Source organism: Ahaetulla prasina, chromosome 1 (genome assembly GCF_028640845.1).
Source record: "Ahaetulla prasina isolate Xishuangbanna chromosome 1, ASM2864084v1, whole genome shotgun sequence".
Taxonomy (NCBI): domain Eukaryota; kingdom Metazoa; phylum Chordata; class Lepidosauria; order Squamata; family Colubridae; genus Ahaetulla; species Ahaetulla prasina.
This window is the reverse complement of record NC_080539.1, coordinates 259,339,557-259,411,645: the sequence shown is the minus strand read 5'-3', so window position 1 is coordinate 259,411,645 and position 72,089 is coordinate 259,339,557. Positions and strand designations below refer to the sequence as shown.

Here is a 72,089-nt window from a genome sequence, read left to right as displayed (position 1 = left end):
ATGGCAAACTTTCATGTCTTTGAAACTTTTATTTTTAGTTGATTTGATTTTGATGTAGTGGCATTATTTTTAATTTTTCCCTTGTCTTTGTTTTTTCATTCTAACATTTGTATTTAAATTGTAAGTTGCATTGACTAAGGATGTTATCTAGCCAATTTGGTACTGTTCATGAGACATTTTTCATGCTCTTCCCAAGTGGTCTACTGTGTGACTTCTGTTTGTGGCAAGAGGATGCCTTGGAATGGAAGGCCAATGCATCATCATGCAGACTGGAGAAATCACATTTCCATTGGGCAGCAGAAGAGCTCCTTGCAGTTAAGTATGAGATGGTGTGAGGCAGGGGTCTGCAAACTTGGCTCTTTTAAGACTTGTGGACTTCAACTTCCAGAGTTTCTCAGCAAAGCTGGCTGAGGAACTCTGGGAGTTGACTTAAAAGAGCCAAGTTTGCAGACCCCTGGGGGGGAAACTGAAGCTGATCTTCCATGTTTGAGGTGGAGGAAGAGAAGAACAGGAGGGGGTTCACTATTCTAATTAGGAGGATGTGTGTATTTGTATGCATGCAAACTTAGGCAGTTCCATTCAGTGGTGGGATTCAAGTAATTTAACAACTGGTTCTCTGCCCTAATGATTTCTTCCAACAACCAGTTTGCCAAATGCTCAGAAAGTTAACAACCGGTTCTCCCGAAGTGATGCGAACTGGTGGAATCCCACCACTGGTTCCATTGCAAATAGAACTTGTGGAAGAGAAGCTGAAACTAGTTATTGCAGGAGACTGTTCTCTAATTTAGATAACACCTTGTGACTTTAAATGTTACATCAGCAGAAAGATGGGATATGCTTTCAATAATTAAATAACCTCTGATCCTAACATTCAGTGAGAACCATTTGCGCTTCAGTTTGAGATGCAGACAGGACAGACTCATCCCCAACAGCCTGCGCCTAGGCTCAACAGTGAAGGGACACAGAGCAGAAAACATCCTGCAGAAGCCACAGCTCCAACTCCTCAATGAAAGAATTCAGAGATGAAGAAGCTTCTTGGATGAGAAGTGAAACGTCTTCAAAGAAAAAACATGGCCTGGTTGAGATGACTGAGAATCTCCATAGACATTCAATGAGAAATTTCAAGACCAGTTTTCTCCTATCAAACGCAGCACTTTTCTACCATTTCCTGGGAAATTCTGATCAATAATTGACCAGCAGATTCACCTTAAAACAGCCTGAAGAATTCTAAATATAAATATTTACCAATGATTTGGACTGGATATAGGGCACAGGCATGGGGAAAGGAAATCTTACCTCAAAATTGGTTCTTGGAATACGTGACTTTCTTTTTTAAGCAGGCTCCTTGGACATATCAGCAAGAGTAGAAAAAGCAAACCAAGCAGCAGCTTCCCAACTTATTGGGAAGGACTGGAAACATGATGCTCCTCCCCTGTTACGATGGCCATAGATCTGTCACATGAGGGACTTATGGTGGTAGAAAGAGTGATCAGGATATAGACCGAGGCCAGGTTATCTGTAGTACGCCTTGTGCTGTTATTTCTGCCATCCCACATGATACAGCAAGATGGGCATGGTCCAAGTCCCTTCTATGAAGCAACATCATCTACTGAGATCCTGGCTTCTCTGTCATGGTGCCTGCCCTATGGAACTGCCACCCCACATTTACCTCCTGTTACAAATTTTTGAGCTGGTACACCATCAGTGGATTATAGCTTGGTATCCTCTTTTCAAACAGAGTCTTGCATCTAACCCAGGGGTGTCCAAACTATGGCCCGCGGGCCAACTGCGGCCCACGGGTCAGTTTTTATTGGCCCGCAGCAAATTCTGAAAGTATAATTTAATATGGCCCTTTTGCTCTGGCTCCTCCTCCCATGGGCGGGGAATAATGAAGGAGGGGCGGAGGAGGCGGCGACAAGCGGGAAAGTGGCTGCTGGCCATGCCCAACCCCAGCAGTTCTATCCTCGCCTTCCTCGGGCCGCCTGGTGAGGCTCCTCGCGCCTCCACCCCTTGGGCATGGAATAACGAAGGGAGGGGCAGAGGAGGCAGCGGCAAGCGGGAAAGTGGCTGCTGGCCATGCCCGACCCCAGCAGTTCTAGCCTCGCCTTCCTCGGGCCGCCTGGTGAGGCTCCTCGCGCCTCCACCCCTTGGGCATGGAATAACGAAGGGAGGGGGCGGAGGAGGCGGCGACAAGCGGGAAAGTGGCTGCTGGCCATGCCCGACCCCAGCAGTTCTATCCTCGCCTTCCTCGGGCCGCCTGGTGAGGCTCCTCGCGCCTCCACCCCTTGGGCATGGAATAACGAAGGGAGGGGGCGGAGGAGGCAGCGGGAAAGTGGCTGCTGGCCGTGCCCGACCTCAGGAGTTCAGGCCACGGCTTCCTCGGGCCGCCCGGTGAGGCTCCTCGCGCCTCCACCCCATCGGCTTGGTATAACGAACGGAGGGGGCGGAGGAGGACGCTGGAAGCGGGAAAGTGGCTGCTGGCCGTGCCCGACCCCAGCAGTTCTATCCTCGCCTTCCTCGGGCCGCCTGGTGAGGCTCCTCGCGCCTCCACCCCTTGGGCATGGAATAACGAAGGGAGGGGGCGGAGGCGGCGGCAAGCGGGAAAGTGGCTGCTGGCCATGCCCGACCCCAGCAGTTCTAGCCTCGCCTTCCTCGGGCCGCCTGGTGAGGCTCCTCGCGCCTCCACCCCTTGGGCATGGAATAACGAAGGGAGGGGGCGGAGGAGGCGGCAAGCGGGAAAGAGGCTGCTGGCCGTGCCCGACCCCAGCAGTTCTATCCTCGCCTTCCTCGGGCCGCCTGGTGAGGCTCCTCGCGCCTCCACCCCTTGGGCAGGGAATAACGAAGGGAGTTTCAAGTTCATACCAAATACAAAACAAAAGCCAAGATCAGGGGTGTCCAAACCTGGTCTCTTTAAGACTTGTGGACTTCAATTCCCAGAGGTTCTCAGCCAGCTTTTCTGGCTGAGGGACTCTGGGAGTTGAACCCCCCAAGCCTAAAAGAGCCCAAGTTTGGACACCCCTGGCCAAGATGAATGAATATGAAACATTTTCCCCCCTTAAATGAAGATGATATCCACATATTGTAAACTGCACACTTCCCTGCGCTGTCTGAAATCAAGTCTGCTTTTCCAAAGGCAGACCTTTCTGCTAAAAAGGAGAAATATGTTTCTGTAATTACATCTCTTGACAGAATTCAACCAGCGTTTTCAAGATTTTTCTGTCATTGAAAACAAATCAAGCTGTTCTCGACCCCTTCCTGGTGGATGCAGAAGAAGTGGAGGAGAGTCTGCAGTTAGAACTGATTGAAATGCAATGTGATGATTCTCTGAAGAGTCAACATCAGCTTCTCTCCTCCTGACTTCTATCAGAGTTTGGATCATGCCAAGTTTCCTCTGATGAGACGCCACGCAAAAAGAATGATGAGCCTGTTCGGCTCAACATACATATGTGAACAAACATTTTCTCTGTTAAATCAGAACAAAAGCAGACTGAGATCCAGAATGACTGATAGCCATCTCTGTGAAGTCCTTCGTGTCTCAACCACCAAACTTTCTCCTGACATCCCAGCCATCCTTCAATCCAAAGGACAGCATCACTGCTCCCACTGAGAGCAATGTTCTTCACATTATAGGCGAGTTAGAAATACACACAGTAATCATGTGTCAATATGTCACCTCTTGTGTGTGGCCCGGGCCACACATGAATACTGTTTGTTGTCCAGCCGCATGCCTTTCTGAATAATTATATTTAAAAATATTACATTAAAAATCAACATAACACAAACACACACGTACACAAACATAGAGATACACATGCACATATATATAACTCACACACATATAGTATACTTAAGCCTAAACTGTGCATAGGGACTACCCAGACGGCTGAAAAAAGTGATTTCTGACAGGTTCTCACACTTTTGACTGGTCCTCACACCTACAACTATCTTTACATTTTGCACCCTATCTTGTAACCGTGGTGAAGAGAAGCAGTTGTGAAATGAGTGATATGGTTGTTAAAAATGCTGCAATGGGCATAAATGTGAGGATGGTCATAAGTGTGAGGACTGGTCAAAAATTACTTTTTTTAGCCCTCTGAGTAGTTTCTATGCCCATAGCCACATCCACTCAGTCACATGAGCAGTTAGCCACGCCCACCAGTCACATGACCACCAAGCCACACCCCAAAATAAGCCACGCCCAAAGAACTGGTACAAAAAAAATCAGCCCCCCCCCCCCCGGTGGCCCGGGCCTTTGCTTATTTTTCTGTATTTGGCCCTCACTCAAAAAACTTTGGACACCCCTGATCTAACCATACAAAAATCTGCTTTATTCTCAAATAGATCTTTTATACCAAAAGCAATCAAAAGAGAAGGCTTCCCATTCCACTTAGTCTTCTTGCAAGACTGAGCTTGAGAAACTAAGTTGCCAAGTCTAAAACTTGGCAACTCAAAATCTCAACCAGCAAATGCTCAGTCTTACATATTGGAAAAAAGAACCCAAACACTAAGTACAAGCTTGATGGACATTACCTTACAGATGACCCCCACCCTGTTAAAGACCTTGGAGTTTTCGTATCAAATGAACTAAGTGCCAAAGCCCACTGCAACTACATAGCAAAAAAGGCTCTAAGAGTTGTAATTAAATAATTTTTTGTAGCTTCTTTTCCAAAAACTCTATACTACTAACCAGAGCATACAAAACATTTGCTAGACCTATTCTTGAATACAGCTCACCTGTCTGGAACCCATATCACATCTCTGAATTAATACAATTGAACGAGTCCAGAAATATTTTATAAGAAGAGTTCTCCGCTCCTCTGTAGACAACAAAATACCTTATACTACCAGACTTGAAATCCTGGGATTAGAAAACCTAGAACTCCGCCGACTCCGACAAGACCTGTGTTTAACACACAGAATCATCTATTGCAATGTCCTTCCTGTTAAAGACTACTTCAGCTTCAATCACAATAATACAAGAGCAAACAATAGATTCAAACTTAATGTTAACCGCTTCAATCTTGATTGCAGAAAATATGACAGTTGTTAATGCTTGGAATACACTACCTGACTCTGTGGTCTCTTCTCAAACTCCCAAAAGCTTTAACCAAAAACTGTCTACCATTGACCTCACCCCATTCGTAAGAGGACTATAAGGGGCGTGCATAAGTGCACAAAAGTGCCTACTGTTCCTGTCCTATTGTTTCCTTTCAATGTATGTGCTTGTATATAATGTTGTGACAAAATAAAATAAAATAAAAAAGCAATGATGCAATTCTTGCTTATTTTGCATGACAGTACAATCAACTTTGCAACTGGGAAACGTGCCATTTAGATTTATAGAAGATACACAAAGATTCTAGCAAAAATTCATCCCAATCTGCAGAGTAAAAGCTTTATTTATTCTGAGAATAGGATTGTTTAATTTTTGCCTAAACATAATGTCACATAAACTGAAGAGCTGTGCAGTATTGCACATAATTTAATGCTTAGTTTAAAACTACCCAGGCTTCTAGGCGAACATTTTGTTAGCGAGCACAATGGAGCATCACACTTCTACTGAACTGAGCAGGATTAGACAGAGCTCAGTTCCCACACATAAATTATTTTGAGAAAAATTCAGGCACAAGGAAAGGTAAATCAGGGATGATAGGAATCCCTTCGTTCTGCTCACTCCAGAATAGTTTGGCAAAAACTATTTTTTATTTCTGTCATCCATTAGATAGTTTGGAGTCAATGTCAGAATTCAGATTGGAATTCAGTATAAATCAAATGTATAGTTGTTGCTCTATCTCACCGTGCATAAATACATGTCATTGGTGATACATCCTACGCAGAGTCTTGTCTTGCCATGACATTTCCTTTGCTTGACCTTCCTCCCATGTCTGCTTCTGCCTCTGGCACTCTCTCAGTAGCTCATCTTCGGGTGCCTGAATACTGATGTATTCTTGGATGCTCTGGGTTTTGTAGAGGATAGTGGCTTTGATACTCAACAAGCCCAACCTGCCCTCTTTTGAATGGGTGTACAATCTCTAGCTATTGCACTCTGAACTCTGAACAACTAAAGCAAGAAGCTGAGGAGAAGACTAATATAATAGGCACTTTTTAAAGGTATTTTCTAAACTGTTGGCATAAATATGGGTAATAAATGGCTAACGTGGAATATAAATGGAGCAAATGCTCACCAAAAGAAGACAAAAAATATTTCACTATTTTAAAGTATTGAAACAAGATATAGTTTGCAAGAAACACATATTGGGGAAAAAGCAGTGGTGGAATTCAAATTTTTTTACTACCGGGTTCTGTGGCTTGGTGGCCGTGGCGTGGCTTGGTGGGCATGGCTTGGTGGGTGTGACAGGGGAAGGATAGTGCAAAATCTCCATTCCCACCCTACTCCAGGGGAAGGATACTGCAAAATCCCCATTACCTCCCCACTCCTGGGGGAAGGATATTGGAAAATCTCCATTCCCACCCCACTCTGGGGCCAGCCAGAGGTGGTATTTGCCGGTTCTCCGAACTACTGAAAATTTCCACCACTGGTTTTCCAGAACCTGTCAGAACCTGCTGAATAGCACCCCTGGAAAAAAGTATATGAAGTATTTGATTTGCAAAATTTTAAATAAATAGTTTATTTCAGTAGGAATAAAAAAGAGAAATTGAGTTGTTTTGCATAGAAACCTCCAATTACACCCAGAACTAATACTGAATGATGATTATAGTAAATATGTGGGGGTGGAAGCTACTTTGCATGGGGCTTAGTATAATTATTTGATATGACATCCTGTCACAAATTAGGCAGTCATGCAAAGTATGGTATGTAATTAGATGCTGCAGTGGAATTACTGAAATGTGTAAATAAGTATAGAGATCAAGGTTTTTTAAAAAAAAACAACAGCAAAAGCTTTTAAAAGGTAAATGTTACAAAGCAAAGTGCTGTCTGAGAAAAAAAACATACAAGCTCTTTTTGTGGGGAGGATGAAGTAGATGATCCAAAATACAAATTTCACATTTTTAAGTTCCTTAATGATGTGGTGGATGAAACAATTGTGCTTTAAAGGAGTTTAGGAACAGATATGGAATCATTTTTTATATTAATTCATTAACAAAAATGAGTGGTGGGAGTATTGAAAAATAATGCAAAATTGTGTCTTCACACCATAAGACAGAATTGATTCTGCCAAACTGATGCCTGTAATATAATTCCTTTAAAATATATATAGCTTCAGAATATCTTCAATATATGTCTGTTTATGTGTCTAGTTCTCTGTCCATCTGTCATCTATCTATCATCTGTCTGTCTGTCTAGAACTTTGCATTCTTCTCATTGTATGGTAACAATTGTGTCTGATGAAGGTCATTTTCAAAACTGAAAATGTTATCTGTGCTAAATACCTAGTTGAATATGTAATGATCCCAGTTAAAAACACAGTTGGAAAAAAGTTAGATTAGATTTTATTGAGTATTTTTCATATAAAAAGTTTGAAAAGTTTCGTTTCAGTAAACTATAGCCATAATGTTCGCTTATGAAACCAGATCAATCCAGAAATTTTTCATCCTTTGCATAGGATTTCACTACAACCCTAACTACACATTCTATAGTTTAAACTGCTTGGATTTTTCTCCAGGATACCCACTCTAAACTTCATTTTATAGGAAATAGTATGTGCAAAGGAACTGAAAATTCTGCACATCTTCAGTTTACTTACAAGATATGACTAAAATAATAGAAGAAATCCAGAAAGGGTAATTAAATGAGGGCTGTTTTAAAAGTCCTTCTCCACTAGATGTCATTACAACCCAGCATTCAATTGCATGACATACAGCATCATGGGAAGAAATAAAGTTTGATGAAGGATAACTTGATGGTCATAGCAAACACTCTTTTCCAACAACCTAAGAGACGACTCTACACATGGACATCACCAGATGGTCAACACAGAAATCAGATTGACTATGTGCTCTGCAGCCAAAGATGGAGAAGCTCTATACAGTCAGTAAAAACAAGACCAGGAGCTGACTGTGGCTCAGATCATGAGCTTCTTCTTGCAAAATTTAGGCTTAAACTAAAGAAAGTAGGGAAAAGCACCAGGCCACTCAGGTATGAACTAAATCATATCCCTGATGAATATACAGTAGAGGTGACAAATAGATTTAAAGAATTAGATCTGATAGACAGAGTGCCTGATGAACTATGGATGGAGGTTCGCAACATTGTACAAGAGGTAGCAACTAAAACCATTCCAAAGAAAAAGAAATGCAAGAAAGCAAAATGGCTGTCTGAGGAAGCTCTGCAAATAGCTGAGGAAAGAAGGGAAGCGAAAGGCAAGGGAGAAAGATACACCCAGTTGAATGCAGAATTCCAGAGAATAGCTAGAAGAGATAAGAATGCATTCTTAAATGAACAGTGCAAAGAAATAGAAGAAAACAATAGAATAGGGAGGACCAGAGATCTATTCAAGAAAATTGGAGATATGAAGGGAACATTTCATGCAAAGATGGGCATGATAAAGGACCAAAATGGCAGGGACCTAACAGAGGCAGGAGAGATTAAGAAGAGGTGGCAAAATTACACAGAAGAACTATACAAGAATGAGCTTAACATCCCTGATAACCACAATGGGGTGGTCACTAACCTTGAGCCAGACATCCTAGAATGTGAAATCAAATGAGCCTTAGGAAATCTGAGCACAACAAAGCTAGTGGAGGAGACAGTATTCTAGCTGAGCTATTCAAAATCTTAAAAGATGACACAGTAAAAGTGCTACACCCAATTTGCCAGCAAATTTGGAAAACTCAACAATGGCCACAGGATTGGAAAAGGTCAGTTTACATTCCAATTCCAAAGAAAGGCAATGCCAAAGAATGTTCAAACTATTGCACCATTGCACTCATTTCACATGCTAGTAAGGTTATGCTTAAAATGCTACAAGCTAGGCTCCAGCAATATGTGGATCGAGAACTACCAGAAGTACAGGCAGGATTTCGTAGAGGCAGAGGAACTAGAGATCAAATTGCCAACATACGCTGGATCATGGATGTAATGTATCTTTAAATATTTTACCATATAGTAAAGAGCTGTTGTCACTATCCTGGTCTCCTGCCTCGTTGTGCCCAGATCTAACACTGGCGGCGAAGGTGGGATCTCGAGGCTAAGGCGCCAGGAAAGAGCTGAACTCACCAGGAAGGCGAACCCAGCAAACAAGGGCGGAAAGCAGCGATGTCCGGCTACACACCGCCAGCGCCATTCGACCCAGCCAAAGAGAAATGGGGTCATACATGGCTCGTTTGAGTGTTTCCTCAGCAAACGAACTTCAAGGAGTTTCAGACAACAGGAAAGCGCCTATTTCTGAGCCACTGCGGTCCAGAAGTTTTGACACATGAATCCCTGGCTGAGCCAACGCCGGTACAGTCGGTACCGTGGCAAACTCTACAAACTCTGCTGAAAGCCCATTTTATGCCATCCAAGTATGTGCAACGGTTTGAATTCGGGAGCGCAGACAGCAAGAAGGCGAGTCCATCACGCATGGCCGCCCTAAGAAAAGCCTCAAAACATTGCGAGTATCGAGACTTGGGGAGGCATTGCTGGAGCAACTCATCCGGGGTCAGGGACATCCGTTTGCAGAGGCGGCTGCTGGCTAAAAGCAACCTAAGCTGGCAAACGCCTGGACGAAGCCAGGGCTCACGAGATGTCCACCCAAGCGGCAGAGACCTACAAAAGCAGGTCACACCAACGGCTGGTGCGAAATCAACCCCGGTCCACAGTGAAGAGGTCCAGGCCGAATCGGAGGGGAGGACGAGGAAGGAGTCTTCCACACCGGGAGGCCGGAGAAAGACGACGGCGACTGCGCGAGTGAGGCAACACCAACGACAACAATGCAGATTTAAAGATGCAACATGTCGGTGATGAAGGAAGGGCACCTAGCTCAGGTCTGTCGAGCTCCCCAACCTTCCCGCCAAAAATTCAAACCAGCCAATCAGAGCGCGGGAACAACGAAGCGGCCCGCGAGTGGTCAGTTTAAAAAAGGCGCGAAATTAAACCAAACTGTCGTGAGAGTGGGTCACGCATCAACTCGCCTAGAAAAGAAAATCTTCACAAAAGCAAAATTGAGGGGTGCCGTGCCGATTGGAGGTGGACACGGCTCAGCGATCACGATCATGTCCTGGGACAACCTCGTGAAAGCCTTACCGTCATCGCAGCAAGCTGCAACCACAAAGACTAAAAGTACAGGACTACCAGGGAAATCGCATCCCTGTTCGAGGGGTAACGTCCGTCCACGTCGAATATGGACACTACAAGAAAACTCTGCCCATCACCATCGTCGATGGGACCCTGCCAAGCTTGTTGGGACTGGACTGGTTCCGAGCATTGGGCATGGGAGTGACCGGAATCTTCAGAAACGAAGTCGACCTCAAAGACGCACTCACGAAGGAGTTTGGGGACGTTTTCAAAGACTGCCTGGGCAAGTACAAGGGGACCCCTATATCCTTTAACTTAGACCCCCAAGTTGCCCCTATCCGCCTAAAGGCTAGGAGGGTCCCGTTCGCCCTAAAGCCCAGGATTGACAGGGAACTGGACAAACTAGTAAACCAGGGAATTCTAGTGCCAGTTGACCATGCTAAGTGGGAGACCCCTATAGTCACCCCAGTCAAACCGGACGGATCGGTCCGGATCTGTGCTGACTACAAGGCAACACTTAACAAAGCGTTGCAAAAGAGTGCTTACCCCGTTCCGGTGGTACAGCACTTGCTGCACTCAATGGGGCATGGGCAAGTTTTTGCCAAGCTAGACCTGGCACAAGCCTATCAACAGCTGCCCGTAGACAGCAACACAGCCGAAGCGCAGACAATCGTGACTCACAGAGGGGCGTTTAAGTGTACCCGATTACAGTTTGGGGTCAGTGTAGCTCCAGGGTTATTTCAGAACCTGATGGAGCGGCTATTGCAGGGCCTACCAGGGGTGGTACCATACTTTGACGATGTACTGGTATCAGCTGAAAACCTAGAGGAATTAGGGGCGAGGCTGCGAAAAGTTTTGGGCATTTTCCGGTCTGCCGGTCTCACGGTCAAACTAAACAAATGCCAGTTCGGGGTTGAGTCTGTGGAATTCCTGGGCTACCGGATAGACAGGGAAGGGATCCACCCCACTGAGAGCAAGGTACGGGCCATCAGGAAGGCCCCGGTGCCCAAGAACAAAACAGAGTTACAGGCATTCTTGGGTCTGGTCAACTTCTACGCAGTATTCCTAAGGAATAAGGCAACAGTAGCAGAGCCGCTGCATAAATTATTAGCTAAGACAGCTGCATGGTCTTGGGGAAAGGCGGAAGCTAGGGCATTCGAAGGGGTAAAAAATCTCCTAACGAGTGATAGCCTCCTTATCCAGTACAACGGCACACTACCTCTAGTGTTAAGCTGCGATGCATCTCCCTATGGGGTGGGGGCTGTGCTCAGCCACAGGTTACCTAATGGCACAGAAGCCCCCATTGCATACTACTCCCGAACCATGTCATCAACTGAAAGGAATTATAGCCAGCTTGATAAGGAAGCCTTGGCTATAGTCGCAGGTAAAGAAATTCCATGAGTATGTATTTGGTCGTGATTTTGAAATCATCACGGACCATAGACCTTGCTAGGTCTGCTGGCGACCGCCCAACGCCTGGCACTTTCGCCAAGGCTGACCCGATGGACTATCTTCCTGGCAGCGTATTCTTACAAATTGCTACACCGGCCAGGAAAGGATTTAGGGCATGCAGACGCCTGAGCAGATGCCCGTTACCAGAGACTATTGAAGACCCCACTCCGGGGAATACCAGTTCTACTAATTGACTCTTTGGACTCTGGCCCAGTCACATCCAAAGAGGTGGCTCGGGCTTCGTATAAGGACATTACCATAAGGACTGTAATTGGTTGGGTACAAAGAGGGTGGCCGCTGCGGGCGGCGTTTAAAGAGTTTGTAAAGCGAGGGAACTTTCGGCTCAAGGGGTGCCTGCTATGGGGGATCAGTGGTGATCCCAGAGAAATTGAGGAAAAGGTGTTGGATCTCCTTCACGAAGGTCACCCAGGGATCGTGAGGATGAAGGGTCTAGCGAGAAGCTATGTGTGGTGGCCCTTAATGGACTCGGAAATTGCTGAGAGGGTAGGAAATGCCAGGCCTGCCAGGAGTCCAGACCGCTACTCCCCAACGGCCCTGGTTCGGGAATGGGAGACCCCAGGGCCCTGGTCTAGGATCCACATCGATTTTGCCGGCCCTTCCACGGCCAAACCTTTCTGGTAGTAGTCGATGCCTACTCCAAATGGCTGGAAATCATTCTCATGAGATCCATGACAGCCGAGGCGTGATCTCAGTCCTCGGCACCTATTTGTAACCCATGGGTTGCCCGACACGTTAGTATCCGATAACGCCCGCAATTCACGGCAACCCAGTTTGAGGGGTACTTGGCAGAGGAGGGCATCCGGCATGTCCTCTCGGCGCCTTTCCACCCCTGCACGAATGGCCTTGCAGAAGCGTTCCGTCCGGAGCGCAAAGAGGCATTGTCAGAATCAAGCCAGGCGACTGGCAAACAAAAATTGATACCTTCCTGGCGTCCAACACAGAACTCCCTGTGTCACGACTGGCAGAAGCCCAGCAGAGTTATTAATGGGTCGGAAGCTCAGGTGCCCACTAGACCGTTTAAACCCGAACTACACACCAGACGGTTACAAGGGGGCACTTGGCAAGACAAGAGGGATGGCAATAGGCGACCGAGTGTGGGCACACAACTATAGCGAAGGCCCGACCTGGTTAGCAGGAAAAATCCTAGAAATAACAGGTCCCAAATCATATTTAGTGGAGATAAAGGATGGCCGGGTATGGAAACGCCACATAGACCAAATAAGAAAACGCATAACCGAACAATCCGAATTAGACGAAACAGGCCCTGACTATACAATGTTTGAATCCACAGCTGACTCAAACCCGGGGCAAACGCGGGACTTATCTGACTTCCAGGAGGTCCAGCGACGCCAACAGGTTCCGTCAGAAAACAGCAGGGACGACTCTGCAAATAATCCAGGGCCGGATGGCCCAGAGGAGGAGCTGAGAGGAACAGACAGTCCCTCCGGTCAGCTCGACTCACTCCCAGAGAATGAATTGCGCAGGTCCGAAAGAGTCAGGAGACGCCCAGTCTACTTGCGTGATTACGTTGAAAAATAATATGTAAATCTCATGTAAATAATGGTAAAGTGTTTTCTGGGAGGGAAGGAGTGTAATGTATCTTTAAATATTTTGGCGGGAAACAAGCACGTTGCTGATTGGTTGAAGCCTCCGGCTAAACTGTATTTAAGGAGAGGTTTTTCCCAGCCCGAGTTGCTGGGTTCACCATATAGTAAAGAGCTGTTGTCACTATCCTGGTCTCCTGCCTCGTTATTGCCCGAATTTAACAATGGAGAAAGCTAGGGAGTTCCAGAAAAACATCTACTTCTGCATCATTGACTATGCTAAAGCCTTTGTGTGGATCACAACAAATAGTGGCAAGTTCTTAAAGAGATGGGAGTACCAGACCATCTTATTTGTCTCTTGAGAAACCTGTATGCGGGTCAAGAAGCCACAGTGAGAACTGGACACGGAACCACTGATTGATTCAAAATTGGGAAAGGAGTCCAGCAAGGCTGTATACTATCACCCTGCCTATTTAACTTATATGCAGAAAACATCATGAGAAAGGCGTGGCTAGATGAATCAAAAATTGGAATTAAGATTGCCGGAAGAAATATCAACAACCTCAGATATGCAGATGATACCACTCTAATGGCATAAAGCGAAGAGGAATTAAAGAGTCTCTTGATGCGGGTGAAGGAGGAGAGTGCAAAAGTTGGCTTGAAACTCAACATTAAGAAAACTAAAATCATGGCATCCGTCTCTTTCAATTCCTGGCAGATAGATGGTGAAGAAATAGAGGTAGTGACAGAATTTAGCAAAAATTCATCCCAATCTGCAGAGTAAAAGCTTTATTTATTCTGAGAATAGGATTGTTTAATTTTTGCCTAAACATAATGTCACATAAACTGAAGAGCTGTGCAGTATTGCACATAATTTAATGCTTTAAAACTACCCAGGCTTCTAGGCGAACATTTTGTTAGCAAGCACAATGGAGCATCACACTTCTACTGAACTGAGCAGGATTAGACAGAGCTCAGTTCCCACACATAAATTATTTTGAGAAAAATTCAGGCACAAGGAAAGGTAAATCAGGGATGATAGGAATCCCTTCGTTCTGCTCACTCCAGAATAGTTTGGCAAAAACTATTTTTTACTTCTGTCATCCATTAGATAGTTTGGAGTCAATGTCAGAATTCAGATTGGAATTCAGTATAAATCAAATGTATAGTTGTTGCTCTATCTCACCGTGCATAAATACATGTCATTGGTGATACATCCTACGCAGAGTCTTGTCTTGCCATGACATTTCCTTTGCTTGACCTTCCTCCCATGTCTGCTTCTGCCTCCGGCACTCTCTCAGTAGCTCATCTTCAGGTGCCTGAATACTGATGTATTCTTGGATGTTCTGGGTTTTGTAGAGGATACTGGCTTTGATACTCAACAAGCCCCACCTGCCCTCTTTTGAATGGGTGTACAATCTCTAGCTATTGCACTCTGAACTCTGAACAACTAAAGCAAGAAGATGAGGAGAAGACTAATATAATAGGCACTTTTTAAAGGTATTTTCTAAACTGTTGGCATAAATATGGGTAATAAATGGCTAACGTGGAATATAAATGGAGCAAATGCTCACCAAAAGAAGACAAAAAATATTTCACTATTTTGAAGTATTTGAAACAAGATATAGTTTGCAAGAAACACATATTGGGGGAAAAGCAGTGGTGGAATTCAAATTTTTTTACTACCGGGTTCTGTGGCTTGGTGGGCGTGGCATGGCTTGGTGGGCGTGGCTTGGTGGGTGTGGCAGGGGAAGGATAGTGCAAAATCTCCATTCTCACCCTACTCCAGGGGAAGGATATTGCAAAATCCCCATTACCTCCCCACTCCTGGGGGAAGGATATTGGAAAACCTCCATTCCCACCCCACTCTGGGGCCAGCCAGAGGTGGTATTTGCCGGTTCTCCGAACTACTCAAAATTTCCACCACTGGTTTTCCAGAAACTGTCAGAACCTGCTGAATAGCACCCCTGGGAAAAAGTATATGAAGTATTTGATTTGCAAAATTTTAAATAAATAGTTTATTTCAGTAGGAATAAAAAAGAGAAATTGAGTTGTTTTGCATAGAAACCTCCAATTACACCCAGAACTAATACTGAATGATGATTATAGTAAATATGTGGGGGTGGAAGCTACTTTGCATGGGGCTTAGTATAATTATTTGATATGACATCCTGTCACAAATTAGGCAGTCATGCAAAGTATGGTATGTAATTAGATGCTGCAGTGGAATTACTGAAATGTGTAAATAAGTATAGAGATCAAGGTTTTTTTAAAAAAAAACAGCAAAAGCTTTTAAAAGGTAAATGTTACAAAGCAAAGTGCTGTCTGAGAAAAAAACCATACAAGCTCTTTTTGTGGGGAGGATGAAGTAGATGATCCAAAATACAAATTTCACATTTTTAAGTTCCTTAATGATGTGGTGGATGAAACAATTGTGCTTTAAAGGAGTTTAGGAACAGATATGGAATCATTTTTTATATTAATTCATTAACAAAAATGAGTGGTGGGAGTATTGAAAAATAATGCAAAATTGTGTCTTCACACCATAAGACAGAATTGATTCTGCCAAACTGATGCCTGTAATATAATTCCTTTAAAATATATATAGCTTCAGAATATCTTCAATATATGTCTGTCTATGTGTCTAGTTCTCTGTCCATCTGTCATCTATCTATCATCTGTCTGTCTGTCTAGAACTTTGCATTCTTCTCATTGTATGGTAACAATTGTGTCTGATGGAGGTCATTTTCAAAACTGAAAATGTTATCTGTGCTAAATACCTAGTTGAATATGTAATGATCCCAGTTAAAAACACAGTTGGAAAAAAGTTAGATTAGATTTTATTGAGTATTTTTCATATAAAAAGTTTGAAAAGTTTCGTTTCAGTAAACTATAGCCATAATGTTCGCTTATGAAACCAGATCAATCCAGAAATTCTTCATCCTTTGCATAGGATTTCACTACAACCCTAACTACACATTCTATAGTTTAAACTGCTTGGATTTTTCTCCAGGATACCCACTCTAAACTTCATTTTATAGGAAATAGTATGTGCAAAGGAATTGAAAATTCTGCACATCTTCAGTTTACTTACAAGATATGACTAAAATAATAGAAGAAATCCAGAAAGGGTAATTAAATGAGGGCTGTTTTAAAAGTCCTTCTCCACTAGATGTCATTACAACCTAGCATTCAATTGCATGACATCCAGCATCATGGGAAGAAATAAAGTTTGATGAAGGATAACTTGATGGTCATAGCAAACACTCTTTTCCAACAACCTAAGAGACGACTCTACACATGGACATCACCAGATGGTCAACACAGAAATCAGATTGACTATGTGCTCTGCAGCCAAAGATGGAGAAGCTCTATACAGTCAGTAAAAACAAGACCAGGAGCTGACTATGGCTCAGATCATGAGCTTCTTCTTGCAAAATTTAGGCTTAAACTAAAGAAAGTAGGGAAAAGCACCAGGCCATTCAGGTATGAACTAAATCATATCCCTGATGAATATACAGTAGAGGTGACAAATAGATTTAAAGAATTAGATCTGATAGACAGAGTGCCTGATGAACTATGGATGGAGGTTCGCAACATTGTACAAGAGGTAGCAACTAAAACCATTTCAAAGAAAAAGAAATGCAAGAAAGCAAAATGGCTGCCTGAGGAAGCTCTGCAAATAGCTGAGAAAAGAAGGGAAGCGAAAGGCAAGGGAGAAAGAGAAAGATACACCCAGTTGAATGCAGAATTCCAGAGAATAGCTAGAAGAGATAAGAATGCCTTCTTAAATGAACAGTGCAAAGAAATAGAAGAAAACAATAGAATAGGGAGGACCAGAGATCTATTCAAGAAAATTGGAGATATGGAGGAAACGTTTCATGCAAAGATGGGCATGATAAAGGACCAAAATGGCTGGGACCTAACAGAGGCAGAAGAGATTAAGAAGAGGTGGCAAAATTACACAGAAGAACTATACAAGAATGAGCTTAACATCCCTGATAACCACGATGGGGTGGTCACTAACTTTGAGCCAGACATCCTAGAATGTGAAGTCAAATGGGCCTTAGGAAATCTGAGTAACAACAAAGCTAGTGGAGGTGACAGTATTCCAGCTGAGCTATTCAAAATCTTAAAAGATGCCGCAGTAAAAGTGCTATACCCAATTTGCTAGCAAATTTGGAAAACTCAACAATGGCCACAGGATTGGAAAAGGTCAGTTTACATTCCAATTCCAAAGAAAGGCAATGCCAAAGAATGTTCAAACTATCGCACCATTGCACTCATTTCACATGCTAGTAAGGTTATGCTTAAAATCCTACAAGCTAGGCTCCAGCAATATGTGGATCGAGAATTACCAGAAGTACAGGCAGGATTTCGTAGAGGCAGAGGAATTAGAGATCAAATTGCCAACATACGCTGGATCATGGAGAAAGCTAGGGAGTTCCAGAAAAACATCTACTTCTGCGTCATTGACTATGCTAAAACCTTTGATTGTGTGGATCACAACAAATAGTGGCAAGTTCTTAAAGAGATGGGAGTACCAGACCATCTTATTTGTCTCTTGAGAAACCTGTATGTGTCAAGAAGCCACAGTGAGAACTGGACACGGAACCACTGATTGATTCAAAATTGGGAAAGGAGTCCGGCAAGACTGTATACTATCACCCTGCCTATTTAACTTATATGCAGAACACATCATGAGAAAGGCGGGGCTAGATGAATCAAAAATTGGAATTAAGATTGCCGGAAGAAATATCAACAACCTCAGATATGCAGATGATACCACTCTAATGGCATAAAGCGAAGAGGAATTAAAGAGTCTCTTGATGCGGGTGAAGGAGGAGAGTGCAAAAGTTGGCTTGAAACTCAACATTAAGAAAACTAAAATCATGGCATCCGTCTCTTTCAATCCTGGCAGATAGATGGTGAAGAAATGGAGGTAGTGACAGATTTTATTTTCCTGGGCTCCAAGATCACCGCAGATGGGGACTGCAGCCAAGAAATTAAAAGACGCTTGCTCCTGGGGAGGAAAGCTATGGCAAATCTAGACAGCGTACTAAAAAGCAGAGACATCACCCTGCCAACCAAAGTGCGTATAGTCAAAACTATGGTTTTCCCAGTTGCAATGTATGGTTGTGAAGGTTGGACCATAAGAAAGGCTGAGCGCCAAAGAATTGAGGCCTTTGAACTCTGGTGCTGAGAAGACTCCTGCGAGTCCCTTGGACTGCAAGGCGAACAAACAAGTCAGTTCTAGAGGAGATCAACCCTGACTGCTCTTTAGAAGGCCAGATCCTGAATATGAAACTGAAATACTTTGGCCACCTAATGAGAAAGAAGGACTCACTGGAGAAGAGCCTAATGCTGGGAAAGATTGAGGGCAAAAGAAGAACGGGATGACAGAGAACGAGGTGGCTGGATGGAGTCACTGAAGCAGTAGGCATGAGTTTAAATGGACTCCAGAGGATGGTAGAGGACAGGAAGGCCTGGAGGAATGTTGTCCATGGGGTCGCGATGGGTCGGACATGACTTCGCAACTAACAACAACAACAACAACTTGAAAAAGACATAATGTCCTGGTTGGAACCACAAAACCTCTTAAACCAAACTTTTTGCAGTTAAATGGTGGTAGAACTGTTACTCTGATTAAATTAAATCTTATACACATTGAGTTGGCTTATTTTTTTAAATGTATGGATTACATTCCGGAAAAACAGAGTTGGAAGAGACATTGGAAGTCTTCTAGTCGATCCCCCTACTCAAGTATTAAACGCTCTACCATTCTAGTCAAGTGGCTGTTCAGTCTCTTCTTAAAAGACTCCAATGATGGAGCACCCACAACTTCTGGAAGCTAGTCGTTCCAATGATTAATTGTTCTAATTGTCAGGAAATTTCTCATTAGTTCTAGGTTGCTTCTCTCCTTGATTAGTTTCCATCCATGCTTCTGGTCTTGCCCTCAGGTGCTTTGGAGAATAGCTTGACTTCCTCTTCTTTGTGGCAACCCCTGAGATATGGGAACACTGCTATCATGTCACCCCTAGTTCTTCTTTTCATTAAACTAAACATACCCAATTCCAGCAACCATTCTTTATATGTTTTAGCCTATAGTCCCCTAATCATCTTTGTTGCTCTTCTCTGCACATTTTCTAGAGTCTCAGCATCTTTTTTACATCATAGTGACCAAAACTGGATACAGTATTCCAAGTGTGGTCTTACTAAGGTATTTTAAAGAAATGTTAAAACTTCATGTGATATTGATTCTCTCCTTCTGTTAATGGAGTCTAGAACTGTCTTGGCTTTTTTGGCAGCTTCAGCACACTGCTGGCTGATATTTAAATGATTGTCCACTAGGACTCCAAGATCCCCCTCACAGTTACTACTATTAACTGACATATGTGTTGGCCTCATTGGCTTTAAATTAGTAATGGAGGCAAATAGGAAGATACCATAGAGGTCTGAGGGAATAGCCTTGAGGGAAAGGAGGAAGTGCTTCTACCAAGACAATGATCAGATGAAAGGGGCCCAAGTACAGGGCAGAAACAGCAATATGAGTAAATGTTTCAGACCAGCCCCCCCCCCATTTTACACGAAGATGAAAGAAGAGAGAGAAGCACATTCAGTCTTGCGAGATTCTGTTATTATAGTTTTTCAATAAAAGTAGTATTGTCCTATGTGGCTTTGGTTTCCTAGTCTGATCTACCTTGATGGCTGACAATGCTGAGGACAAAATGAGAACATTTTCCACAGCAGGTTCTTGCAGTGATATATTTAATACCTAAGTTTGTCAATCAACTGGAGAACAAGTATCCTGGATAATCTGGGGAGCTTTACCACTATCTTTTCTGTCTAATTTTTTTTTAAATTTCTCATTTGAAATGCTTTCAATGTGCTATTTTCTGTATTACCTGTGCTGCGGGTTTTAATGTGACGCCTCATTTGTTTCTCTGTGGTCATAGTATATACATGCCTTAAGATATTGTCGAATTGATTTTAGAAATGGAAGGTAGATAGGTGTTGTGTATGTATTTGTATGTGAATCTGGGTTTTAAGATGGTATTTGATCATAGCTGCTTTAAAGGGTCTCTTCTGTGAATTTGGCTTGGAAATGTTGGTAAGAGAGATGGCTAGTTGACACAAATGGGTGCTTGAAGTGGTCCTGGATCTAGTCTCTTGGAACTCAGTGGTGGCTGTACGATATTGGCTTGGATGGACCCAGATCTGTAACCCAGGAGTTTGGCTGGCTGCAGAAAGTGAAGCTTAGATGAGAACTGGGAGAATTTAGCTGTCATTGGCATAGGAACACTGAAAACATCTGATTAGCTGTCATTGGCATAAATTAACTCATCTGGCAGGTATGGTGACAACAACAGCAAATAAGCCAATTGATTCAACTCTGCTGTTTGGTGGAGCTGCAGCTGCCTTTAAAGGTAAGGTGGGTTACCATTACTGGTATAATGACAAACGTAAAAGCTAGGATACCTGACAAGGGAGATCTCTGGAGGCTGGAAGTTTCACTGCAGGAGAACTGGAGCTCACAGTAATGGTGTAACTGAGAGGAGCTGCTGATTTTACCACTATCTGCACTATGACTTTGATGCTGGGACCCAGGGGAGACATTGGAACCAGCAATGTTGCTAAGATGCTGAGAAGCTTCATTTAATCCAAAAGGCAGCAGCCCAGCTACTCTTGTCATTCTGAGCCTATTACATCTGGGCTCTGCAGAAGCTCGCTGTGAGTGTCTGGCTACAGTTCAAAATGCTAGTTGTAAGCTGTAAAGTCTTTCATTTCTTGGCAGCAAGCCACTTTGAAAAGCACCTCCTCCTAAGGATATGACCCACCTGGAAGAACCTGTGGATCCTGATGGATAACAGAGCATCTAGGATTGTTTGATTTATTTTATGCTCTTGGTTTAATAGTTTATAATGTTTATTTGAGTCTTGCTGTGGATATTTTAATTCTGAGTGCCTTGTGTTTATTTGCTCTTAGTTGTTGTAAACTGCCAAGACTCTGATCAGTTGCAGTGGGCGTAAATGAGACAAATAAAATGTAAAATGGATGGATGGATTAGACAGATAATGGTTTAAGTATTTTCATTCACAAAGCTTAAAGTAATTTTTGTTTCAATTAATTTTTAAACTAGGTTGGTCAGGTAAACAAGAAAAGTTCAGCAGTGTAATTCTGATATATAACCAGTGTAATTCAATACCTCCATCCTATTTGTGTTGCAAATATTGTCTCACAATGAAGGAATGGCTGAAGATGATGGAATTTGCAGAGATGGCTAAATTGACATTTTACTCATAGAAAAGAAACATTTACTGCTGACTGGAAACCCCTTACAGACTTCTGCATGAAACGTCTAACCCCTGCCCAAACTTTTGATTTGTGGTTCGGATAATTAGAAAATATTAGGTAATAGAAAAAGAGCTTTTTGTAACCATGAAGAGATATTTATAATATTTGCTACAGAAGAAAATTGGAAGCTTCTTTCTATATCTTTTTTTTCTTTTTGCACCTTTGTCCTTTCCTTCTTTTCCTTTTTTCCTTTATTTTTTAATGGTTTTTGATAGTTTTTTTATTTTCTCTTTAAAACTTGTAATAAAAGTTATACAAAAATAACCTGTAAAATAAAACTGGATTGTTAAAATGAAAAATTGTTTTGCCTGCTTATACACAGTCTAACAAACTATAAACAATTCAGAAAGCTGGACTCCTAGAAATTATGCGTACCAATTTTCCAGTACCATGGAAAGCTTTAGGTTCCTCTTATTTTACTACCCTATTTTTTAAAAAATAAAGATCAAGTTCATTTCCTCACCTTTAGGGATAGTGGGAAGTAATGAGGATTGGCATAACAATGATCATGCATAATCTCTCCCCAATTAACAGGCTACTTCAAATGTCTCTTAGACAATGAAAACCAGTAACTGGGGTTTCAAAATTCAAAGTAATAGTAACATAGACAGAGGTTTCTCTATTGTCTTTTAAAACTTAAATTATAGGAATGAAACAATTTCCTTTTAGAATTATTTTAATACCAGTATATATACTTTTGGAAAATTGCATCTCTGGCTGGTCGCTGCAAGAAACTTCCAGTTAGCCAAAGAAGTCCTGTTGGCAGTTCTTCTCTGCAGTATGGATAAATGTCCTGAAATTGGAGAAATTCTAGAGTCTAGGAAATCTTAATAAAAACAGCTAATAATTCCTGAGGAAGGTTCCCCCATCAAACACCTGGGCAGTGTTGGTATCCATCCATTTCTGACCTTCTCTAGGTAGGTAGATGTCCCTCTGGAATTGCCCTTGTTCAGTTACTGGAGCAACAAGAACCTGCATTTAACAAAGATAATCTCATTAATATCTGAGAGACAAAATGTGTATAAATACAGTTGGTCTTAACCAAGCTCACTTGAAACTTGTCCACAATTATTTGATCAGACCAGTTCTAGATACAAAGTTGCCCAGACAGACTTTAAAACAGTAAGAGACATTTTTATCCTGAACCTGTAATTCCAATTTTTCACTTTATGTATAAAATATTTAAGATTTATAATTGCAATTTAGTTATTTCTATTATGTGATGATATATTTTGACCATATAGTACTGTATAGGAATTTCTCACTTATACAAAGTAGCAGTTTCAAGGAAAGGAATCCAGAGGGAGACAAAAAGCCTGCTCTGCTTATTTTTTAATTTAAAGAATTAAATTAAATTAAATTAAATTAAATAATTCATCCCCACATCCATAAAACTTTAACTTAAAACTGTCTACTGTTGACCTCACCCCATTCATAAGAGGTCTGTAAGGGGCGTGCATAAGAGTACCAGCGTGCCTACCGTTCCTATCCTAATGTTCCCTTTAGTTGTATTCATTTTATGTTTTCAATTTATGCTTATATATTATTTAATATGTATTTCACAAAATAAATAAATAAATAAAATTAGACCAAAAATATTTATTGAAAGGTTTGTCGTGAGGCACTGATTTTTAAATCAACACTGCAAATTTAAGTAGGTATTATTATACACCACAGCATTTCAGCTGCTTATCAAAATCCAAAATTATAAAGAAACTACAGGATCTCGGCTGCAAAAATTTGATAGATACAGTAGTGCTATGATAAGGATTTTCCTAACAGGAATAAAGACAACACTGGAGATCCTGCCATGTAGCAGTAATACAGCAAAATATATTAAAGATCAATGTTTTGTTGCCTCAATAGAGCAGCAATTAATTTTTTAGATGAATCATAATCAGCAAATAAAAATGCTTCAACATTTAATTAGTTATTGGCTGAATTTGAACTTCAACTAAAAAAGTAATTAAAGCATACATTATTCTCTCATTTCTTCCCAGATGCCTGTTAATGCTAATTAATGATATGACATAGTATACAATTATCTTAATCATGTTGGCAAACAAAGTTTGAAATAGTTGGAGTTATTACGGTCCAAAATATCTTACAGAAATATATGCTGTAAACAAGAGAGCTGTGGAATGCTTTGGCTTTGATTCATAAAGGCATTTTAGAGTGAAGTGGTGTGAACATGGCACTTGTTTGCAATTCCTTAAAGCAATTTTGGCTTTCTATGTGTTATGAGGAAATTGCTGAGGGCAGCCATGCAAATCAGTGAAATGACATGGTTGCTTTAAAGACTAGGAGACAATGCTCACGCTCCAAGACAATTTTTGGAATCAAATCTGAATAGCTTTCAACCCTATTTAGATCACAAAGAAGCAACCACATTATTCACTTCTTTTGTGCTGATCCCTAACCTGCGGTATAAGAATGCTATTAAATGGTTATATCCTTCTTTACTGTGTGCAAGGCAAGTTAAGGATGGGATGGGTGGATTCTATCATCATAGTTTTGCTCACTTCTACTAAATGTCACCTGTTCATGACAAAGCATCCACTGCACTGATTGGAACCTTTTTGAAGATACCTCTGCAGACCTGGATGAACTCACAAATACTGTAACATCATATGTCAGCTTCTGTGAAGATCTATGTGTATCTACAAGGAATTTGCGAATATACAGTAACAATAAACCTTGGTTCACACCTAAACTTAAGCAGCTACATCATTCCAAAGAGGAAGCCTACAGGAAAGGTGATAAAATGTTGTACAATCAGACCAGAAATGTACTAACAAGGGAGATAAGAGTAGCAAAAAGAAGTTACTCTGAAATCTGAATAGATCCCTCGCATCCTGGACATAAACTGTTTCAACTCCTACCCTCAAAACGACGCTATAGAGCATTGCACACCAGAACAACTAGACACAAGAACAGTTTTTTCCCGAAGGCCATCACTCTGCTAAACAAATAATTCCCTCAACACTGTCAAACTATTTACTAAATCTACACTACTATTAATCTTCTCATCGTTTTCATGACCAATCTCTTTCCACTTATGACTGTATGACTGTAACTTTTTGTTGCTATCATTAAGAGTTAAATTGCAACCTATGACCATCATTTGTGTTGTAAATGTTGTACCTTTGATGTATTTTTTTTCTTTTTCTTTTATGTACACTGAGAGCATATGACCAAAACAAATTCCTTGTGTGTCCAATCACACTTGGCCAATAAAAATTCTATTCTATTCTATTCTAATTGGGAAAGAAATGGAATAGGAAGAAACAGTTTTGATGGACTAGCAGATTTGATAATCTCTCCAAAGCTTTGCACAAGGGAATTTTAGGATTGGGAGAAGAGATAGCCAAAGGGAAGGACATGACTATCTACCAGCTGGGTCTCCAATCCTATGGAGCTTATCAGATCAGATACAGGGTACGTAAAAAGCCTGTTCTTTACTCACAGTTCCTTGTAACACTCTGCAGTGAAGCAGCAAAGATCCTACTTCAGTGTTCAATTTGTTAGGCTCCCACTGCTTGTTAGGCTTTTTAAAGCTACTTTTAAACATAAAGGTTTAAACATATTTTTTGAAACAGTGCTAAAGCCATATACAGGAAGCTTTGGAGCATGGGTTTAGCTCTCTTTCAGAAGTCCAACTATCAGGTGGAGTGAAAGGATGCCTAGTGACACTTTATTATGAAGCAGTCTATCATAAACTAAGAGGTGGGTGATCAGTTTTCCTGTAGTTTTGTAGCAGAAGACATATGAGAAAAAGAAGAGAGGAACAAGAGCAACAAAATCTTGATCTAAAATACTGCTAAATGGAAAGTCCCTGAAATAGAGACAATGTAGACTTGAGGCTGGAAAGGTGTTTTAGATCAGGGGTCTCCAACCTTGGCAACTTTAAGACTTGTAGACTTCAACTCCCAGAATTCCTCAGCCAGCAAAGCTTCAAAACTTCAAAGAGTTGAAGTCCACAAGATGCCAAGGTTGGAAACCCCTGTTTTAGATCCTGTACTTGCATCTGTCTGTAGTTAAAGGACTCTAGATAATTGTTTTCCTGATTCGTTCCAAATTCTTCCATGAAGCAATGTTGCTGAGCTGTTTTGGGTCTGTGGAAAACGTCACATTATTCACAATCATTCTAGTGAATCCTCTATCCAAATATGACAATGATAGAAATTCAGCAATATAAAATGGGGAGTGGAAAGGGACTGCGTGGGAAGGAAAATTTTCATATTTTTTTATGCCATTCCCGGTAAAAGTTTGATTAGAATGGTATTTTATGTGGCCAATAAAGCTAACTCAGAATAAAGATTTTGCAACAAATAAACCCATATTTAATTCATAAAGTTTGGTCAGAAGGAAATGAGAATGATTAATCCCAACAACCTCCAGCCCATCTTTCTAGATGATCAGCTCTGTTCCTTTCTTGCTTTGGCTTAAGGAAGTGACATTGGAATTACCTATGACTGAGAGAAAAAAGTTAAAATTTACAATGTGCTTCCCTTTAAGGAAAAATGGATGAGCCGATTACTCTAAGGCATTCTATGTGGAACTTTATCTGAAAGCTGCAGCTGGTGCAGAATGTAGTGGCCAGATTGGAGAACAGAGCTCTTAGCTCTCTCTGTGAAAGCAATTTGCACCGGGTGCTAATTAGTTCCTAAAGCATATGAAGACCTGAACAACTTGGAGTATTGGTAGATCATCTTTGCTGTTACAGACATGGAGGACCACTACAACCATCTAAGTCCAGCTGCATGTGCCAACTCTGCATGTGGCAGAAAACCATTTTGCATTTTCTTATGAGCAGCTTTCTTTCTGGGGGGGTGGGGTGGATATGAACCCCAGGAGGCATTTGGTATTGAAATGCTTTGGTATTGAACTTTTGAAGAACTACCTGTTTAGCCAAGCCTTCCCTTTATGGATGTTGGATAATGTTTCCTCTCCCCCATCAACTCTGTGGTCAAAAACCTGTATTGTATGCCTTTTATATAAGTATTTCATAAATTTATTGTAAATTGCTTGGAAAGGCATTTGATGGGAGGCATTATGGAAATATAGTAGATCTAATATATTGCTGATGTATCACTGACAAAAAAAATTCTAAACCTCTACCATGTCTTTCTTAAATTACATTGCTTAAAAGAACATCAAACCTATTCTTCTACTTTTTTACTTTCTCTCCTTATTTTATTTTATTTATTATTTATTTATTAAATTTTTATACCGCCCTTCTCCCGAAGGACTCAGGGCGGTGTACAGCCAGAATAAAAACAAAGATGTATACAATTTAAAACAACATTTAAAAAGAGCAAATTTTAAAGGCTGATTATTAAAATTTAAATTAAAAAGTTAAAAATATTAAAAAACCCAATTAAAATACATCACTAATTATGCCAGTCCCGCTTTAATGAATAAATATGTTTTGAGCTCACGACGGAAGGTCCGAAGATCAGGCACTTGACGCAGGCCGGGGGGAAGTTCGTTCCAGAGCGTCACTGCCCCCACAGAGAAGGCCCTACTCCTAGCCTTCCTTTTCTATTATCTGTTTTAAAATGAAACAAACACAGTATTCTATGCACCCTGTTCAAGCAGGCCACGCTAGTAATTGTGACAGCTTTTCAAAAGGCCTTTAAAGAAATAATCCTTTTCTCCCTCCCTCCTTTAACAAATATCGTAGCCCCAAGCATGTAATGCACACTGGTTGACTTCCATTGACTGATTGACATTCTAGTAGATTAATTCCCAAAGGTTGATGAAAGAGAACTATCAATGCAGAAGTCCTCAGTTTTTTTCTTCAACTGAGTGCCTTCCCAATGTGTCAGTGTCACTGTATTTGATGGTTGTCATCAACGCTAGCTGGAATTTTGATGAGAGTGACCATCAGGCTGGGGAAGGATGGATTATGTTTTGACAATGTCAGTCTTAATAAATATCTTTTTGCTGATGTGCTGTACAGTATTTTCAGAAGTGATGCTGCCATGCGCTCAGGTTTTTTTTTTCTTAACTGGAGAGAGATTTCCAAAAGCCTTAGGGAGCTGACATTTTCAGGTATTCTAATATGCATGTAAAAAATTGTCAGTCAACCCTTCGGAGCTGACCTAAAATATGCTAAGAAAGAATCCATGTCTTACCTCCTCGCCTATGAGAAACTGGTTATCAATGGTAAAGGCAACTGGCTCAGTGGGGCTGAGCCACCAGGTGGGTCGAAAAATTGGATCCCCCCTAGATAGCCATTCCTTGCTGTACTTCTCAATGAGTGGAACCACAAAATTCTGGTGTCTCTGAATATAATACCTGGTGAGGTTCAACACCTGTAAGAAAGGAAGGACAATAGCTTTAAAAAACAATAACAAATCAAAACAAAGAAAAGGTTGTTTTAAAATATGTCTTAATAATGAGTAGTAGATAGAATAAGCATTATTTGCAACACTGGATATAGCATTAGCCAGAAAACATGGACTTCTTGGTATTTCTTCAGTTTATTCAGCTTCTCATCATAATTAGTCACTGATGGAAATTTCCTCCCTGAACTAAACGTGGTCAGGCAGTTACCAGTGGCAGCAGCAATTGCACATGCCTCCTGAAATATAATCTAATGAGACACTTCAAGAGAAGAAAATGATAGAAAAGTAACTTCTGTAAACTCAGCTGGTCAAACCTAGAGTTCTGAAAAGAGGTTAAAGCCAACAGAGAAAGAGGGAAGGAAGGGAAGGAAAGGAAAGGAAAGGAAAAGGGAGGGAGGGAGGAGAGGAGAGGAAAAGAAAGGGAAGGGCTTCCAGAAGTTTTTAAAAAGGAGCAAGATGGGAAATAATTGCAGTGGGGAAGAATTCCAAGTGTGATAGGTAGGTATAAAATGTTAACAATAAAATGTTAAAGGACTAAGAGGAATGAGGTCCATTTGCAAAGATTCCACCTCTGATAGGAATGGAATACTACCTTCTGCATCCCTAGCAATGCTGTAAGGCTTCTGGAAATCTGGGCTAATTTGATGACAACAGCAATTACATTTTAGACTTATATACTGCCCCATAGTGCTTTACAGTACTCTCTGAGTGGTTTTCAATGTCAGCATTATTTGCATATTGCTCCCAACAATCCAGGTTCTTGTTTTACTGACCTCGGAAGGATGGAAGACTGAGTCAACCTTGAGCCCCGTCAGGATCAAACTCCAGACTATTGCACTTAACTACTGTGCCACTAGGGCTCAGGACTTTATAGCATTTCCTACAGAGGAGCGCGGCAGAGATTTCCCATTGGTGGCCATTCTCACCTTGCTGGCTTCCTGTCGCACTGCCCTCCCTTATTTTCCATAATTGCATTGCTATCCTTCTGATACAATCTCCAGTTAAGACCTTTTAAGCCTGTTTTTTCCCCCTTTGACTTGAAAAGAGCCACAGTGAGTAAAAGAACAAGGAACGGGGAAAGGTGCCATTCATCTGCCTTTTTAGTGCCCCTCCATGGCCAGTTGAAGGGAGTCCTGGCCAAGGCAACAAGGGGAAAGTGAGGGCAGTTTCCAAGTGTTACACAAAATTGCTGCTCATGATTTGGATTGCAAAGCTGGCAGTCACATGAAAAGGCATGAGGAGAAGGCTACTAATAGCTAAATTGAAAGGAAGAAGTAATGCAAAAGGAACTGAGGGTTGATGAGTAGCGGGACGAAGAAGGAAGAAGGTAAAGGAGGAAGAAGAGAAGGAAAGGGAGTTTGAATTGGCTAGGAGAGTCAGAGAAGCCCATGAATGGCATTGTGGACACAACAAACCAGGTTTTAGCTAAATTTAGTACTAAAGCATGAGGCTTAAAATGAAAGGTTGGAAGCACCTTAACATATTATTATGATTGATGGGGGAGGAAAGAACATATATTAGAGAATAAATAAATAAAAACGAAAAAGCTTCTTATTAAGCTTCTTATTAAAACCTTCTTATTAAGAAGGAAAATATCATAAAAACATTTACTAGAATCTGAGGACAAAAAGAGGCATTCTGCAGAGGCATAAACACCCAGGTTCACAAGAGAATAGAATGAATTGTTATGAAAAGGAAAATAGAAATAAAGAGAAAAATGAAATGGGTTGCTTGAGATGGATTTCTGTTGTATCCATCTTAAGCTTGGAGATGATTAATTCTTCCAAAGGATACATTGGAGAGATAAAAACAGTAAGAGGCAACAGAATATGTGGGAGAGACAAATGTGGGAAGTTTCAACAATTTTGTAACGGATTTTGAGAGATTGATTCATGTCATCAAGTATTTGTCAACACTTAGGGACCAAATAGACAGATTTTCTCCATGATGATCTGTTCTTAATCTGGTTCTTCAGTTTTTCCAGTGATGCACATCACTATTTCTTCCATACGCCTTGCCTCTGGTTTTCCTCTCCTCCCCTTTCCTTCTATCTTGCCCAACATTAAAGCCTTCCCAAAGAGCTGAGTCTTTGCATAATGTGTCCAAACTAAGATAATTTGAACCTGGTCGTTTGTGTCTCAAGGAAGAATTCTGGGTTGATTTGTTGGATGATCCGTTGTTTGTTTGTTTTTTACTTGTCTGTCCATGTATTCTCAGAAGTCTTCAAAAGCACCAAGTTACATTTATTTTAATTATGGTGAAATAATTTGTGATTCACACTCAGAAGAGAAATAACGAATGGCAAGATGCTATCTTATCTGTATTAGATCTCAAGTTTTAACAACTAAAAAGGACAAGCACACATTTTTTAGAGGAACTTGAAAGGTAGCAAACAATCAGCCTGGAAAAAGATTTCTTTGATTTTAATACCATTAGAAACCAAAAAGAAATCATTGAAGTTTACCTACCCAATCACCACAACAGACCCATGGTGGAGTCCTGAAAGACATAACTGGAAGAAAGGTGACAATTTGGAGCCATCTAATATATAGCTCTTCATCGGTCAGAAATTCAGCTGAAAGTGTTCCACCTTTATAGAATATACAGAAAACTAAATTAGCTGTTGTGCCCCAGGCCCAGGTAGGTAGTAGGAAACTCAGTCAGTATAAAAACAAACAAACTTTATTAGAGCAGCTGAGAATTAATTCATTCTCAGCACAGTCCAACTAAATTAAAGCAAATTCCTCCCAACACAATTCCTCAGTCCTATCACCAATCTTGGTCCAATTAGGCAAACTGCCAAAGGCCTTTCTTGGTAAAAGTTCAGAAGACACCGATAAGAAACAAATGCAGCAAGACAAAGCTATCAACGTTGTTTTCTGGCAAAAAGCCCAAATGATGTCGCTGGTCTTTTAAGCCTTATGGGAGGGGCCAATCATCTCTTGGCCCTATTCCTGAGTCATCCCCTTTGCTTGAGCTGCTCTTGCCTTCTGGCAGCTCTTCTCATGTGTGCATTAGGAACAGGCTCCTCCTGTTCCTCTGCCTCACTACTGTCAGCCTCTGGAGGCTCTGGAGTCTGCACATCACTCCCCGATGGCTCTGGCGCCACCTCTGCCTCCGATGCAGAGCCCTCATCCGGGCCTTCTCCAGCCTCCAGGACTGGCCCATGCTCTTCCTCAGCCGCATCGCTATCCGACTCCATTGCCAGCTCCGCAGACTGCTGGCGGACCACAACATTAGCAGACTATATGTTTAGCTTTAGTATTCAGCTTTAATTTTTGATTCAGTAAATGAGTAACCTCTACATTGAGTTGATAATATAATTCAAGTCAATTTAACATCACTTCTCTGTTCTCTTGATAACCAGAACAGTATTAAAACATAGCATAATCAATATCGTATCCCAGGTCTACCCAGTGCTGAGTTTTTGTGCTTTTACATTCCCAATCCCTTATTTGCTAGTGCAGAAACCAGGGAAAGGGAGTATGGGATGGAGGGTGGGAACAGAATTGCTGTTAAAATCAGCATTATTTTTTTTAAAAAGAAGATCACAAATAATAAAGGAACTAAAACCAAGGAAAGCCTGATCTTATGTACATTTTGCCACTGATTAAATCTGAACAGAGCAAGTGTTGTGAAGCATATCAGAAAACTGTATAATGATAATAACATTTCTGACTATCTGACTCTTGAGAGAAAGCAATATAATTGGCCAGGATGGTTTAGGTCATGAAAAATTAAACTGATACACATTTCCAGCTGGAACAGTACAGTACTAACATAAATAGCTGAATTTCAGACAAATGACCCAGGTAATTTCCTATTAAAAGAAGGGAAATCTTTCATCTGCCTCTGTCAAACACATGCTTCACATTCATTTTTCAGGCAGCATTACTCTTATATAACAATAGTAATAAAAAAAAAACCAGACAAAGCCATAAGAGTCGAACTGGAGGACTGACAATTAAATGTTTCATACTTCTGGGCCTTTTATTTATTTATTTCTTTTTTGCTAAACATTATATTCCTATTATCACATATTTATTGCATCTGGATCTCTTAAAGACCAATCCAACTCAACAGTTATTTTCACCTCAGCTACCATTAAGAGTCTGTCCTAACAGTGCCTATCTCTTGATCAATCCAAAATCTCTAGTATCATGACTATGAGTTGTTAGTTAGTTAGTTATACAATAAAATATAAAAACAGTATATAAAAATTAAAACGTTAGAATTAAAAATTAATTGTTTTTAGAAGGGGTAAGAATAATTAAACCTTGTTAAAAATTAATTAAAAAGGTGAAGGGAGGTCTCCCAGGGAATCAACTATCCTGCTTTCCCCCAAAATATGACATCCCCTGATAATAAGCCCAAACGGGCTTTTGAGCACATGGAAATAAGGACAAGAGCTTATTTCAGGGTTCAAAAAAAATATAAGACAGGGTCTATTTTGGGGAAACACGGTAGTCTTACAGCTGCCTGCTCCTTTAGGCTTCACAAGTGAGACTGCAGAAGGGAAGGGCAGGAGAATTGGAGGCCTGTCTCACCTCTGGGGGAGAATATTCTGGGGGGGACAACAATAGGGAAGGCTCTCTTCCTAGATCCTACCAGTCAGAGTTCTTTAACTGAGACGGTCTGCAATGTACCTTCCCTGCCTGACCAGGTGGGGCAGGCCAATGTAACGGGGCCAAGCAGGTCCTACAGGTAGCCTGGCTTTTATGAAAAATGTTTTACAATACAAAGAAATTACTCTGTTATGCAACATTGAATTATATCTGCAAGTAAATTATTGCATGCCTCAAAGCAACACATATATCTATTCTGGGAATGGCCTACAAGAAAGCAAAATGCATCAGACAAACTGGACAGAAACATTTGAGCTGGCACAAGTCAGAAAGCACTGCTTTCTACTTAGGTCAGGAAAATATAAGTGATAATATGAGGATTAACATTGGCCAAGAGCCATTGGAAGACAACAACATCATTCCCCGCTCTCCAGAAATGTTTGGTGGCCCATAGCCAGGATAGGGCCATTTGGCAAAATGGGGCATGTCCTATTTTGTATGATATGCAAATTTACTTCCTCTGGGTTGTAAACCATGGCTTAAGGAATAACACAGTATGTCAAACTAGTCATTTATTCAATGAAGCGTGGTTTAAAAAGGCACTACTTAGCCTAGCATGATTGTTGGAGATTATGGAAACAGATTTTAAAGCACTCTATTCCAACACTCAGAGGGAACCTTGAAATTACAGAAACAACTTTTATTTTAGGCAATCTGAAATGATCTCAGGCTTTTAGCTAAATTTGTATGAATATGGCTTAGGCCAATTTATTTTGCAATACAACTATTTGCACACAATCTGCCCCATTTAATTTCATCTTTAGCAGAATGCTTTTCCCCAGGCTTGTAATGGATGCATTTGACACGAAGAGCTAGCTCTGCTCATTCGGTGACAGATTCCTCATTGGCCCTGAGGCTGGTTGGCTTCTTTCAGTTTAGGAAAGGGCTTCAGTCTCTTTGTTCAGGTTATAAGGGTTTGCCTTTTTTCCTGCTGCCTTCAATTATTTTAAGACGAAATGTTGAATGCTGCCTGAAGCCATAAAATGAAAGTCAGTAGGCTAAAAGAAATAAAGTTGATGACATCTCCATGGAATTTGAAAAAATACCATGTTTCTTGTCCTCCACAAATGCAAAAGATAAGTGGTGACATTTTGGAGATGCTCAATAGCTTTGTTTTAGTTTTTGCAGATGTCCAGAAAGTTTCTTGGTGTAACTTGAGCTAAATGGTACAAATTGATTGCTAATGAAGAACAGCCAAAAGTATCTGGCAATTTTCATTCATTATCAGAAATCTGAAATACAGTTTCATATCTTATCAAAGGAAACTGTCTTTTAATCGGGTCATTTGTCAACATAACACATGATTATGCTGATTGGCTTTATGTCTTTAGTTTTCAGATCAAAAGAATTTTAGCTCTACTTGGAGTCTGAAGGCATTAAACCTGGGAAACTTTCACACAGAAAACATACTATATCTTTGAGCTCCGGAATAGATGTAATTCATGCTATGAATCAGCTACAAAATCAAAAGGCCCTATGCTTTCATCAGTTAGATGAATGAAGCCAAGATTAAATGCATATGGATTTTCTACTTAGATCCTTCAATTGTTTTTACTAGTATGCAGATTAATGCCTGACAACTGAAATCAGGCAACTCCAGTGTGGTGGCAAAATTGACATTGATGTCAGTTTGTGTACATTTGTCTCCCAGTAGGAATCTTAAAAGCTGCCTTTTCTTGTCATACCAGTAATCCATCTAGATATACAAATTGACTGGCAGTGACTTGGTGGAGCTTCAGAAAGGATTCGTTCCCCCAAATATTACATAGAAAAGGTGGCACTGGATTTGTAACTTTCTTTTATAAATATGTTATACTGGAAAGTTATTGCCTGGTTGTTCATTTATATCTGTATTAGCCTTTTAAAACAGCTTTTGAAAGAAGCAGACCATATAATAATATTACCTATTGCATCTGGAATGAAAAAGTTATAACCAAGAAGACTATAATGAAGCACAGATGGAATAATCCCTTTCAAACCAGTGTAAGTCCAGTCAGATTGTCGTGGATTCATTTGGAAAAAGAGTGGCAGGTGGCTGGATCTAAAAGCAATACAAATAGTTATATGGTAAACATGGAATTACTCAAATGCACAATAAGTGCTTACTGAAATTACCAAATGCTGCATCAAAATCACAAAACGTCAAATAGACCTTGAACATGAAATCAGACTCTGCTTTTAATGTATCACTCCTAACTCGCTAAATAGGAAGGCTAGGCCAGAATAAACAGTTGCATACATGACTTCGGGGATCAACCACTCTGCTATTCACTAGGATACAGCAAACAGAGGAGGAATTGGCTAGTTGACGTTTCTTCTCTAGAATCCTCTAGAAAACGAACTTGGTCAAAGGAAGGTCAGGAAATAAATGCTTTCTGATGTGCAATTCAGACTCACATGAAGCTGTTTTAAGACAGAGGATTAAAAGACAAGAATTTCATCACTCAAAAAGAATGGAAAGCAACCGTTCAAAAAAATTGGTTTAAGGCCTGAGCTCAAAAACGCTAACTGGAGTTTCTGTTGTTCAGATTTATGCCAGTGAAATGATAGCTGTAAGTGTTAAGGTTATTAGAATTAATGAAGGGGTCATTGACTTGCATGTGTAGAAAACTCCTTTTAACAGAAAAGAATGAAAAAAATGGGATGAAAACACTTGCTTATGTGATCCATACATGCAATTGCATGGAGCTAGGAAATATTTGAAAGATATTCATGCAGGATTTGGGGAGGTCTAGAATTTTGGTGGAAGAGCACTTTCCTACAGCAAGAGGAGCTCAATTTGGAGTGTAAAAACTTCTTGAGTAGGAAAACAAAGGAAGGGTCCTTATTGAGTTTGTGATCAAAGTAATCTGTTCAAATCATCTAGTTCAGTGTTGGTGAAACTTTCGCGTTCTCGTGTGCTGGCCCGCGTGCTGGAAGTGGCACGTGAAACTGTCCCAAGCCGAATGCGCGGTCTCGCCAGCTCCTGTTGTGTTCATGTGCTCAAATGTGCGCCGGCCAGCTGGCCATCGTGCATGCGGTGCCGGCAACCCCAGAAGTGCGGCGATCCATCGCGCATGCACACGACGCCAACCCAGAATGCCGGGTGCCAGCTCGCGCATGCATGATGAACCGCCGCACTTCCAGGGTCCGCTGGCACTGCGTGTGCAATGGCTAGTTGGCCGGCGTGCTTTTGAGCACAGGAACGCAATGAGGAGCTGGCGAGGTCGCGCATTCGGCATGGGATGGTTTTGCGTGCCACTTCCAGCATGCGTGCCATAGGTTCACCAACACTGATCTAGTTCCTGGCATGAGATGTTAGATCTCCATGGAGTTTCCCATCAGCAGGCACTCACATTTGTGCTAAGGGACTTTGGGTCATGACACACTGGCATTCTTTCATTCTTCTGCTTAAAATGAGGTGAACTACCAAATGATGTTATAGCGCCTTTCCCTACAGTAGCCAGTACTTTCAGTATTGTGAAGTGGGGATAACGATCAAGGTGGAGGTAGGGTGCTAACTTTGCATTCCTTTTTTGGCCAACCTGAAGGAACATATATTGTCTTGATAATTAGTGAACAGGGATGGTGAGGTTAGGCATAACAATCTGTCTGTGAAGGGTTTGAGAAGGAAAAATTATAGATATGTATAAGTATCCTAAGAAAATAAACCCAGCATATTGGAATAGGATGATAATTTTGAGTCCCTTGAGCATTGGCTCTAAGCTAAAACAAAACACCTCTGCATTTCACAGCTGAACTAGAGATATTTTTTCGATGGAATCAATTGTTATTTCAATAGCAGCAGAATTTATGGAAGCTCAAGTCACACTGCACATATTCAGAAAAAGGCACTCAGGAATTGAGTCCACGATGGAGGGGTGTTGGCAAATGAGATCTACTTGAAATATGGAGTACAGAATCTTTCCTTTTTCCAATTGTGGGTTATCGGAGAAAAGGATACATTGTAAAAGGAATCACAATCCAACTGTTGACCCCATCTTGATCCCTATGTGCACTTTCACCAGCTTGGAATGGATGCTATGCCCCCCTCTAAAGGAATGAGCTTTCTCCATCTTAGTGTTTTTAACTTGAATTGTAAACCATGAATCCCACCCTTTACTGCTCTAGTATTTGCCACCATCTTGGTACCCTAAATGTCCTGTATCTTTTAGGAGATAAGATGGAGCTCTTTGTCATTTCCAGAAATGCTGGAAAGACCATGTATTCCATGATATACTGCTCTTTCATTGCAGAAAATTAATGGGAAAATAGTCCCATAATAAATATACAAGATAAGCCTTTCCACTTGTAACTGATTGGGGAAAAGCATTGTTATAAAAAGCAGGCAAAGTACTTCAGAGCTAATCAGCACTTTCCTTAATTCTTTGCTGAACTTTGAAAAATAAGCTAACCCAATGTTCTTAATCCCACATTGAACCTAAAAAACAGGAAGAAGGAAGAAAAAAGGTATCTTTGAGGATAGCTACTTTCCCCAAATTAGTGCCCTCTGCAGTGTATGTGTTTGAGGTCATTTCCCACAATTCCCATGGTTCTCAGACAGACAATATATTTGGGAATGGGGCAGGGGTGGTATTGACTTATCTTAACTATCAGTTTGCAAATGTGAGCAACCAACTCCGCGCAAGCCACTTCACCACATGCACAGGACCTTCTGTGCATGCGCAGAGCATAAAAAAAGGATGTGATGCCATCCGGACGGGTGGGCAGAGCCTCCCGCAGCCCCAGCTACCAGTTCACCTGAACTGGGTAGAACCAGCAGAATCCCACCACTGAAATGGGGGAGGGAGCTCTAATTTGGGGAAGGTGATTGCTGAGAAACCTAAATCAAAGAAGTATAGCATCAACAAGTATTGGCTAACTCCAGGAACTTTCACTTTTTAAAAAAAATAAAGGCACTTAAGAGTCACCTTGCGGCAAGACGGGTGACAAATTTAATAAATAAATAAAAGATAGGAAGACAGGCTTCCCTTAGGACAAGATATAATGTGCGAATTTTATCCTGAAACCAACCTTGTACCACCAGTGATTATTGATGAATTTCCCAACATTGTTGCTATTGAGGCCAAAATACGGATGTACTTATCCCCTCTGAGTTCTGCAGGAGGTGGGATCCCTTGGTCCATAAATATGTTGCCTTCACTACCTTCAAAAACCACATACTTTGCTCCCAGTTGCTGCTTCAGGAGCTTCACCTGGCCCAGGTACCAGAGCACTGCAGCCTGACTGGTTACATTCAGGCAGGCTGAAAACTGCCCTTTCCATTTGGTGAGGAGTGGCACCTGTAACGGAAAGGTGGACATAAGAAAGCTGTAGCAGAAGCGGAGACTAATTCCTATCAATGGATTAGCCAACTAAATTCATCCGCTAAACTGGAGGACTAAAAAGCTCAGCTTTGATTATATAAGTATTAGACTTACAGAATTTATGTATGATCTGCAAGTAGGCAAACTGAGTGAACAGAGGTGAGAAACGTAACAAAGAAAAGCCAATAGATGAAAGGTAAATGAAGATAGGGTAACACAACTGGTTTGCCAAGATAGAAAAGGTATAATGAATAGTGTTCACTATACAAATTTTAACTTTCTTTCCCCATGTCTTATCTCTATTGTTTCTTCGGCTTACTGTTTCTTATTCTTTTTCTGCACGTTATGTACACTGGAAGGAAATGTAATAGCATTTTTGTACTGCACCAATATAATACAAAATACGACTTCAGTCTGACTTAAGCATCGTACATAAAATTATCTGCCACAATGTCCTACCTGTCAATGACTACTTCAGCTTCAACCACAACAATACACGAGCAAATAATAGATACAAACTCAAGGTAAACCGCACCAAACTCAATTGCAGAAAATATTACTTCAGTAACAGAGTGGTCAATACCTGGAATGCACTACCTGACTCTGTAGTTTCTTCCCCAAATCCGAAAACTTAAAGCTTAAAGTGTCTAGTGTTGACCTCACCCCATTCCTAAGAGGTCTGTAAGGGGCGTGCATAAGTGCACCTGCGTGCCTACCGTCCCTGTCCTAATATTCTACTCTTTTCATGTATTCAAATTATGTTTATACTTTTACCTGTTATCTTATATATGATTGACAAAATAAATAAATGAAAATAAATGAAATGAAAACATTCTGGGTCGTCACACAACATGCTTATCTCTGTACACTATTTATAAAATATTTCCATGCCAAAGTTTCTACTTCTTAATCTTTCACAAGTTTATGCTTCACACTTTGAAGCATAATTGTGATAGTTGCCTTTTCAGGCAACCCCAGAATGCTGGAAACATGTTGAGGACACTGCAGTCCAATCAGTGCTCACTTTCTAATTGATCAGGAGAAGAGTATCGCCCAATGAATGTCTCACACACACCCTGACCTCCCACAGTTTTTGGAGCAACAAAGGTCACTCAGAGAAGGAAACATAGTACAGGTAGTCCCAGTGGTGGGATTCAAGTAATTTAACAACCGGTTCTCTACCCTAATGATTTCTTCCAACAACCAGTTTGCCAAACTGCTCAGAAAGTTAACAACCGGTTCTCCCGAAGTGGTGCGAACTGGCTGAATCCCATCACTGGGTAGTCCTTGACTTAAGGCCACAATGCAGCCCAAAATTTCTGTTGCTCAGTGAGACTGTTGTTAACTGAGTTTTGACCCATTTTACAATCTTTCCTGCCACAGTTATTAAGTGAATCGCTGCAGTTGTTAAGTTAGCAACATGGTTTTTAAGTGGACCTGGCTTCCCTGTTGACTTTGCTCGTCAGAAGGTTGCAACAAACAATCACATGACCACAGGACAATCCAACCGTCATAAGTATGAATCAGTTGCCAAGCATCTGGATTTTGATCTGTAGGGATGCTGCAATGGTTGTGAGTGTGAAAAACAGTCAGAAGTCCCTTTTTTCAATGCTGTTGTAGCATCAAACGGTCACTAAATGAACTGCTGTAAGTCAAGTACTACCTGTTGATGTTTAGGGTCTCCCCAAAGTAGTCCAGTATTTTGCAAACGCAACAAAAAAGTGGTTAATCACAGACCCAAATCACAAGCACATGACTATATGGATATTGTAATGTAAGTGCAAGGACTGATCATGTCACTTTTTTCAGTGCCATCCTAAATTCAAACAGTCACTAAATAAATGATCATAAGTTGAAGATTACCTTGTAATGTGATTCTTTCCTTCTGACATTTGCTAACTCTAAAATAGCATTAGAAGTTCCTGCAACTTGGATTGGGATTCTTGCATATCACTCCATCCTGATTAAGCCATAATGTGCCTATGTCCATGCAAATAGATAACAGCGACTTTGAAAAAAAAACGATATAGAGGGAGCTGACAGGGTTAAATGCCTCCCTCCTACTTTAATACCCAAATCCCGGCAAGAGGAGACTCCATCTGAACCAGTTGGAGCATGGCACAATTTTTAGGACAAAACAATCAGGTAATCAATCGCTCACCTCTGCTTGATACAAATTTTGGGTCTAATTTTCCCTTAAAATAAATTAAGAGGCCAAATAATCCTATGATATAAATGACCACTAAAGGCAATGGGCCAAGTAATAGAGACAACATTAGCAAATTGTACCGAATAGTCACCAGATTCAGAATGGCGGCTCAACCAAAATTCTTCTTTCCCTTCTTGCAGGGACCTTTGGAAAATTGGTGAGTTGATGCTTGTATAAGGGGACAGAGTGATGGAAAGTTTTAGTGGTTTCATACGGAAGTTGTTCATGATAAATCTCAGTGCATGCAGCCTTTTTCTTCTTAGCAGAGATAAATAGATGTGATCCTGCACGGGAGTGAGAAGAGAGAACACAATGAGGTTGTACCTTTGTAGCAGAGGTCAAGAACTAGGCTGTATGGACAGTAGGACTAATTGCTTATTATGTAAACCACTGCTTATTAAAGAGAGCTCCAGGTGAGCACCTGAATTATGTAGCCAAGAAAGATTTTCCAGTTTCCTCATTGGTACTTTGGCATCAAAGCAGAAACCCAGGAAATAGCACAAAAGGGATATTGTGTATAGAGCGGTAGGTAAAACTTGAATAAACTCTTTGGCGCAGGGATGAAATGCTCCCGGTTCGGATCACTTCGGCCAAACCGGTAGCAATGGCAGCCAGAAGTAACCTGTTTTTTACCCTCTGCGCATGCACAGAAGGGTTTGCGCATGTGTAGAGGGTCCTAGCACGTGTGCAGTGCGTGCACTTCTGAACTGGTTGGGAAGGTAAGTAGATTTCACCTCTGCTTTGGTGGTTGTAGTTAAGGGAGCTGAGCATGCTTAGATGGACTTCTGCTTATCAGATCATAACTTTTAACAATGTTGTAGTACTGGATGCTTCTATCTTAGATGTCACTGGGTGAGTCCTGAAAGTATAGCTCAGGGAGTACAAAACTTCCTTCCTTCCCTCCTCCCTCCCTCTCTCCCTCCCTTCCTTCCTGTTAAAACTATAAACAATTATAGCTAATGAGTATACCAATAGCTATTAAATACAGTCATAATGAAATACCCAGTGGCTCAAAAAAAAATTGTTGGCCAAGCATTTGAAGAATGAAATTCTGAACTATAATTTGATGCAGAATATTAGAATTAAAAATAATTGAGGAACGAATTTTGTGGATGATACCTTGGATTTGCTGCACATACCATATTTCGAAATAGCATTGTAGACTCTTCACTGAGAGCAATTATGCCCTCCCCAAAATTATGTGTTTGAAGTTTATTGTAGAAAGACCTCAGTCCTCGCTCCATATGAGCCACAGAATCAGCTATACCATAATATCTCCAGACTGGCAACCTGTTAGAAAGAAGAGTCTTGCTTGATTTAACAACAACTGATTAGCCTGGATCACAGATTTTGTGATGATAAAAATAATCTATTGTCTACATAATTGGGTTATACCAAAAGAGAATTTCCATAGTATTTTTTTTTTGCGGGGGGCGGAGGGGAATCCTTTGTTTTCAACTACTATGCACAAACATTTCTTACTTCCATAGCAGAAAACAAATAGGAAATTTAAATTTGGTCAAACTGAGTAAAAGTAATCCAACATGTGATTCAAACCTTTATAATTAGTAAATTGTCATGTTAGACCCCTTCTCACTCTGTCAGTTATGTTCAGTCGGTGTCTGACAAATGGAAATAAGTGAAGAAGCCTTGGTTCCCAATGAAGAAACGTTTGTAAGCTGGCCAGACTTAATCTTGTTTTCCGAGGGTGAGGGTCACAGTCGGTAGGGTGATTATTAGATGGGTCCATGTCAGGCGCAAAAGATCAGGTCCATCCAATTAAATTGATTTATTGCTATTTATGCCTGAGCAGAGGAATATTCTTATCTAACAGTTAGCATCTGCTAGGAGTTAATGGATTGGGGGGAGTTGGACTTAGCTCACTTGTGATTATGTAGAGATTCTAGGTTGATTCCTCTTTTAATTCCACCACCCCAGGTTCTGCCCTTCCTTTGCCTACAGTCGATATTCTATACATACAGGCACAGCACTTTTTGTTACTTTTCCCTAGATTTGATAGAGTTCTCCTGATTTCTTTATGTTTTTCAACTATTTTAGGTCTTACATTATAGCCTTTTTGTACCTCACTCAAAATGGTAGCAAAACATGTCCCTCCATCTTTGGGAATCACAGTCTGATTTTCAATCTGATTTAGGATCAAGCTATATGTTTGTGACTTTTTCTCCCACTCTGGAGCCCTGTTAATATGTAAGGACAGCAATTTCCAGAATTCCCAGATCTTGGCGTTAAATAACTGGTTGAAATATCATCTAACACTATGACACTTCACTTAATTCTTACCTAAGTATGTCTGTATCTGGCAACCTTCGTTGTTGTCTCGGAAGTCGACTTCTTACCAGTTCCTGATGAGCAGATGTGATGTTTTGACTCATGCACACAGTGTACTGCAGGACAGCCATGTCTGGGCCAGGAATATTTTCAAGGGAAAAATGTCTGTTTCTCTCCACTGAGAGAGAGATTGGTGTATTTGAAACCATCATCACGGTTACTCCTTCAATTATAATACACAGAGAAGCATTATTCATGAATCATTAAATACTTTTTCAATATTTTACTTTGTGAAAGATAAAGGTTCCAAAGTGGTTTGCAATTGCTTTCTTCTGACATACTTTTTTCCAGATTCCCAGTATCACCCATTTCCTCCCACTTATGACTGTAACTTGTTGCTGTACCCTATGACTATCATTAAGTATTGTACCTTATGATTCTTAACAAATGTATCTTTTCTTTTTATGTACACTAAGAGCTTATGCACCACAGACAAATCCTTGTCTGTCCAATCACACTTAGCCAATAAAGAATTGTATTGTATTGTATTGTATTGTATTGTATTGTCAGCCAAGATGGACTATGTGCTAGCATCTGCTGAGACAATTTTTGATGGACACAGTGGGAAATACGAACTGTCCCCCATCCCTCTTTGAAGATGTTGATTTTTCAAGGTCACTCTTTAGTTAGTATCTTAATTTGTCAACCCAGCCTAGTATATTGGATTACAGCTCTCTTTATGTCTATCCTTGTAAATGGGAGTTCTATTACAATACAAATTGTAAATGGGAGTTCTATTACAATGTAGGTGAGATTGCATAAACATTCTGTTGTTTACAGATGGCGTATGTATAATAGATATAATTAATTCCATAATCTAGAATAGAATAGAATAGAATAGAATTTTATTGGCCAAGTGTGATTGGACACACAAGGAATTTGTCTTGGTGCATATGCTCTCAGTGTACATAAAAGAAAAGATACGTTCATCAAGGTACAACATTTACAACACAATTGATGATCAATATATCAATATAAATCATAAGGATTGCCAGCAACAAGTTATAGTCATACAGTCATAAGTGGAAAGAGATTGGTGATGGGAACTATGAAACGATTAATAGTAGTGCAGATTCAGTAAATAGTCTGACAGTGTTGAGGGAATTATTTGTTTAGCAGAGTGATGGCCTTCGGGAAAAAACTGTTCTTGTGTCTAGTTGTTCTGGTGTGCAGTGCTCTATAGCGTCGTTTTGAGGGTAGGAGTTGAAACAGTTTATGTCCAGGATGCGAGGATCTGCAAATATTTTCACGGCCTCTTCTTGATTGGTGCAGTATACAGGTCCTCAATGGAAGGCAAGTTGGTAGCAATTATTTTTGTGCAGTTCTAATTATCCTCTGAAGTCTGTGTTTTTCTTGTTGGGTTGCAGAACCGAACCAGACAGTTATAGAGGTGCAAATGACAGACTCAATAATTCCTCTGTAGAATTGGATCAGCAGCTCCTTGGGCAGTTTGAGCTTACTGAGTTGGCAGAAAGAACATTCTTTGTTGTCCTTTTTAATGATGTTTTGATGTTAGCTGTCCATTTGAGATCTTGCGATATGATAGAACCCAGAAATTTGAAGGTTTCTACTGTTGATACTGTGTTGTCAAGTATTGTGAGAGGTAGAAGTATGGAAGGGTTTTTCCTAAAGTCTACCACCATTTCTACGGTTTTGAGTGTGTTCAGTTCCAGATTGTTTTGGTTGCACCACAAGGCTAGTCGTTCGACCTCCCGTCTATATGCGGATTCGCCATTGCCTCGAATGAGACCAATCACTGTTGTGTCATCTGCGAACTTCAGTAGCTTAACAAAGGGATCATTGGAGATGCAGTCATTGGTATACAGAGAGAAGAGAAGTGGGAGAGCACACAGCCTTGGGGGCCCTGTGCTAATTGTACAGGTATTTGATGTGATCTTGCTTAGCTTCACCTGCTGCTTCCTGTTTGTTAGGAAGCTTGTGATCCACTTACAAGTCTGTTCCGGTACCTGTAGCTGGTTTAGCTTAGTTAGAAGAATGTCTGGAATGATGGTATTGAATGCTGAACTAAAGTCTACAAAGAGGACCCTTGCATAGGTCTTTGGAGACTCAAGATGTTGTAGGATGTAGTGCAGAGCCATATTAACAGCATCATCTGTTGATCTATTTGCTCGGTATGCAAATTGCAAGGGGTCTAAAAGCGGATTCGTGATGGTTTTCAGGTAGGAAAGCACTAGCCTTTCAAAGGTTTTCATGACTACAGATGTTAGAGCAACTGGTCTGTTCCATCTACAAACATTGATGGAAACTCTGAGCAATTAGATATTTTTTTTAATCAATAGTACCTCCAAGCCAAACACTCTATGAGTGAGGCGCTCCCTGATTTTCAGATTTGTTGACCCTGGCAATAAATCCTCTTCACAGTATGAAACTTAGTTCTGAACTGTGGCAAACCTTTAGAGGAAAGCATTTCCCCTTGATCTGCTACAATGGGACAGGCCAGAGACACTAGGCTACCAGAAGTTCAGAGATAAACAATACTTAGAACATTAAACAAGCTTTACAAAGAAAGTGTGGCAAATGTTTTTAATGCTATCATGCTGTTTATGCCCCTTAAGATGGAAAGGAAGGATAAAATAGGTCCCCCTCCCTATTTCAAGATATTTTAACATATGGAAAGTGTTTGCATCCAGCAGGCTAATTCCACCCTACTCAGTTTTGGACCATACTGCTGTCTTATAATTCCATTTCATACATCCTCTCTTCACATATTTGTAATTTCGTTAAAGTCTATCTGACAAATCAGACAATTCTGTATAGAGTTATCAAGGATAAAAAACACATTTAGTCTTTTGTTTTCTCAGCCTAACAGTATTAGGGACTGGAAAGATGTACATGCACATTCATTCATTCATTCATGCGTTCATTTGAATTTATGTACAGGTAGTCCTTGATTTATGACCACAATCCAGCCCAAAATTTTATTACTAAGCAAGACACTTGCTTGTCAGAAGATCACAAAAGGGGATCACATGGGACACTGCAACTGTCATAAATACATGCCAGTTGCCAATCATCTAACTTTTGATCATGTGACCATGGGGATGCTGTAACAGTCGTAAGTGTGAAAGACGATCAATGGTTACTAAACAAATTTATTTATTTAGGGAATTTATACTGCTGCCTATTCGCCCATGGTAACTCAAGGTGGCTTACAGAATATAAAACCTCATATAAAAACAATAAAACTAATAAAAGAAGAGTCAAGAAGAGTAAAATCACCCCCCACGCCCCCACGCTGGCGACAGCACCTCACACGAGATATTTAATGGGCTCCATCCCACTCTGGGTTTCCCAGGTCCACTGGCAGAACCAGGTCTTCAGCGCCTTCTGGAAAAGTGCTAGAGTGGGGGACAGTCTAATCTCTGGAGGGGATGATGTTCCAGAGAGACTTACAAATGGTTGTGTTGTGACCCAAGTTCCTGGACCCGGACTCCTGGACTCGGATGATTCAGAAAGTGAGGGAAAAGACCTGGCCAGCCCTGCTTCTCGTGAGCCCTTTCCCTCCCTGGCACCCACTCAAAGGGAGGAGGAGGGGCCGGCAAAGCCTGATTCCATGGAGCCGCCTTCTGATTTGGCAACGCCCCAAGAACAGTTTTGGAGTGATGCAAGGTTACGAAGACGTGACCGGCGTGCGCAGCAGCGGAAGAGTTGGGACAAAGCCAAGTCATAATTGTCATGCAGTGACATCTGCAGAGACTATAAATAGGAGGCGGGACTTCCTGGTTTTTTGTCTTGGACAAAGTAATGAATTTGCGCGGGCAATCTGTATCAACGGAGGGAAGAATATATTCGTGAGTAATTCTGGCCTTATCTGTAATTTCCTTGTTATCTCCAGAAACTTGGCAGGCCCGTGGGTAGATGTAGCCAGGACATTTATATATATGTAAATAAATCAGAAAAGAGGCCTCTGACTGACTCTTTGCTGGGAGTATTGGGGGAAGGGAAACAGAACAGGTTGTAAGTTGAGGACTACCTGTATTTCCTAGCTCCCAAGGCTGTGGGTAAGCTACAAATTAGAGGTACAATATGATAAACTATCATCTGATAAAAAGGCAATAGCCTAGTACCAACAATCAGTCAGACAACTGCAGCTATGTTACCAAACACCAGGTGAAATACTATGACTATCACTTTGACAGCTCTATGGAAATCCAATATCTTGGGGTATGTGATGCATTTCATGGGTAATTCTTCTACATCAACTGTTCTGGAGAAGGACTGTTTTTGGTCCCATGCCTCTTCAATCTCTTGTAAGGTTTACATCCTAAGCAATCCCTCTCTTCTTAACAGCATAGGCTGGGCAGCTTCCCTCTGTTTCTTAAGGTAAAAACTTTTTCAAATTGAGTTTGATTCTTAGAAACTAACTCTGAGAGTGTCTTCCCAGCACATTCTCAGAGTTATCTCAACACATCTGGAAGACCCCATATTGGCAAAGATGACCTAGTCTCATGCACTGTTGCAAAAGCAGAATGGACAGTGGATACCATTGTGCACAATGCACAGACAGAACTGTTATTAAAAATATAACAAATTACTCTCAGTTCTGAGTAATGGGAGGCCAATTCTTAAGGTAAATAGCCGCCCTTCTCCTCTTAGTCCTTCCGGAATGAGGAATAATACTTAGGACATTAACAAGACATCTCAGATAATGAAGCAGTAACACTTCCTCCTACTGATAAAGATGAACAGTGGTAGCCAATGTTGGCCAAGTTGTTTTAGCATTGGAGCCAGAAGATCTTACAAACCAAGGACAACAAAATAATTATCCAAAAATTTGTGGTAGTCCACTTTGCCCAATGTCCTAACAGTTCTTTTTATCTAAGTTTTCAAAGCTGCGTGTGCTATTGTATTTAGACACCACAATTTAGGAAATCAAATAAGAAAATGAAACTTACCAGTAGATCCCAAAAAATATCTTTCTAAGACGGAGCCATAAGCATTTGGGCTTTTACTAAGATTACTGATAGTGAACGGTTGGGACTTGATGTTCACACTGTTCAGAGGCCAATGCTGACTACTGACACTGGCTCCTCCATACCAGGAGACGTTTACCATGGAAAAGTAATCCTGTAAAGCAAAATACAAGAGTTTAAAAAATGAAATCTTTTTTTTTGTAAAGTTTTTACAATTAAACAATTCTTATTCATCATTTACATATAACTGTGACCATTTTTATATCTTCTTATTAGTAGTCACCTATGTTTTATACATTTATATTAATTTTACATTCTATTTAGAGTTCTATCCCCTTTTTTTAAAAATAAAATCTTGTGTGAATGACGAGATTTTTAGCACAATCAGCTTCTGAGGATGGGCTATGATCTGGCTGGGTTTATTAGAATGAACTAGAATGTTCTGGAGAACCAGCAGCGGAAATTTTGAGTAGTTCAGAGAACCAGTAGTAAAAATTCTGACTGGCCCCGCCCCCATTTATTCTCTGCCTCCCAAACTGATCAGGAGAAAATGGAGATTTTACAGTATCCTTCCCCTGCCACGCCCAACAAGCCATGCCACGCCCAACAAGCCACACCCACAGAACCAGTAGTAAAACATTTTGAAACCCACCACTGGAATGAACATATCCCAAAAGGTATGAGGACAGCTCTCTAAACAAGGTCACATACACTGGAGGAGAAGGTCCTCTTTCCTGAAGCCTCCTGCCTCACTTCTCTTGGTGAGGGCACAGGAAGAGGACCACTAGATGAATAAAGAGCTGGGATAAGTCCATAAAAGCGAAAACATTCCTTGATATTTTGGTCTAAGCCATTATGTGCTTTAAAAACTAATACCAAAACAATAAATTGAGCTCAGAAATTGACTGGTCATCATTGCAATTGGTGAGACTCTGGCATGATGTGATCATACTGTTGGTGAGACTCTGGCATGATGTGATCTATTACAACTTTGCAGCTTTATTTAGAAAGTCCCATATACCACAAATCACAGTTATTCAATTAAGAGGTTACTAGAAAATGTATACTTGATACCATAGTATAGAAAGTCTTTGTCTTACAAACTTTTGTTTAGAGATTGTTCAAAATTATAACTGTAGTGTTCGGCTGGAGAACACATGACCAGTAACCAGCAGTTGATTGGTTAACCGCCGATGCTATAGCCGGCGGGAGAATTAAGGAGCTGCTATTGGCTGAGCTGTTTACAGCTCCAATATAAAAGGGCTGTCAGTTTAGAGCTTGCTCGCTTGCTCACCTCAGTTAATTGTTTGTAGTTAATAAAAGAACTGTTAATGGTTCTCCTGCGTTGCCTCACTTCTTGCTGTTGTTTTGCAAATACAACACTGGCGACGAGGATTTTGTTAGCGGAGATCGCAGGGGAACAAAGCCATTCACAAGAGCTAGCCAGAGAGCAGAGCCAAGGCAACAAGACATTGAGGACTAAATTACCTCAGGCAAGTCTCCTTGATCAATGGCCACTCTTTCCACATTCGCAACATTCGATCAGGCGAAGGAATCCTGGGACTGCTTTGTAGACAGGGTCAATTGTTTCCTGGCCGCAAATGACTACAAGAGACTTCCCGATGACAGGAAATTAGCAGTATTCCTTAGTATATGTGGGCATGACATGTTTGAAACAGCCCGAGCGCTGTTGGCGCCTCAAAATGTTCAGGATGTACCATGGGGGGTGTTATTAGATAAGCTGAAGGGACATTATGCTCCTTTGCCCTCAAGAGTAGCCAGGCGCCATGCCTTCAGGCACAGGTACCAGAATGAGGGAGAGTCTATAAGTCAATACACAGCAGCGTTAAGGAAGGCTGCCCTTTATTGTGAGTTTAGTGACCTGGAGGATATCCTTCTGGATCAATTTATTTGTGGTATCAGGGATATCGAATTGCAGCGCCGCCTACTGGCCAGAACAGATATCACTTTTCAAACTGCAATAGATGAGGCTCAAGCCTCAGAACTGTCTGCTAAGTCGGCTTCTGAAATAAGGAAGCCTTTCAGCACTGCTGCAGCTGCTAAACCAGCCACAGTGCATCAGCAGGAGATGGTTTCTGATCAGTTCTCAGAGGAGGAGGAAGAGATAAGCCGTCTTAATTCGAGTTCTAGGAAGGGTTGGGTGACAGAGGAAAAAAAGCCACAGAATCCATGCTTAGGTTGTGGAGGAAACCACCACCGTTCTTTGTGTAAATTTAAGAACGTGGAATGTCGGCGTTGTGGCAAGAAGGGCCACCTCGCTAGAATCTGTAGGGCCACGCTGCCCTCAATTTCCAATCCTGCAAAACAACATACTAATTTCAACCCTGTGAGACCCAATCGTGATGCACGGCAGCGAGATAGGGCTGAACGGGTTGAGGAAGATTGTTTCTCTATTCACCGGGGCACAGAACAGGGGGAAACCAGAGTAAGTCATGCCAGGTCGGGACTTAGGAAAAAAATTTTCCTCACAGTCCATATTGAGAATAAACCGTGTAGAATGGAGATTGACACGGGATCTTCTGTGTCTATCATAGCGTGGCACACCATTTCCCGCTTAGTGCCCTCCCTTAAAAAACACCAATTGGATCGGGCTCGACTAAAGCTTCGTGATTACCAAGGTAATCACATTCCCATTTTGGGTTCCGGATATTTTCAAGTTCAATATAAGAACTTTAACGATCGCCTTAGAATCATCGTCCAGTCTCCAACCTTCGCTTCGTTGCGAAGGTTGTAGAGAGTGCTGTGGTGCGACAGCTACCCCAATACCTGGATGAAGCCGTCTATCTAGACCCGTTCCAGTCTGGCTTTCGACCCGGATACAGCACGGAGACAGCTTTGGTCGCATTGGTGGATGATCTCTGGCGGGCCAGGGACAGGGGGTACTCCTCTGCCCTGGTCCTATTAGACCTCTCAGCGGCTTTTGATACCATCGACCATGGTATCTTGCTGCGCCGGTTGGGGGGATTGGGAGTGGGAGGCACCGTGTATCGGTGGTTCTCCTCCTATCTCTCCGACCGGTCGCAGACGGTGTTGTCAGGGGGGGAGAGGTGGGCGGCGGGGTGCCTCATTTGTGGGGTCCCGCAGGGTCGATTCTCTCGCCCTGCTGTTCAACATCTACATGAAGCCGTTGGGTGAGATCATCAGTGGCTTCGGGGTGAGATATCAACAGTACGCTGATGACACCCAGCTGTACTTTTCCACCCCGGGCCACCCCAATGAAGTTGTTGAAGTGCTGTCCCGGTGTTTGGAAGCCGTACGGGTCTGGATGGGGAGAAACAGGCTCAAGCTTAATCCCTCCAAGACGGAGTGGCTGTGGATGCCGGCATCTCGATTCAGTCAACTGCAGCCGCAGTTGACTGTTGGAGGCGAGTTATTGGCCCCAAAGGACAGGGGGCGCAACTTGGGTGTCCTCCTGGATGATCGGCTGTCGTTTGAAGATCATTTGACGGCCGTCTCCAGGAGGGCCTTCCACCAGGTTCACCTGGTTCGGCAGTTGCGCCCCTTCCTTGATCGGGATGCCTTGTGCACAGTCACTCATGCGCTCGTTACCTCTCGCTTGGATTATTGTAATGCTCTCTACATGGGGCTCCCCCTGAAGTGCACTCGGAGGCTTCAGTTAGTCCAGAATGCAGCTGCGCGGGTGATAGAGGGAGCTCCGCGTAGCTCCCATGTAACACTGCTCCTGCGCAGACTGCACTGGCTACCTGTGGCCTTCCGGGTGCACTTTAAGGTGTTGGTTACGATCTTTAAAGCGCTCCATGGCTTAGGGCCCGGGTACTTACGGGACCGCCTGCTGTTACCACATGCCTCCCACCGACCCGTACGCTCTCACAGAGAGGGACTTCTCAGGGTGCCGTCCGCCAAACAATGTCGGCTGGCGGCCCCCAGGGGAAGGGCCTTCTCTGTGGGGGCTCCCACACTCTGGAACGGGCTTCCCCCAGGCTTACGCCAAATACCTGACCTTCGGACTTTCCGCCGCGAACTGAAGACACACCTTTTTATTCGCGCGGGGCTGGCTTGAATTGAATTTTAAATGGTAAATTTTTATTAATTTTAAATGGGGTTTTTAGTGTAAGGTAATTTTTTAAATTCTCAGGCTAATTTAATAAGTTTTTTAAATTGCATTTTAATTGTATTTTGTATTGCTTGTTTTATTTTGCCTGTACACCGCCCTGAGTCCTTCGGGAGAAGGGCGGTATAAAAATCAAATAAAAAAATAAAAAAATAAATAAATAAAAAATAGTTGTTGATGGCATTCTCCCCTCTCTGCTAGGTCTGGAGTGGTTCGATGCATTGGGTTTGGCCATCACAGGCATACATGCTCTTGCATCAGACCACTTCTCCGATCTCTTCCAGGAATTCTCTGATGTCTTCAGTAAGGAATTAGGCAAATACAAAGGGTCTCCCATCTCATTAAATCTAGATCCCTCAATAGCTCCTATTCGCCTTAAGCCTCGCAGGGTTCCTTTCACCCTTCGCACTAAAGTTGATCAGGAAATTGACAAATTATTGGCACAAGGTATACTACAACCAGTGAACCATGCTCGCTGGGAGACGCCTATAGTGATCCCCATTAAGGCCGATGGATTGATAAGGATCTGCGCGGACTACAAGGCTACGCTCAACAAGGCTCTACAGGCAAACCCGTATCCTGTTCCGGTGGTCCAACATCTTCTGCATTCATTGGGCCACGGCAGCATATTCGCCAAGCTCGACATGGCACAGGCCTATCAGCAGCTTGAGGTAGATGATGAGTCCGCGGAGGCGCAGACGATCATCACTCACCGCGGTGCCTTCAAATGTCGCCGGCTGCAATTCGGGGTCTGTGTGGCCCCCGGCATTTTCCAATGCCTGATGGAGAGACTCTTACATGGGTTGCCGGGGGTCGTCCCCTATTTCGATGACATCTTTGTGTCAGCCATCGATGAGGCTGAGTTGCTACACCGCCTCCATGCTGTTTTGATCCGTTTCCGGAAGGCTGGCCTTAAACTAAAGCGTGAAAAGTGCGTACTGGGCGTTCGCCAGGTCGAATTTCTTGGTTTTCTTGTCGATGAGCGAGGTCTGCACCCTACCCCCACAAAGGTATGTGCAGTACAACAGGCTCCTACACCCACAACTAAGACTGAACTGCAGGCTTTCCTTGGCCTCCTTAACTTTTATAACTTATTCTTGCCACATAAAGCTACAGTCGCAGAACCTCTCCATCGCCTCCTCAACAGCAAGACACCTTGGAATTGGGGACGGAAAGAGGACGCAGCTTTCCAGGCCGTGAAGGCACTGCTCACCTCTGACAGTGTCCTCATGCAATACCATGCGGACTTACCTTTGCTCCTGGCATGTGATGCTTCACCCTACGGGATAGTAGCTGTCTTGAGCCACGTTCTACCAAATGGATCAGAAGCTCCTGTTGCTTATTTTTCTAGGACTTTGTCTCCAGCAGAACGTAACTATGGACAGGTAGATAAGGAGGCTTTGGCAGCCGTGGCCGGGATCAAGCATTTTCATGATTACTTGTCCGGCCGTGCATTCACGCTTGTCACCGACCACAAGCCACTCTTGGGCATCCTGGCTGGGGATCGTCAAACCCCCCTCATCCTGTCACCAAGGATGACACGATGGGTTGGGTTCTTAGCGGCATACCAATACACCTTGGACTACAGGCCAGGCAAGGCTATTGGGCACGCGGACGCATTGAGCCGTTGCCCTCTTCCAATTCTTGCAGAGGACCCTGCCCTGCCTCATCAGTCCTGTTTATCGACGACCAGGCTATTCCAGTGTCAGCATCAGATGTGGCAGTTCTCTTCCAAGGACCGTACCCTCCATGGTGGCCGACTGGGTGAGGAGGGTGGCCCCTTGGGCAGTTGGCTTCGGTTTCAACCTTACAAGGTCAGGCAGCATGAAATTTCTATCATCAGAGGCTGCCTACTCTGGGGCTCCCAAGTGATAATTCCAGATGAGCTCCGTGGCCGGATCCTCAATGTCTTGCATGAAGGCCACCCAGGCATCGCCCGCATGAAGGCGTTAGCCCGCAGTTACCTGTGGTGGCCAAGGCTAGATGGCGAAATCGCTGAGTGGGTGGCCGGGTGCCCAAGGTGCCAGATCCATAGAGCAGCTTCTCCAGCGGCAGTGGCCACTGAATGGGAGATGCCAAAAAGCCCCTGGACCCGCGTCCACATAGATTTTGCCAGCCCCATCCAAGGTCACATGTTGTTGATTATCGTTGACGCTTATTCTAAGTGGGTCGAGGTTGTCTCAATGACCTCTACCACTTCAGAGGCACTGATCCATGCACTTAAGAGAGTTTTCGCCACTCATGGTTTGCCTGATGTTTTAGTGTCAGATAATGGGCCGCAGCTAACCTCAGCGGCCTTCCAAGCATACCTGGCAAAGCAGGGCATTCGCCACGCCACTATTGCTCCATTTCGTCCTGCCTCGAATGGCCTGGCTGAAAGGACAGTCCGCTCAGCTAAAGAAGTCCTAGCTAAATTAGTTTCCGGAGATTGGCGAGACAAAATAGCGACCTACCTATTGGCACAACACACCACTCCATGCCCCACGACTAACCGCTGCCCGGCAGAACTGCTGATGGGCCGGCGATTGAGGACTGTGTTAGATTGTTTGCACCCTGAGTACTTGCCAGAGAAACCCCCTAATTCTACCAGTGGAGCCCGCGCATTCCAAGTGGGGGATTGGGTGTATGCCCAGCATTTTGGGGGGGACCTGCGGTGGCTACCAGGTCAAATAGAAGAAGTGACCGGCCCCCGTTCATACCGGGTTCAGTTGGAAGATGGTCGCATGTGGCGGCGCCATGTGGATCAACTGCGCCGCCGCCACATGCCCCCATCCAATGTACCGAGCAACACAGATCTGGCCGCATCGAATCAGCCACCACCTGTACAAAGCAACGAGTCCCGTCCAGAAAACATGCCCAATCCTGATAGTCCACCCACAACTTCACCAGCTGTCGATTTACATCAAAGGCCACATCAGGACCGGTCCAACGAGTTTCCATCCAGCGCGGCTGAACAAGCCCCAGAAGTTCGTGAAATTCATGTGCGGGTCCCATCAACAGCACCTGGTATGGTTGTACTGCGCAGGTCGGAGTGAGCCAGGAGATGCCCAGCCTACTTGGCCGATTATGCTTGTGCAATCCGGGAAGGGAGGGGTGTTGTGTTCGGCTGGAGAACACATGACCAGTAACCAGCAGTTGATTGATTAACTGCCGATGCTATAGCCGGCAGGAGAATTAAGGAGCTGCTATTGGCTGAGCTGTTTACAGCTCCAATATAAAAGGGCTGTCAGTTTAGAGCTTGCTCGCTTGCTCACCTCAGTTAATTGTTTGTAGTTAATAAAAGAACTGTTAATGGTTCTCCTGCGTTGCCTCACTTCTTGCTGTTGTTTTGCAAATACAACAATAACAGTAATAAAAAAGTGACTTATGACTTTTTTTGACACTTAACAATCATTGCAGAATCCCCACGGTCACATGATCAAAATTTGGATGCTTGCATATCACTCCATCCTGATTAAGCCATAATGTGCCTATGTCCATGCAAATAGATAACAGCGACTTTGAAAAAAAAACGATATAGAGGGAGCTGACAGGGTTAAATGCCTCCCTCCTACTTTAATACCCAAATCCCGGCAAGAGGAGACTCCATCTGAACCAGTTGGAGCATGGCACAATTTTTAGGACAAAACAATCAGGTAATCAATCGCTCACCTCTGCTTGATACAAATTTTGGGTCTAATTTTCCCTTAAAATAAATTAAGAGGCCAAATAATCCTATGATATAAATGACCACTAAAGGCAATGGGCCAAGTAATAGAGACAACATTAGCAAATTGTACCGAATAGTCACCAGATTCAGAATGGCGGCTCAACCAAAATTCTTCTTTCCCTTCTTGCAGGGACCTTTGGAAAATTGGTGAGTTGATGCTTGTATAAGGGGACAGAGTGATGGAAAGTTTTAGTGGTTTCATACGGAAGTTGTTCATGATAAATCTCAGTGCATGCAGCCTTTTTCTTCTTAGCAGAGATAAATAGATGTGATCCTGCACGGGAGTGAGAAGAGAGAACACAATGAGGTTGTACCTTTGTAGCAGAGGTCAAGAACTAGGCTGTATGGACAGTAGGACTAATTGCTTATTATGTAAACCACTGCTTATTAAAGAGAGCTCCAGGTGAGCACCTGAATTATGTAGCCAAGAAAGATTTTCCAGTTTCCTCATTGGTACTTTGGCATCAAAGCAGAAACCCAGGAAATAGCACAAAAGGGATATTGTGTATAGAGCGGTAGGTAAAACTTGAATAAACTCTTTGGCGCAGGGATGAAATGCTCCCGGTTCAGATCGCTTCGGCCAAACTGGTAGCAATGGCAGCCAGAAGTAACCTGTTTTTTACCCTCTGCGCATGCACAGAAGGGTTTGCGCATGTGTAGAGGGTCCTAGCACGTGTGCAGTACGTGCACTTCTGAACTGGTTGGGAAGGTAAGTAGATTTCACCTCTGCTTTGGTGGTTGTAGTTAAGGGAGCTGAGCATGCTTAGATGGACTTCTGCTTATCAGATCATAACTTTTAACAATGTTGTAGTACTGGATGCTTCTATCTTAGATGTCACTGGGTGAGTCCTGAAAGTATAGCTCAGGGAGTACAAAACTTCCTTCCTTCCCTCCTCCCTCCCTCTCTCCCTCCCTTCCTTCCTGTTAAAACTATAAACAATTATAGCTAATGAGTATACCAATAGCTATTAAATACAGTCATAATGAAATACCCAGTGGCTCAAAAAAAAAAATTGTTGGCCAAGCATTTGAAGAATGAAATTCTGAACTATAATTTGATGCAGAATATTAGAATTAAAAATAATTGAGGAACGAATTTTGTGGATGATACCTTGGATTTGCTGCACATACCATATTTCGAAATAGCATTGTAGACTCTTCACTGAGAGCAATTATGCCCTCCCCAAAATTATGTGTTTGAAGTTTATTGTAGAAAGACCTCAGTCCTCGCTCCATATGAGCCACAGAATCAGCTATACCATAATATCTCCAGACTGGCAACCTGTTAGAAAGAAGAGTCTTGCTTGATTTAACAACAACTGATTAGCCTGGATCACAGATTTTGTGATGATAAAAATAATCTATTGTCTACATAATTGGGTTATACCAAAAGAGAATTTCCATAGTATTATTTTTTTGCGGGAGGCAGAGGGGAATCCTTTGTTTTCAACTACTATGCACAAACATTTCTTACATCCGTAGCAGAAAACAAATAGGAAATTTAAATTTGGTCAAACTGAGTAAAAGTAATCCAACATGTGATTCAAACCTTTATAATTAGTAAATTGTCATGTTAGACCCCTTCTCACTCTGTCAGTTATGTTCAGTCGGTGTCTGACAAATGGAAATAAGTGAAGAAGCCTTGGTTCCCAATGAAGAAACTTTTGTAAGCTGGCCAGACTTAATCTTGTTTTCCGAGGGTGAGAGTCACAGTCGGTAGGGTGATTATTAGATGGGTCCATGTCAGGCGCAAAAGATCAGGTTCATCCAATTAAATTGATTTATTGCTATTTATGCCTGAGCAGAGGAATATTCTTATCTAACAGTTAGCACCTGCTAGGAGTTAATGGATTGGGGGGAGTTGGACTTAGCTCACTTGTGATTATGTAGAGATTCTAGGTTGATTCCTCTTTTAATTCCACCACCCCAGGTTCTGCCCTTCCTTCACCTACAGTCGATATTCTATACATACAGGCACAGCACTTTTTGTTACTTTTCCCTAGATTTGATAGAGTTCTCCTGATTTCTTTATGTTTTTCAACTATTTTAGGTCTTACATTATAGCCTTTTTGTACCTCACTCAAAATGGTAGCAAAACATGTCCCTCCATCTTTGGGAATCACAGTCTGATTTTCAATTTGATTTAGGATCAAGCTATATGTTTGTGACTTTTTCTCCCAGTCTGGAGCCCTGTTAATATGTAAGGACAGCAATTCCCAGAATTCCCAGATCTTGGCATTAAATAACTGGTTGAAATATCATCTAACACTATGACACTTCACTTAATTCTTACCTAAGTATGTCTGTATCTGGCAACCTTCGTTGTTGTCTCGGAAGTCGATTTCTTACCAGTTCCTGATGAGCAGATGTGATGTTTTGACTCATGCACACAGTGTACTGCAGGACAGCCATGTCTGGGCCAGGAATATTTTCAAGGGAAAAATGTCTGTTTCTCTCCACTGAGAGAGAGATTGGTGTATTTGAAACCATCATCACGGTTACTCCTTCAATTATAATACACAGAGAAGCATTATTCATGAATCATTAAATACTTTTTCAATATTTTACTTTGTGAAAGATAAAGGTTCCAAAGTGGTTTGCAATTGCTTTCTTCTGACATACTTTTTTCCAGATTCCCAGTATCACCCATTTCCTCCCACTTATGACTGTAACTTGTTGCTGTACCCTATGACTATCATTAAGTATTGTACCTTATGATTCTTAACAAATGTATCTTTTCTTTTTATGTACACTAAGAGCTTATGCACCAAAGACAAATCCTTGTCTTTCCAATCACACTTAGCAATAAAGAATTGTATTGTATTGTATTGTATTGTATTGTATTGTATTGTATTGTATTGTATTGGCAGCCAAGATGGACTATGTGCTAGCATCTGCTGAGACAATTTTTGATGGACACAGTGGGAAATACGAACTGCCCCCATCCCTCTTTGAAGATGTTGATTTTTCAAGGTCACTCTTTAGTTAGTATCTTAATTTGTCAACCCAGCCTAGTGTATTGGATTACAGCTCTCTTTATGTCTATCCTTGTAAATGGGAGTTCTATTACAATACAAATTGTAAGTGGGAGTTCTATTACAATCTAGGTGAGATTGCATAAACATTCTGTTGTTTACAGATGGCGTATGTATAATAGATATAATTAATTCCATAATCTACAAACATTGATGGAAACTCTGAGCAATTAGATATTTTTTTTAATCAATAGTACCTCCAAGCCAAACACTCTATGAGTGAGGCGCTCCCTGATTTTCAGATTTGTTGACCCTGGCAATAAATCCTCTTCACAGTATGAAACTTAGTTCTGAACTGTGGCAAACCTTTAGAGGAAAGCATTTCCCCTTGATCTGCTACAATGGGACAGGCCAGAGACACTATGTTACCAGAAGCTCAGAGATACACAATACTTAGAACATTAAACATGCTTAACAATATAAAGTGTGGCAAATGTTTTTAATGCTATCATGCTGTTTATCATGCCCCTTAAGATGGAAAGGAAGGATAAAATAGGTCCTCCTCCCTATTTCAAGATATTTTAACATATGGAAAGTGTTTGCATCCAGCAGGCTAATTCCACCCTACTCAGTTTTGGACCATACTGCTGTCTTATAATTCCATTTCATACATCCTCTCTTCACGTATTTGTAATTTCGTTAAAGTCTATCTGACAAATCAGACAATTCTGTATAGAGTTATCAAGGATAAAAAACACATTTAGTCTTTTGTTTTCTCAGCCTAACAGTATTAGGGACTGGAAAGATGTATATGCACATTCATTCATTCATTCATGCGTTCATTTGAATTTATGTACAGGTAGTCCTTGATTTATGACCACAATCGAGCCCAAAATTTTATTACTAAGCAAGACACTTGCTTGTCAGAAGATCACAAAAGGGGATCACATGGGACACTGCAACTGTCATAAATACATGCCAGTTGCCAAGCATCTAACTTTTGATCATGTGACCATGGGGATGCTGTAACAGTCGTAAGTGTGAAAGACAATCAATGGTTACTAAACAAATTTATTTATTTAGGGAATTTATACTGCTGCCTATTCGCCCATGGCAACTCAAGGTGGCTTACAGAATATAAAACCTCATATAAAAACAATAAAACTAATAAAAGAAGAGTCATATAATAAATTCATATAATAAAATCACCCCCCACGCCCCCACCCTGGTGACAGCACCTCACATGAGCCATTTAATGGCCTCCATCCCACTCTGGGTTTCCCAGGTCCACTGGCAGAACCAGGTCTTCAGCGCCTTCTGGAAAAGTGCTAGAGTGGGGGACAGTCTAATCTCTGGGGTGGGGATGATGTTTATTTATTTATTTTATTTTATTTATTTATTTTTGTCACAACAATATATGTAGGTATCATACAAAAAGATTATATAGTATATAAACACATATATGAGTAAATATAAGGAGGTATAAGCATATATATATATATATATATATATATATATAAGTATATATATATATATATATATATATATATATATATATATATATATATATATATATATATATGTTTTCTGAGGTTTTGGGTGTTTGTATGTAGATCTTTGGTTATTCGGGTTTTCTCCCGTGTAAAATTGGAAGTGTCTTGGCGGCGTTCGTAAGTCTCATTCGTCATCTTCAGGCTTCAGCTTCGTGCTTCTGGGAGCAATGTGTGACTGCAGCTGTTTCTTCCTTTTAACTGCTAGTGGGGTTTGAACTGATTGGGTGGGAGCTTGGCTGTGCTCTGATTGGATGGGGGTTTTGGTGCTCTGATTGGATGGGGGTGTGTCCTCTTTGGGTGGGGGCTTGGTTGTGCTCAGATTAGTCTGAGCTGCAGGGGGATTTGAGCTGGTGAGCTGCACAGCTGTTGTCCGGCTTCGTGTTCGCGGTCGTGCCACATCTTCACAGTGGGTGTCAGTCTGCTGCATGTATGGATTGGAGGGGTTTGAAATGGCCAATGTTGCAGCTGCGGTCTGGCTTCTGGTCCTTAATCGTGCTTCATGATCAGTGTGGGTTTGGGTCTGCTTTCTGGGTGGATGTGTGGTGGTGACATCCGAAAAACCGAACTACACACTCTCACAAACGTACTAACATCCAATGGATTCCAGAGAAATAAGATTACCAAACTAATCCAAAAAGAACCCCCCACTAAAATCCAAGACAGAGAACAAGAAAACGGCACAGCCCTCCTCCCATATATAAAAGGCACCACAGACAGAATCAGCAAGATCCTCCACAAACACAACATCAAGACAACATTCTGCACAAACCAAAAAATATCCACCATCTTAAGAAACCCCAAAGACAAAATTGAGTTAGAAAATCAAGGAGTATATGAAATCCCATGCACCGCCTGCCCCACCACATACATTGGACAAACCAACAGAAGAATAAGTGCACGCATTGAAGAACACAAGAACTCAGTCAAAAGAGGAACCAACTTCTTCCTGGTCCAACACTTTAAAGCCACAGGACATGATATTGACTTTAAAAGACCAGAACTATCGCCAAAACTGAACACTTTAACAACAGAATAATCAGAGAAGCCATCGAGATAGAAAACGCCACACAGCATGAACAAAAGAGATGATACCTCCGCCTACCAGCCATTTGAAACCTGCCCTTATTGACAAACGTGTCCCTAACACGAGGAATGACACCAGACCCACACTCACGAGGTCCACACAGGATGTCACCACCACATCCACCCAGAAAGCAGACCCAAACCCATACTGATCATGAAGCACGATTAAGGACCAGAAGCCAGACCGCAGCTGCAACATTAGCCATTTCAAACCCCTCCAATCCATACATGCAGCAGACTGACACTCACTATGAAGATGTAGCACGACCACACACGAAGCCAAACAACAGCTATGCAGCTCACCAGCTCAAATCCCCTGCAGCTCAGACTAATCTGAGCACAACCAAGCCCCCACCAACACAGGACACACCCCAGCCAATCAGAGCACAAAAACCCCATCCAATCAGAGCACAGCCAAGCTCCCACCCAATCAGTTCAAACCCCACTAGCAGTTAAAAGGAAGAAACAGCTGCAGTCATACATTGCTCCCAGAAGCACGAGCTGAAGCCTGAAGATGACGAATGAGACTTCGAAATGCCAAGACACTTCCAATTTTACGGGAGAAACTTCAATAACAAAACCGATCCAAAGATCTACATATATATATATATATATATATATATATATATATATATATATATATATATATATATATATATATATATATATATATATATATATATATATATACATATAGGCACGTTTGTGCGCTTTTGCATGCCCCTTATGGTCCCCTTAGGAATGGGGTGAGGTCAATAGTAGAAAGTTTTTGGTTAAAGCTTTTAGGATTATGGGAAGAGACCACAGAGTCAGGTAAAGTATTCCAAGCACTGATGATTCTGTTACAGAAGTCATATTTTCTGCAATCTAGATTAAAGCGGTTGACATTAAGTTTAAATCTGTTGGTTGCTCTAGTATTATTGCAATTAAAGCTGAAGTAGTCTTTGACAGGAAGGACATTACAATAGATGATTCTGTGAGTTAAACTTAGGTCTTGTCGAAGGCGACGGAGTGCCAAGCTTTCTAAGCCTAGGATTTCAAGTCTGGTGGGATAAGGTATTTTATTGTTTTCAGAGGAATGGAGAACTCTTCTTGTAAAATATTTCTGGACACGTTCAATTGTATTGATGTCAGAGATGTGGTGAGGGTTCCAAACAGGCGAGCTGTATTCTAGAATTGGTCTAGCAAATGTTTTATATGCTCTGGTTAGTAGTATGGTGTTTTTGGAAAAGAAGCTACGCAAGATTAGGTTTACAACTCTTAGAGCTTTTTTTGCTATGTAGTTGCAGTGGGCTTTGGCACTTAGATCATTTGACATGAAAACTCCAAGGTCTTTAATGGGATGGGGGTCGTCTGTAAGGTAATGTCCATCTAGTATGTACTTAGTGTTTGGGTTCTTTTTCCCTATATGTAAGACTGAGCATTTGCTGGTTGAAATTTCAGAGAGACTTACAAATAGTTGTAAGTCGAGGACTACCTGTACTTCCTAGCTCCCAAGGCTGTGGGTAAGCTACAAATTAGAGGTACAATATGATAAACTATCATCTGATAAAAAGGCAACAGCCTAGTACCAACAATCAATCAGACAACTGCAGCTATATTACCAAACACCAGGTAAAATACTATGACTATCACTTTGACAGCTCTATGGAAATCCAATTTTTTGGGGTATGTGATGCATTTCATGGGTAATTCTTCTACATCAACTGTTCTGGAGAAGGACTGTTTTTGGTCCCATGCCTCTTCAGTGTCTTGTAAGGTTTACATCCTAAGCAATCCCTCTCTTCTTAACAGCATAGGCTGGGCAGCTTCCCTCTGTTTCTTAAGGTAAAAAGTTTTTCGAATTGTGTTTGATTCTTAGAAACTAACTCTGAGAGTGTCTTCCCAGCACATTCTCAGAGTTATCTCAACACATCTGGAAGACCCCATATTAGCAAAGATGACCTAGTCTCATGCACTGTTGCAAAAGCAGAATGGACAGTGGATACCATTGTGCATAATGCACAGACAGAACTGTTATTAAAAATATAACAAATTACTCTCAGTTCTGAGTAATGGGGAGGCCAATACTTAGGGTAAATAGCTGCCCTTCTCCTCTTAGTCCTTCCAGAATGAGGAATAATACTTAGGACATTAACAAGACATCCCAGATAATGAAGCAGTAACACTTCGTCCTACTGATAAAGGTGAAGAGTGGTAGCCAATGTTGGCCAAGTTGTTTTAGCATTGGAGCCAGAAGATCTTACAAACCAAGGACAACAAAATAATTATCCAAAAATTTGTGGTAGTCCACTTTGCCCAATGTCCTAACAGCTCTTTTTATCTAAGTTTTCAAAGCTGCATGTGCTATTGTATTTAGACACCACAATTTAGGAAATCAAATAAGAAAATGAAACTTACCAGTAGATCCCAAAAAATATCTTTCTAAGACGGAGCCATAAGCATTTGGGCTTTTACTAAGATTACTGATAGTGAACGGTTGGGACTTGATGTTCACACTGTTCAGAGGCCAATGCTGACTACTGACACTGGCTCCTCCATACCAGGAGACGTTTACCATGGAAAAGTAATCCTGTAAAGCAAAATACAAGAGTTTAAAAAATGAAATCTTTTTTTTAATTTTATTTTTGGTAAAGTTTTTACAATTAAACAATTCTTATTCACCATTTACACATAACTGTGACCCTTTTTATATCCTCCTATTAGTATTAACCTATGTTCTATACATTTATACTAATTTTACATTCTATTTAGAGTTCTATCCCCTTTTTTTAAAAATGAAATGTTGTGTAAATGAAGAGATTTTTAGCACAATCAGATTCTGAGGATGGGCTATGAACTGGCTGGGTTTATTAGAATGAACTAGAGGTGGGTTTCAGTAGGTTCTGACCAGTTCTGGAGAACCAGTAGTGGAAATTTTGAGTAGTTCAGAGAACCGGTAGTAAAAATTCTGACTGGGCCCGCCCCCATTTATTCTCTGCTTCCCAAGCTGATCAGGAGAAAATGGAGATTTTACAGTATCCTTCCCCTGCCACGCCCACCAAGCCATGCCATGCCCACCAAGCCACACCCACATAACCAGTAGTAAAACATTTTGAAACCCACCACTGGAATGAACATATCCCAAAAGGTATGAGGACGGCTCTCTAAACAAGGTCACATACACTGGAGGAGAAGGTCCTCTTTCCTGAAGCTTCCTGCGTCACTTCCCTTGGTGAGGGCACAGGAAGAGGACCACTAGATGAATAAACAGCTGGGATAAGTCCATAAAAGCGAAGACATTCCTTGATATTTTGGTCTAAGCCATTATGTGCTTTAAAAACTAATACCAAAACAATAAATTGAGCTCAGAAATTGACTGGTGATCATTGCAATTGGTGAAACTCTGGCATGATGTGATCATACTGTTTGTTCTCTAGTACAACTTTGCAGCTTTATTTAGAAAGTCCCACATACCACAAATCACAGTTATTCAATCAAGAGGTTACTAGAAAATGTATACTTGATACCATAGTATAAGAAGTCTTTGTCTTACAAACTTTTGTTTAGTGATTGTTCAAAATTATAACAGTAATAAAAAAAGTGACTTATGACTATTTTAGACACTTAACAATCATTGCAGCAGCCCCATGGTCACATGATCAAAATTTGGATGCTTAGCAATTGGCATGTATTTTTTGCATGCCATGCGGTTGCAGTATCTTGGGTCGTGTGATCACCTTTTGTGCCCTTTTGACAAGCAATGGGAAAGCCAAATTACTAGCTTAACAACTGCAGTGAGTAATTTAACAACCGTGGCAAGAAATTTTTCAAGAAGGTTGCAAATATTTCCAGAAAAGATTGAACCCTACTGAGATGGGCAGATGGTTTTCCCACCAATAATACCCTTTACTTGTCTGATATGAACTTCAATTCATTAGCCTTCATCCAATCTATTATCAAACTTAATTCCTTCACTATGTTATTATCTATCTGGTGATCCGCAGTTCTCATATTTTTCTATGCTTCAGGGAAATTATGAAGGATTTTTTAATATATTTTTCAAATTAGTGAGTTGGGCAGACAAGGTGGCTACAGAAAATTGGAGAAAAATATAGCAGCTACCGGTACCACTCCCTCCATTCACTACCTTATAATAATGAGTATATTTATAAATAAAATTAAACAATTTTTATCAAAATAAATTCTAAAACATCATTAGAATGAGATGGAAAAATTAGAAGCCTATTCTGTAGTGGAAGAATATCTTTGTGAAATTAGAGAATAGATTTTTTTTAACCATATTAGCTTTCAGTAAATGTCAATGTATTTTTATTTTCCTGCAGCTCCCATTATGAAAAGGTGTTAGTAAAACAGAAATCCAGTTATGAATGTTCTCATTGAAAATATCCTTTTTGATTTTTTTAAAAATATATAATTAACAAGGTTCTTTATAATAACACTGTTAAAATTAATATGTTGTTCTTACGCAGGGTCAAAAGTTTTGCTATTACAAATTGAGAATGATAGAGACCTCCAAAGAATATGATTTTAAAAAGGCTGCTGAAGGCAATGGTATATATGTCAATGTAAGCCAATTAAAATATAATGTGACATGATTAATCCATCCTGTACTCATGTTATTAACAAAGATTTACTATGTTGCCATAAAAAAAACACAGGCTGTGTATAATAATAAGTACCTTGAAGGGATAATTCCCGTATTTACTGCTTATTACACGAGTTATAATCTTTCACTTGAAAAACCACTTTCTCTGATGTTACAAGATGGCTGTCAGGATTTATTTATAGCACTGAAAGTTCAACTCCTATATTAGAATTACTTCTGTACTGATTGAAGTAATACTTCCTACTTGAATCCTCTGCTCCCTTTAATGAAGGTCATTAAAACTAGCACTAGAGTACAATCTCTTTAGTTTAGCTGGCATACAGAAATGCTGCTAGCTGACTAATCTCTTACAGAACACTGCCAGATAGATTACATTATTTGCCTGATATCCACAATGTACTTTACTGTATAGAGCAGCGATAGCTAACCTTTTCCGGACCGAGTGCCCAAAGCGCGCACATGCATGTGAATGTCTGTGCGCCAGGGGTGAAATCTACTTACCTTCCTCACCGATCCGGAAGTGCATGCAGCAGACAGACACCCACTATGAAGATGTAGCATGACCACAAACACGAAGCCAAACAACAGCAATGCAGCTCACCAGTTCAAATCCCCCTGCAACTCAGACTAATCTGAGCACAACCAAGCCCCCACCCAAACAGGACACCCCCCCAGCCAATCAGAGCACACACACACACACACGCACACACATGCACACACACACATATGTATATGTATATGTATATGTATAAATAAATAAATATAAACATGTGTGTGTGTGTGTGTGTGTGTGTGTGTGTGTGAATCATATATATATGATTCAACTAGGATTTTGTTTGATTGGGTGACCTTAGATCAGATCTGAATGTATGGGTTTCAAAGGACTAGGCCCTCTGTCATTGGAGTCATTTAAAGTTGAGGTTTAAACATTGAGGGTTGTTTTACAACTGTACTATTTCTAAATGCTATTCAAATAGCTTAGGCCAGGGGTGTCAAACTCATGTTATCACGTCTTCATCACATGACATATTGTGACTTTTCTCCCTTCGCTAAACCGGGCATGGCCAGCATGTGACGCATCTGACCTGTGAGCCGCAAGTTTGACAACCCTGGCATAGGCTATTACAAAATTATTAAAATTGCTCAAATCAGTCTCAAACATATTTTAAGTTGGGATCCAAGGGGCTGGAAGATGGAAAACTGGCTAGCTGGAAGTCCCCTGAGACAGTTCTGGGACTGTGGACTTTAATTCTGGGAGTTGAAGTCCACAAGTTTTAAAGTTGCCAATTTTGGAAACTCCCTGGCAGAAGATATAACAAGACCCTTTAGAGTTTGTGTGTGATGTCTCATCTTCCAAGTCACCAAGATCTAATTCTGAAAAGATTTGGCTTTATTTTTGCTGCAGTTGGTGGACCTCTTAAAAGAAAAAAACTATGATTCATTGTGATGGATGAAAATTAACCTAGCATAATCCTCATGCTTCAAATAGAGCAAATTTATTAAACTGTTTATACTATTTCTGTTATGATTTCTTTTTTCTTTTGCTGTCTTTCCAGAAATTTGGAATGGAAAAGCATTTCTCACACAAATTGCATAAATTTTGAATTTATTTTCCAGGAATGCCTAACATATTAGTAAATAATTCCCAAATGAGGAAGTTTTTTGAAGCTGTGAAACTGTATGGCAATTCAGATGCCCCTGTATTTCACTATTTTCCACCGTATCTCCTTTCCCTCCTTTTTTTCTTCTTCTCAAGATGTTTATGGAAAAAGACAAAAGCTCTATATAATACCTTTTGATTGACAGTGCATACAAAGAAACCGGAAAGGTGGCAAAAAAGAGAGATCAGTTGTTAATTACAAAACACATTTTCATTAAATTTCCTTAATTAACATTGCATTCCCATTGTTCTTAATCTCAAATATAAAAACTCTCGGGCTGCAATATTCATTTTGCAAGATCTTAATTATTAATATGTTTGTTTGGAAGGAGAGCTAATTTCTCATTGTAGATTATTTCCGATTAAATATGCCCATACAGTACATGCATCTGAAAACACCTCTTTTCCAGCTTTGCATATCTGAAAAGCAGCACAGTTCTTACGTTTTGGCTCTGATAGAAAAACATCTGCTGGTTTTGAAATTACTTTAATCTAAAGCCTTCACACATAGACAGGGTAAATATAGCAAAGAAGAATTCTGCTGTAAGTTCCTGCCGCAATTTTTCTTGTTGGGAATTATTACGGATTGTACAGTAATTGAGACTAAATTGATTTTAAATCTAATAACTGCAGCAAGATTACTAATAGGACAATATTGGAAGAAAAAAGAAGTACCAACAATACAAGAATGGATATTGAAAGTTGCCAATTTGGCTGAGATGGCGAAGATATCAGCCTTTTTGAAAGACAATACGCAAGAAAGATACTTAAAGGAATGGAAAAAATGGATTGACTATATTCAACGTAGATATCAGACTAAGAGTTATCAGACTGTTTTTGAATGATTATGATGTATTATTTTTGATTGCTTTTGGGGGAAGTTAGGAATTGATGATTGTAGGGGTATAATTAAGTTGGGACGAAAACTTTTTAGCATATGTTTGTTTTACTTTTAACTATACCTTGTGCTCGTTCCGGGAAGTCGGGGAGGGGTTCTGCGAAGGGAGGGGGGGGGGGAAAAGGGGGAAAAAAAATTTTTGTAAAACTTTTTGAATAAAAAAAAAAAAAAAGAAGAATTCTGCTGTCATTTGGACATGTAGCTTTGGTGGCCAATTGTTATTTTTGACACATTATTTTTTTACATTTACGTATTTGATGTGTTTATTGTAGCATCTTCTCAACAATTAAGTTGTGCAAGATAGCTTGGATTCAAGAATTTCATAATGTTGGAGACGGAATCCTCTTAATCCAAGGAAAGAGACAACACAATTTGCCTTTTTGACATATTTTGTGGTGACTTCCAGATTTATTTTGGTATCCTCCAGCCTTTGGAGCAGCTGAAAGAGTCTTCTGAGTAGGTGTGGCTGGTGCCTGCACAATAACCTTTTCTTGAGGGGGGGAGGGATATTTCTAGAATTAGAGGAGAATGCATGGAAGTTCAGTTAGCAAATGAAAGGGAAATAAAGTGATTGCCTCGTTCTTAGAAATGAAGGAACCACAAGAAACAGCTCTGAGAGAATGTTTTGCTTGAAACTTCATTGAATAAAAGCATCTTCCATTAACCCACAATGCTGCACTAAAATCATTTTGGGATTTAATTATAGTATAATTGTCATTTTTAATTTCATGAGTGCCAGTTTTATAGTCTCCTCCTGCATCTTGAGATTTTCATAGCCTTTATGCAGAAGAATCCCTCTCTTCAGATTTTTCTAAACATCTTTGTATGCTGGGAAGGTAGAAATATAGGTTTTCTATATTCTCGATAAAAACTAAGATCAATGCAGCAACTGTTTGCTACTGTAGTTACCAATCTGAACTCCAACTGGTCAAATGAATATTCTTTCTTCACATCATTCATATCCTGACATCACCACAGCTGAATTTGCCTTGTTATAAAGTTATTTAGAGAATACAATAGAAGTAAAATAAATGAAAGGTATAATTAGTTACCTTTACTTTCAGCTGGCAGTGAAGGGGAGTCCAGTTGATATTGTAACACTCACTGTTGGGAGAAGGATTGGAGTCCAGGAAGACCTTCAGTTCGACTATACCTTCCCAGGTGTAACAGAATTCAGACTGATTTTGCCAACATATGTTCTTTATGAAAGGCACCTCCACCTCTGGGAAGCTTCCCATGCGAATCTTTAGCAAGGTTCTTTCTTCTTTCAAAGTCTGAAGGATGAGACTGTGATCTTTTCGATCCCAAATCAGACCACTGGCACTACTTCTCAGGATCCAGTTTGTGTTTGGCTGATCCACTACTTGCCAATAAATAATCCCAATGGTCATCAAAAGGAAGACCGCTACTCCAAAGCAGGCAATCACTCCTTTCCAGGTTTCATTCATTTCCTTTAGCCCAGAATCCCACATCGCCTTTGGAATTGCACTGGGGTTGTTCCTAGGATGATTGTAAGGCATTGTTTTAATCAGCAAAAAAGACAGAAGGAGTAAAAGGAAGAGGAGGAGGAGATCTGGCAAGGGATTTCAGGGCCCCAAGTTTTCTGTTATTGAATTTTGCAGGATATTCTATTCTCTCTCCCAGCTCCACCCTACAGACCCTGGCTGTCTATCAATAATTCCACACTATTGGTACCCAGGAAGGGGAAGGGGAAAAACAAAAAAGAACTGGACAGAATAATACTCCTGAAAGGTTTTCTCCATGCATTCTTCAAGAGGAGACTTAAATCTGGGGAAGTTATTTGAGCCAGTACTGTAGAAGAAGTGTAAAGGGAGGGAGCTCTGAAAAGAGAACTGCAAATAATATGGAATGCCAGGTCCATTTGTCCTGCCAGATTTTCCCCAGGTGCTTGACATATCTCTGGCATGTCTGAGGTTGCCTAATCAGGAATGCTGTCCGTTGCTGAAGGAGGCCTGAATGCTTCCAAAAGCTTCGCTTTTAAAGAAGAGAGACCTGCTTATTGAACAAGCAGCTTTGAACCAAACATCAGCACAAACTCATCACACAAGGAAGCTGCTCGTCTTTAGTGTATTTAATTAATTAATTAATTAATTTGTCACAACAGTATATAAAAGCATAAGCATGAAATAACTATATGATATATAAGCATATATATATATAAGCATAAGCATGAAATAACCATACGAATTGGATACAGTCAAAGGGAACATTAGGACAGGAACAGTAGGCACGCTGGTGCTCTTATGCATGCCCCTTACAGACCTCTTAGGAATGGGGTGAGGTCAATAGTAGATAGTCTTTGGTTAAAGCTTTGGGGATTTTGGGAAGAGACCACAGAGTCAGGTAGTGCATTCCAGGCATTAACAACTCTGTTACTGAAGTCATATTTTCTGCAATCAAGATTGGAACGGTTCATATTAAGCTTAAATCTATTGTGTGCTCGTGTATTGTACTCTTGATTAAATCTATGTAGAGGTGTATGTAAAGGTGTATGTAGAGGTGTATGTATGTACTATGTAGAGGTGTATGTAGAGGTGTCAATCAAACTTTGAGAAAAAAAATAACAACTAAGGAACTCAAAATAAGAAACACCTTATGATAGTCTATGGATGATCGTTAACTACAAAGAAAGCTAAGCCTCTTTTAGTTGTATCAGTAAGCACTGGGTCCTTGAATAATTTCAGTTACTCAATTGTTAAATGGAATATATTCCATATATATTCCATATATAGAGCCGAGGTGACGCAGTGGTTAGAGTGCAGTACTGCAGGCTACTTCAGCTGACTGCTAGCTGAAGTTCAGCAGTTCAAATCTCACCGGCTCAAGCCTTCCATCCTTCTGAGGTGGGTAAAATGAGGACCCAGATTGTTGGGGGCAATATGCTGACTCTGTAAACCGCTTAGAGAGGTAGTGTAAAGCACTATGAAGTGGTATATAAGTCTAAGTGCTATTGCTATATGACTGATGTCATTTATTTGATATAGATATGGACCAATATTTCTATGCACTTGAATTACTTAGCCCTGTTCAAATGTATTTGGACATTATGCCCACTTATTTTTTAGAACTGAATATCCAAGGAGAACAACAATAACACAAGAGTGTTATACACAACTTTGGCATCTGTTCCAGCTCAGGCTGATTTTACAGCATTGTCAGAGTTGAAGATGGGATTATTTCTGGCTCTGTAAGCAGCAGAGTATTTTTCTTTGATTTGCTGTAGTTCTGCATACCTTGTATGTGTTCCATTTCCCCTGCCCCCGCCTTTCAAATTGGGGTACAGCTAACCATTTATTTTTAATTAAACCCTTCATAGAAATTCAGTTTTGGTTCTAGATCTTATCTCTTTATGTGTTGTTTAGAATTTATTCTCACCACCACCTACTTGTTATAGCAACATGCAATATTTTGCAAATGTACCCAACTGCAAAATTTCTGGCATGCTATTAGAACTGACAGAGACTTTTAAAGACAATGAAGGAACAGTGGCAAGGCAGCTGGGAAGTCTTTGGAACATTTTAATGCATTTGTTTGTTTGTTTTTGCAGTCAGATTCCCCTTCCATCGCTTCCACCATAGCAATCAATCAGATTTGTTTTCTCATTATAAGGCAAATGCACACAAATATGTGAACTGAAATACATGGAGGAGGATAGCTTTAGCCATTTATTTCATTTTTGGCTTAGTGGGAGACGCCACTACAAAAGATCACCTAGACGTTGGTCAGCTAAAGGAAAAAAAGACGAGTGCTGATTGCTTCACCACGTTCTCTGCATTTTGAACTCAGGAGACCATCAATAACAAATTGGTTTCAAACTGTTTTGTAAGGGTTTTGCAAATGAAAATCCTAATTGTGTGGAAGTGTCTTTGGTTCCATCATTGTCTTATGCTACCAGTTACACACACCCAGCTGCTTTCTGATAATAAACTCAATATATTTATTGCAGTCATCAATCTTTTACTGAAATAACCCCAAACACCCTGCAAATTTGAGGCTTTCTGCACACACACACAATCACAAACCAGGCCCAAGTCCTAATTTTAGCAATAGTTAAGAGAGATGGATCTCTGGTTACAGGAAGATTCAAGAATAAGGGGCGTGCATAAGCGCACAAACGTGCCTACCGTTCCTGTCCTATTGTTTTTCTTTTCTTCTTCCTATAT

General features: G+C 41.1%; 1 protein-coding gene across 1 annotated transcript; it reads right to left on the bottom strand.

Moving 5' to 3' along the window:
- Nucleotides 1-22,389: 22,389 nt before the first annotated feature.
- Nucleotides 22,390-69,425, bottom strand: LOC131184774 (SITS-binding protein-like). The gene is made up of 10 exons (XM_058156485.1): nt 68,958-69,425; nt 63,139-63,310; nt 42,344-42,554; nt 41,182-41,332; nt 40,123-40,326; nt 37,541-37,809; nt 34,432-34,568; nt 30,371-30,492; nt 27,690-27,869; nt 22,390-22,521 (listed from the first exon to the last, which is right to left on the bottom strand). The coding sequence occupies exons 1-10, from the start codon at nt 69,423-69,425 to the stop codon at nt 22,390-22,392; spliced, it is 2,046 nt and encodes a 681-aa protein (XP_058012468.1).
- Nucleotides 69,426-72,089: the final 2,664 nt, after the last annotated feature.

What these genes read in the sequence shown, in the direction of transcription:
- LOC131184774 (XM_058156485.1), bottom strand. Translation starts at nt 69,425, where the DNA reads ATGCCTTACAATCATCCTAGGAACAACCCCAGTGCAATTCCAAAGGCG. An exon ending in ACTGCCAGCTGAAAGTAAAG is followed by an intron (nt 63,311 to 68,957) that starts GTAACTAATTAT and finishes TTTGCTTTACAG; the next exon opens with GATTACTTTTCCATGGTAAA. An exon ending in CCAGATACAGACATACTTAG is followed by an intron (nt 41,333 to 42,343) that starts GTAAGAATTAAG and finishes TCTTTCTAACAG; the next exon opens with GTTGCCAGTCTGGAGATATT.